General features: G+C 36.3%; 1 long non-coding RNA gene across 1 annotated transcript; it reads right to left on the bottom strand.

The window, feature by feature from the left end:
• Positions 1-28,942: 28,942 nt before the first annotated feature.
• On the bottom strand, positions 28,943-41,475 carry LOC115946489 (uncharacterized). Its single transcript, XR_004080558.2, has 3 exons — positions 41,355-41,475; positions 40,817-40,926; positions 28,943-30,278 (listed from the first exon to the last, which is right to left on the bottom strand). It is a non-coding gene; the product is annotated as an uncharacterized lncRNA (long non-coding RNA).
• Between the last annotated feature and the right edge of the window lie 30,614 nt (positions 41,476-72,089).

The following is a 72,089-nucleotide window of genomic DNA, read 5'->3' as shown; positions in this document are numbered from 1 at the left end:
ATCGAAAATATTGCTAGATACTGAAGAATGTTTTCAAAAGTTTCATGAAAAGCCAGATCTACTTCACGTACAAAATTATCAGGGAAACAATCATGCAAGAATAAAATACGTATAAATGAATACCTAAATTTACTAAGCATTTTCCATAATAAAATGTCCCAGTAGAGGAAAGGGTAGATAGATGATAGCAAAGAGAAAATAACTCAGAAGATGAAAAACTCTGAATATCTTAATTTTAGCTGGCAATTGCTGCTTTGCTTGAGTTTCTTATATTAATGACTATAAAGATTTACCATTATCTCAAAGGTTAGAAAAAATAATTATTTACACCAGATGTCTCTGAATATTTTGCTGTCATTACTGCATGGCTAGAGAATACATTTGTGAGAGTCGGTTGCCTTGTCACAGTTAGGATCTATAATGCAAAGAAATGCATTATCTCCATTTGTACTACACCCCATTCTATTACTACAAGTTTTCAATTATAGTTCAGAGAAACATACGAAATGATGAACAAGAGGTTCAGACGAATTGTTTTGATATATATATATAACAGGTGCTTCTATGATATTTCATTTTCTGTTCTAAACAAATTGGAACATGATTATGTTCCTAAGAAATGCATATTATCAAGCTAGAATATACTTCAGACTGTGTTAGTAACTCTTTCATATTAATATAATTTCAAGTCCTGGAAGTACTGCATCTGACTTCATGTTTTTTTTTTAAGAGCAGGAATTGAGAGCAAATTTTCAGACATAGTTAAAGGTGGACGGACTTGAAGCTATCTAAAAGTCAATTGCTACATTTACTATTTAGCCCTATCTATAAAATAAAATAAATTAAAAGATTTACTGCATAAGAAATTGAGTAACCTGAAGATGAAATGCAGCTCCCTGAATCTCTCTGTAGTTTACAGATTCTGCAACTATGTATTTAAAATACATTTAGTTTCCAGAGGAAAAAATAATGATAAATTGTAAATAGGAATAAGCTGTAACTTTTTTTCTCAGTACTGCTTGACTTCTATTGTGCTTGCTGGTACTCATATAAGGTATAATCTTACCAAAATATCTTTACATGGGAGAGCAATTCTTACCATCAGCTTACTACTGTTTAGTTTTATGACACATAATAATAAAATTCATTATCACTTTTGAATACATGCTGTCATAGATTAAGATCATGTATATCAATGAGCAGAAGTCAATGCTCAGTGAAGGCATTTAATAGTCTTCAGTAATAGTTATTAATATTTAAAAATCACCTATTTGCTATTAGGTGCATGCATAACTGAGCTGGAGTACAGGTATGTAAATCTATTCAGAGTAACCAAAACAGGCTGAGAGCCAGGTTATCATTGTCAAAGAGCCTGGTTACTAAGTGACCATCTAAAGCATCTTCATACCCATCTCATTATCTTTCACATAAGTAATCATAGAATCATAGAATGGTTGGGTTGGAAAGGACCTTAATATCATATAGTTCCAAAGAGGATCTGCACTGCTGAAAGGAGAGGTGGCACATCTATAGCAATTCCTTTTATGTAGGAACCATACCTTTCAAAAAAACTGAAGAAACAGGAAATTTAGTAATCATATGCCATTAAAGCTCAACAGGAGTACACTGTCTCTTCTGAAAAAGGACTTTGCTCAATTCAGAGATTATTTCACAGTGTCTATATAGAGTTTCAAAATTTGTGTGTGTGACCTTTCAAAATAACAGTGGAAAATTGAACTAACCTGTGAGGAAAGAAAACAAATTCTTCTGGGAGTTTTCTCTAGTGCATGGGAGCTACAATTAGAAAAAAAAAATAAGAAACAACTTTAAGAACAAAGTCAATGCAGCAACTTTTTCCTAATCAGTTTTTCATGCATATGCACAATCAGAAAACATCCAAATTCAAACAAACAAGCAAACAAAAAAATCAAATTCAAGAGAATTGCTTTATATAAGCCATTTCAGCTATTTATTTTGCAATTTAAGAGATGAGGGAGATTGTTTACCCCATTTCTGTTTAAAGTACATGGGGTATGCAGGAAAACCAACTGAATAGTTAAAGATGTCCACAGACAGGCAACTCCCCCGAACATTCTGCATGGTTTTCATCTGGGTGTCTTATGGTTAACTTTAGCTCGATCTTGTTGTACTTTCGGATGTCAGATTAAAATCAGCCAGTGTGTATGTTTTCATATACATTTTTAAAATATTTGCTGGACTTTTCAATCTCTGACACAAAAGTGACAGGAAAAAAGAGAGTAAAAAAATGTGTGTTGGTAAACCTTGTGCAACTCACAAAGCTAACCAGAGAAAATTAGCAAAATTTCCAACACTCTTGCAACACTGTAAGTGAAGGTACAGGGGAAGTATTAATGACAAACAGCAAGAGCTTCTCCAGACAAAATGACACATAAACACTATTGCTAATCCTGCTGCTAAGAAAGATGAGCCACAGTGTCATTTGTGTCATAAACAACTGTGGGCTTGTTTAACAGCAGTGTGTTTTTAGCGATGTGCAGAGTCTCTGCAGTGATGTTTTGTATGGCACCTCTACAATATTGACTGTTACTGTTGTCTTTAAGCATGCTGGGAATCAATATGGTTAGTAATAGCAATTACAATAAATGAGCATTATGAGTAATATTTTACTGCCAAAAGACTTAACAATCACAATTTGTGTCTCTGCTGATTATATTTCCACTGTGGCTGGTAGACAGCTAGGGCAGAAAAATAGTCTGCAGCCTATATTTAATGAACCAAACTGATTTATATCCTTCTATTCTACACAGAATACAAAGGAAAGATTATGGTGGGAGCATCTTTTGACACACATTTCCCTGATAAGTTTCAGGACAGACTGGAGAAATGATGATAATGTTTTGAATGAATCTGAGGATGTCTGGAAGTGTCCCAGGCAAGGAAGTTTGAAGGGAAGCAGCTCTGTCAAGAACTTCCTGAAAACACAATCTTGATAAGTCTGTCAAACCCAGCATACATACAGTCAGAAATAAATACACTCCCCTACAACTGCACTTCCCCTTCCTTATAACGTAGGTATCAATTGTCGCTTGGAGACAGTTAATCATCCAAAAGAGATACCCAAAAAGTATACCAGAGCAGAAACCAGGGATATGAAAAAAAAAAAAAGTGTTCAATATTTAATTCCCAATTCTTAGGTGCAGTTTTGTGCATCATGCATATCTATATGAAGTTGTGCATTTAGACTCATCTTCCCATTTGCAGATTATCGTGAAAATGATTGTGCATGTATTCAAATCTGATATATGCACCTGTTACTGGGGAGTTAAGATAATGCACACAGAAAGTTGGGGCTTAAGTGACATTCCTTGGAAAAATAATTAACTTTGCCCTCCTACTCCTCAGTCAGGATAAGTTCTTTTAACTTAAACATTATTTCAGTACAACAGCAAGCGCCACCGCTTTTGTCTTGCCTCTTGAATAATAGCTCTTCCTGGAGCAGAAGAAAGATTCTAGACCATGCCAGTGACCACTTTCTAGCCTTTCCATCCTTCATATCAATTAACTGTTGCAGAACCAGACTACAATGACTAGAAGTGCAGTTCATCAGTAAGAAACAAATATTACTATTCAGTAATGAATGAAGCTGCTGCTTGAGAAAACCATGTGTTTATGGTGATGATCTAGACAACTATTAGTATATAACTTTTCATTTCTGATTATATTTATGAAGGTTTCTTTACCTTCAGGAGTCTTAAAAAGTGATTATTCTAGCAGCTCCTCTTTATAAACAACTGAAAGCTTTTCCAACTGTTTTTGTATAAAGTACAAAACAAATTAAAAAATAATTTTACCCATTTTTCTAACAAGAAAATTATTTGTTTATTTTAGTGTTAGGTTTATTGAAACCCCAACTTCAGCTCCTGTTAAACCTCTCATAACAAAGTATGTTATAAAATAGGAAACAAAACCAAGAAAAAATAATCTAATTTTAAGGATTCCAGACAAAAAGAAAAACCCAAACAACAAAACACAAACCCATGAGCAATGAATAGAAAACAAAAAAACAGATGCAATACTTTGCATATCCCTTACAAGAATGCACATTCATAAATGAAAAATATGTATGTTAACTCACAAACGAGTAAGTCACTGAGAGAGTGGTAACAGCCAAGTTATTTTTCATTCAGCAAGCCCTGACAAGTATGTGGTCTGTTCCTTTGGTAAAAATGATAAAAATAAAGGAGTATAAACACTGAACTGAGCACCCAGAAGTACTTTTTTGGTTCCATTTTTCAACTTTAAGACCTTTTCTCAGAACACCCATATAATTTCACTGAGCTAGCACCTTTCAACAGAGGAGGAAAAGAACAAAAATAATTACTCTTCTAGGCTAGATGTTGTCATTGACAACTCAATCTAAACCTGATGCAATGATGAAAAATGTCATAAGCCATGCAATTAGCTTGCCCTGAATGTACAATTTGCCTCATTGTTTTTCAGTTTCTTGAGGTTAACAACACACTGAAATAATGCATTTACCCACTCTGAAAGTTGTATTAAAAAATGCACCAGTGGAAGAGCACTTGGGAAAAAACTGACAATTTCTGTGTGCCATTTCACACCTTTTTTCACCTTGAAACTCATTTGTTAAACCTCCCTTTAAAAAGATAAAAGGCAGTACTAGTCTTGAAAAGATGCTGAAAAACAATTCTACAATTTACAGTTCCATGGAATATATGCATACTATTCTCTTACATACTCCAGATCATTGGAAAATGGAGGTTAGAGACAGATAAAATCAACCTCCTACCATCTATACTTTGGGATACTCTATGAAAGAATGTAAAGCAAGGCTGACTCACTCATTACTGAGATTCAAGTAATTATAACAATAATATGCTTTTCTTTCTCTGATAAGTCTCTCTACTGTTACTCAGCTCACAATACCATTGTCAAGAGAAGTCATTTGTATAACTTTGTACTTACACTGCATGTTGTCTTTCAAAGAATTCAAATGTAAAAGCAGACAGTGATAAATTGCACTCTCCAAATAATTTTCTTTAAATGATTAGCTCCTGATTTCTGTAGCTTTTGAATACCTCTCCTTTGACAGCCTAAGTAGTCAAGCTAGCAAGCATGTGAAAAACATTGAGGGCCCATAGCCCAGAGAAGCTTTGGTAGCCCTTGAAAGTATACTGAGAGCTGGTAAATGAAATTGGTAAAAACTGTTATTTTGGTGAAGCAGCAACTATGGACCTGAGGAGAACATCTGCTTTAAAACAACATCAAAGAAGAAAGAAAAAGTGAATTAAAGGGTTCAGAGTTACCTGCTCTGATCATGGAAAACATTTCAAAACAACAGTGTCTCCTATAAAGCAGAATATCCAAAAGCATATAGCAGAATATCCAAAAAGTGGTCAAATTGCATTCAGCAGCTGAGTGAGAGCTGCTGATAAGACACAGAAGAGGCAGAAAGACACACACAAGCTATTTCCTTCTGCTGATCAAAGATGGAAGTAACTGGTTTGAGCAGAGGTTATCAAAACTTTTTGGGAAAGATTGAAGTGTGAGCTGAAGGAAATACAAGGAAAAGCACTTACTGCTTCAATAACAGATGCTCTGCTCTCTAATTCTTCACTTTTTTACTTCACCCTGAAAACTGAAACATTGCATTGATAAAATGTCATTGGTAGCAGGAAATATACACAGAAGTATTCCTCCTTTTTTTAATTGTATCTGTGAGAGACAGATACGCTTGGCTGAGGAGGTTAATTTGTTTCTGAAGACGCTTCTGAACCTTTTTAATCAGATACTGGCTGTTGGCAACCAAGAGAAAAGCAGAGAGGAATGTGGGTCGATACTGAATTTTTCTGACATTAAGAATTTCCTTTTATGTACAGGTTAAGGATGAAATCTATTTCCACATAAGAAAGAATAGAAATTTCCACATAAGAAAGAATAGAAACTAGCAATGCAAGGCAATAGCTAAATTACTGCAGCTTAGTTTCCTCAGATCAAGATGGAATAATTGTTATCCTGATCTACTTCTTTTCCCTAACTCTGTGAAAATCTCAGATTTCCCACAGCTGGACAAGGACAGGTCATTTGTGACAAGTGTTTAATAGAGCCCCAAGAAGCTAAAGCAGCCAGAGCCACAGCTGCCAGGGCTGTCCAGCAACAGAGGCCCTGGAGGTCCCAGGGTCTACAACATTAATGCCAAAAGCAAATGTCCAAGGCAGAATTCCAAAGTTTTTAAATCTTCTGTCTCTGCAAGAGAAAAAATGAAGGAAAGACGCCACAGATAGCTTGTCCTGAACCAGCAGAGCTGGCTGGTGAAAATTGCCATTGCAGTCTCATAGAGATACATCACTTATTTGCCACTCAGCAAACACCTCCTTTCCCCTTTCCACATCCTGCTCTAGCATGGATGCACAAGGAGGCAAGTTTGACTTTAGCTGAACTGTTGCCAGGAGGAACTGGGTCAACAACACTTAAGGATACTGTCATATTGCAAACATATGTCTAATTTCTGTCCCCAGTGTCCTCTTCAGACTCCAGCCACATCACAGAGGCAGAATGTAATTGCTTGTAATTCTGGCTATTTGGGAACTAAGATTGATCTTGCTCATTTTGGACTGCAAAGATACAGTGTGAGACTGCTTAACGCAGCATGAGGTGGCATCAAATCCAAAGGAATTTGGTGTTCTATAGCAGCTGCTGTGAGCTACAGAGCTGGCAACATCAGGAGCAATACTGTGAACATGCTGCTCAAGTAGATAAGTCTTCTTCTTCTGCTCTATACAATCAAGGTGTTCCTGATAGGTACTTCTGCTGTTACAATGAGTCTTTTGGATTTTTCTGTCTTGTTTGAACTTTTTCTGTTTTGATTATAATGGTTTTGGTGTTTGCATCTACTGGATCTGGTTAGTAAATGTTTTTTGTACTTGTGGGGACCATTAAATAAAACAAAGGAAGCAGAAAACTTACTCTGGCATTTTCAGATTGTAAGCTAGATGGGACAGAAGGATGGTAACTGTACTGCTGCATCAAGAAGACATCAGTCGAAATTTATTTTCTCCTATGACAAGAGGAAAAAAAAATCTTACTCTGATTGTTATGTATTTCCTTTAGGTGCCAGTGAAAATTCTAGACATAGCACAGCGTACATTATAGCTTCCTTTTATTAATATTGATCTTTACACCAGCTGATATAAACCATTCGTTTATGTTTTATATCAGTGACTTTTCAGAAAACTGTAATTTTTGAGGTCCTTGGACATTTGAGACAGCCACTAAACAAGACTACATCTTTTGTTTCTTGACAGTGATGGCAAATTTGACAGGTTCATAAAAGGTTCCCCACTAATGGTGAGACAGTTAAGAGAGAATAGGCTAATTCTTAGCTCACATCAAGGTAAACCAGGAGGAATATAATTAACTCAGTCAATGAGGCATCTTCATCAGGCCTCAAACTTTTCTTACATTTAGAAGGAAGTTGCATGTAGGCAAAGAGATTGGAAGTTTATTTCATAAACAGGCAAAGGTTCTAGAAAGAATTAATAAACTGCTTAACAAAAACTGGAAGTCTGTGAATTGGTATTCGGAATAAGTGAAGCAGTTTGAGAAAACTAAGGGGGAGATGTTATATCTTATGTCTAATGAAAAAATGCATCTGCATAAACTTTCACTCTTACCATGTAACTGTGAGCTCTGTTGTGAGTTCCTCTACAAAAGTTAGATTGTAAAGTATACTTCATCTGAATTACGATGACACAAAGCATACAACCATGAGATTACATCTCTATTGCTACTTTGCTTTTAAATACTACTGATCAGAACATATTTTTGATATGGTAAATCGAAATCTATTGCAATAAATGTAACAACTTTTCATTGCAGAAAAAAGAAATCTTGCATTTCATTGCTGCTAGATGGCTATTGTTAGGCCAAAGATACTATACAGAGCAAGAAAAAGGGCCTGTTTTGGCTAACCTGGTTTTCCCTCTCCTTACTTGAAATGAATAAGTTCATTAGTGTCTCATAAATAAATGTTGATTAATGGTGTCATATATCTTAAATTTACAGAAATTTTGGGACTCTTATTTTGGAAATTATCCAGATACAACTTCAGTGGCTACATTTGGGTGACATAAGGTATGAGATCAAATTAAATTGTAAGGAGATATGAAGACAGTAATTATCCAGCATGAAAATAAAAGAAGTATAAAATTCTAGTTTTAAAGCAATCATCAATGATCATGCACAAGTCATTCAGATCAAGTTTAAATTCCAAGATTGTTTGAAGAAATAACTCTGTATAGCTTTTTCATTTCCATTGAATGAGAAATCATTGTCATAATCTGATACAGATATCAACTAGGTCTTTCAGAAGATTCTGGTACCAAGAATCACAGGACATTTCTCACAAGGCATGAATGTTCTTGACCTCTGGAAAGAAAACTTCAGGATTTTCATTAATTTTAAAGGTGTCAGTTAAAGTAGGAGTATTCTTGTGTGTGAGATAAAGTCATATTAAAAACTACTAAGAACCTCCTGCAGGTATTGTAGGTTTTCAAACAAAGTTATTACATATGGTTATTTTACTAATAATTTGTATGTGAAGACATAAATTTCAAAATGTTTAAGCTAGAACTATGCTTACTCGTCTTCCACTGATATATCTTATCACCAGGATTTATGTGGAATTACAAGTTAGTCCTATGTGCAGCATTTGAATAAAACATCTTTTCCATACAGTTTAGGTACCATTTTGAAATAGTTTGGATTTATCTAGCATTATTATTATTGGAATTTTTATTAAATTACATCAACTTATTTTTATTTGCAGAAGGAGTATATAAATTTGGTCTCTGAGCAGTGTACAAAAGTCTGATCTTATTTCCAAAATAAGGAGTTTTGGATAGAGGACACCAATTCATAAATGCCACTTTTATACAAAGTAATCAGCACCTGAAAGAGAAGACAACCTCTGAAATAATTGTTTTAATTATGGAGCTGTAGGCTCCACTCTTGCAAAAAAACAAGAAAATATTATCAGACAGAAGTCATAGTGGGCAGAAGTTTCTCAAAACCCAGATGATGCTGCCCACCCCCCTTAGAGGAATTTGATCATGAAGATGTACAAGCTGTACAGAGAGGAAAAGGATGCAGTTGGAGCCTAAAATTTTTCTTTCATCATGGCAAGGTGTTTTACCTTGAAGAGGAGACAAGTATTAAGGTCAGATTCCCTTGTATTACATTTTAAGACTTCAAATTCATTAACTTCAGCTGCTTTGATTTATATCAGAAGAAAGAGCAGGGGAATTATTTACTATACCAACACACACCTGGTGCTTCTGTTTCCATCTGGTCTTTGAGGCTGACTAGGTAAGTGCATGGCCTTTCTTCCTACATGGTTGGTTTTGATTAAGCCAATGATGAAGCTCATACATACCCCCTCTACCTGAATGCAAAAATTGCTCCATTTTCTTTTAACTGACCTGAGTTCCACTGTTCTCCAACTGCAGAAATGCACTTTACTGATGTCAACCTTTTCTCATTAGCATGCTTAATGATTTCTATATATCATCCCTGCAACAAGCCTTTCTCATTAATTATTTGTTCCCAGGCAGTAGCTTAGAATAAGGAACTGTTGATACCCTATACATATTTGCTCCAACAAAATAAATCAAAATATTTATATAAGAATTAACAAGTATAATGTCACAGTGGATTAACAGGTACACTACAGAATATGCTGTGCAGTTAATTGTGTGTCAAAGACATTCTGATTTGTATATTATACAAATATTACATTAATATCTTATACAGACATTTTTAAAAAATAACAGTCAGGGGTTAATGTGGTAAAAAAAAAATTCTAAAGATTAGTCTATTTAGCAATTACATATCAAATGTCCTCCAAAAATGCAGAAGCAGTTTGTGAATGTGGAAATTTAATCCTGAAACCCAGCTGTTGTATTTGGAATAAAGGCAGTTTTTTATATTGCTTAGTGAATGGAAAACATCAAATTTAGATGAAACCATTAATAGTCTAAATATTGTCTGGAAAAAAAACCAGATTTGAACCAGAAACTAAGTTTTCTTTTTCTTACTATGTGCTCTGTAAATGCAAACTCTAATTATTAGCATTTAGGAATCAGTGATGTCTGATACACAGCATCCCATGTGTTATAACCTAATTAAAAATGAATGGTTCCTTAACACATTAACACTTAGCCTTTAAATGTTTTCAAGAGGTATTTTCTTCTCTTAGTGCTTTGAGAGGCAATCAAGAGCTTCTTTTTCTCTTTAATTACTATCTTCTAATCCTTTCCAGGAACATATAATTGGCAAAATGTTTACATCCTGTTGAAGCAACAAGACAAATTATTTTCCATGTGCTAAGGTGTTTTGACCTTAAATATGACGGCTATAAGGCCTCCAAGGAAACACTAAGCTCAAATCTATACTTTAATTAAAATTATATTTCAGTGCAGTTATTTGGGCCCCAAAATCTAATTTTCTGTACCACTGGTCATTATTCTTTCAAAACTGCAGATGTACTGTGCCCAGTGGCCTCAATCAAAATCCTGCTTGGTTAATTGCCTCTCCTCTTTGTAGCTCTATTTGGATAGTCTTCATTTCCTCTTTTGTTGTATTCGGCTTCTCTGCTGCAGTTTCTACTGGCAGAAGCACTTTACACCGAAAGTGCGTCTATTTCAGTCTACTGATGTTTGCAAAGTAAAGTGCTTTGGGAATCCCATTCCTTGAAAATCTTTATCTAATGCTACAGTCTTTCATTATTTTCTGAAATACAAAAAATAAAAGGCCTTTATTTAAATCTAATACAGAGTAATAAACACTAGTCACTTATCCTGAGCAAGACACTTGTTACTCTTTAATATTTGGTTTGTTCTGGGGTTTTTTTTCTGGCATAAAAAATGCAGAATAAAAACACCTAGAATTTCTCAGGATATCTAGTACATGACATGCAGACCCATCAGGTGTTAATGCTTACTCCTGGTAACAGAAGTAACTATATCTACACAGAAGATTTTTACATTCTTCTGGACCAATGGAACTGGTCATTCAAATACCATAATTAAACAATTGGTAAATGAGCCTCCTAGCTTGCCCATGAGTAATACAGTTTTTTTATCTCTCAACAATCAGATAAAGATGTGCAATATGAATGTGTTTTATGTGCCCCAGCCATCACTTATGGAGCCTTTTACTTCTTATATCTTCTAAGAAAGCTGTGCAGTTGAACATACTGTATCTACAGAACAAGTCATTAGCTGTTGCAATACCACTGCTGCCAAAAGTTTGTTGAAGAGCATCTGCGCAAGGAGCAATGATATATGGTTTAGTGTGAGGTATCCCTGCCCATGGCAGAGGGGTTGGAACTAGATGATCTTAAGGTCCTTTCCAACCCTAACTATTCTATGATTCTATGAGGTGATACAAAGGCGCTAGGGGACCTCTGGTCTGCTTGTGATGTTACTTTGTCCCTACAGTTCTTGGTGTATATGTGAGAGGAAAGGAGTTTAATTTTGAAGACTGTAAAAGTGAGCCATGTAAAAGGTAGGAACGTAAGGAAAGACATGGATCTGTTGGAGTGAGTCAAGAGAAGGCCCATAAAGATGATCAGACAACTAGGGCTCCTCTCCTGTGAAGACAGGCTGAAAGAGTTAGGGTTGTTCATCCTGCAGAAAAGGAAGCTCTGGAGAGATTTAATTTCAGCCTTTCAGTACTTAAAGGTGGCTCATAAAACAGAACAAACATTTTAATTCAGGTAACTGCCCCCAGTTTATATACTGGGCATGCCATGCTGTGGTATGGAATACCCCTTTGACTAGTCTGGGTCAGCTGTCCTGTTTCTGCTCCTCCTCTCCTTTTCCGCCCCTCCTCACTGGCAGAGCATGAGAGACTGAAAAGTCTTTGATCAGGGTAAGTGCTACTGAGCAACAAACAAATCATCTGTGTGTTATCAGCATTGTGCTCAGACTGAAGCCAAAACACAGGACTGCACCAGCTACTAGGAAGAACATTAACTGCATCTCAGCTGAAACCAGGACACAGAAACTTAAAAGTTTACACAGCATATTGCCAGAAGGCAAAATGTTGTTAATACAGGAAAACAGACCTAGTGGTATAGCTAGGATAGTTATTTGAACATTCTGGTCCCTAAAAACATTCTGATCATGTGGCAGCAAAATTATGAACTTAGTGAGCAGCACTCTTTCTTTTATGCCTATATTACACCAGTAATTACTGGTGAACATGCTGCCGCCTGGAGGAATGCTAAAGCTGAGATAATATATCAGAACCTTATTACCAATAAGAGAAAATATTCACTAAAAAAATCCAGTTTTACAGATGAACTTCCTGTGTTTAGCTGTAGAGAATTTATAAGTACTATTTTCCAGCTTGAAACAAAAAAAAAGCTGTTTTTCCTTCAGGGATTTCTCATACAAAGCATTCCTCTGAGGCTTTTCTAAAGGGAAGTGGTTTATGTATGATCTATTACCTGAAAAATTTAAAAGGAACACTGTCTTTTTAATGCTTGGGCATGGGTTGTTTTGTTTTTTGTTGTTGTTGTTTCTGGGTTTTGTTTTGTTTAAACTCAAAAGAATATCTCTGCATGGCCTTAAAACTGCTGACAAACGACACCATGACAACCACCAACAGCTACTACAACCTCCTTTTTACAATAGTAGAGATATCAGTATGCGATATATGCAGGTAGGCTGATAGACAGAAGTCAGTTTCTAATCCAGTCTCTAGAAATATCCTAGATAACCAAAGATTTTGCAGTACTTTTCCTAACTGTTCAGTGTGCTCCATTCTGTAACTGGCATACGTTCACCTTGAGGAGACTGCCTCTTGGTTGGGTATAAACTAGATTTCATTCAAAATTACTACAATAGATTGCAATATAATAAATCATAATCAACATCAGAAATATCTCAGGAAAAATATCTAATATATCATATTAAACATCTAAAAAATTCTAGCTAAAAATCACCTATTTTGGTAAGCAATAAAAATTGTATCTCCTGACTCTCACGTCACCAAACTGGGAAAAAAAACCTAAGCCACCACCACCCTATTAAAAAAAAAAATTAAAAAAAAATAGCACTGAAAGAGAACAGTTTCATTTTAAAAGGGGATATTTAGTCATCTCCTCTTCTTTTAGCCCACTAGAGTGATCCAAAGATAAACATGCATGTTTAATTTCATATTAATTACTTTATTTGCATACATAGCTACTTAAAGGATTTGTGTTCAAGCACGAGACTATCCATCACAACATTTTGATACTTTGAAATAAAGGATAACACTAAAATACCCTTATCCCTTCAAGAAAATATGTTTAAAGTTGCAGTAGGAAAAATATCATGTTCTTTGCACTATAATGAGCTAATAAATTTATAGATAATGGGCAGGATTTTTCAGACTGCAATTATGAAGCTCTCTAATTCTCCCAAAGGCTGATAAAAATTAGATTCCCCCTGCCAAAAAAATCCCAGTCATGCAGATCACGTATCTAACTTTGATGCTTTACGGTAGAGAGAATATATTTTTTTATGTAAAAGGTGACATGACCAAATAGAAATACTATTTTCAGGTACGTGTGATTTCTGTAGTGACAAGTTTTGCTGGAACTTGTCTGCATCAGTAGCAGGGATTTGCCACTACCAAAAATAAAAGGCTAAAACAGAAAAAAACAAATTTCACAAGAAAAGATCTTAAATACAACTCTCTTCAGAGTCACCTGCAGTCAGACCATGCTCTCATACATTACTACAAAGAAGAACAATATGAAAAACATAGATTTCAAACAAGACAGCCTGCCTTGCTGTCACCCTTCCATACCAGCAAGGCAGTCTCTGCCTGCTGCTCCCTGATACATGAAGTGGGTATTCAATTTTACAAGCAGCTGGAAGAATTATTTTAGAAACTGCTTATTAAAATGCAGAATCACCCCCTCCCCAGCAGACAGTTCTTTCTCTGTTCTTTGCCTTTTGCTCTAATACCAGCTTGAGCATGAGCTTCCCATTAACACAAATGTACCTTAGAAAGCCAAAACACAGATTGATGCTTGCCTTTTTATGGTGCCGTTGTACAGCACAATAACTTCTAGAGTGCAGCCATCATTTACTCACACTGACCTTAAGTTACACAATGAGCTACAAGCTTTGTACATTTTTAATAGGGGGGAAAAAAGCTTTTAAAGTGGCCATTTAGCAGCAAGTTACATTTTTTAGCATTTGAGAGTTTTATATTTTTTCTTTCTAAGAGGTTAAGTGATGAGAAGAAATATAAATCAAACCATCGTTTCAATACTGCTCATGCTGCAGAATAGCATCCTGTGATGAGAGAGGTTATTTTTTATTTATATTAAGATCCAGCAAATGCATTTGATTGTATAGGATAGGATTATGCAGACAAAAATACTGTGACCAGTTTACAGAATATATGCATATATATGTGTGAATGTGTATCACATCACAATATCTTCCATACAAGAGTATTACTTCAATTTCAAAGTAAATTTCAAATCTCCCTGAAAAAAATATAACACTAATTTTCTACCACTGTCACTTAATAAGATTTTAATAATTTAAACCCCAAAGCTTTTAAGCAGCAATCAGACACCATAGTACTCTAGTAAATCAAGAAACAAAGTAAGTAGAAGGTCAGGACAAAGTGTGGGAAAGCTAAAATTATGAAGGAATGTAATGAAAGACCTGTAAGAATAAAACATGGACGAGTTTTTTTTCTGTCATTTATTCACTCTATGACCTACCTAATGTGATCTACTGACCCTACTGAGTTGGATTCCAAGAAGCTGCTCTGGGTTAAGCACCATGGATTAGTTTTTACACATAAATTTGTAACCATAAAACTCAATCCACATAATCACTCATTATCATAGAATCATAGAATAGTTAGGGTTGGAACGGACCTTAAGATCATAAGAGAATATACATGGGCAATATAGTTATATGTATGCATAGAACAAATGATTGATAACTATTGTATTATTTATCACATAAAGGCACTGTTGAGATTTTTTTTTAAAAAAAAAAGGTTATTTATCCAGTAGTATATGAAATGGTCTTTTCAGTGAATCCAATGGGATATCAAACTATGACATTTTTTCAGCACACAAGGCATGCTTGCTTTTTGAAAGGGCTTAAAGATTTGGTATTGCTGAAACAATTACTGCATTTTTTTGCCAATGTCGATATGTTTCTAACACTTTTGGAAGGCTTTTATATTTGTGTGAGCTCCTTTTGATGACTCAGAGGTAAAAATCTGTCTTTTGTTTACCTTACAGGTTCAGAATAGCCAAGGTAGGGTGAAAGAAATAGCATATACTGACTTTTTTCATTTATCTTATATGTATGTTGGCTATTCATGATATCTCTGAATATAACTTTTCAGTAACTTTCCTGTGCAAACAAGCAAAAAATAATTTTACCAAAACTTCCTGGGATGGGATGTATCTGTGTCTATTTATATATTTTATAGCTCAGCTATACAGATATTTTGGGTTTAATCACAGCAAGGTGTTAACAAATTCATACTTGATTAGTTGAGATATGTAGCTATTCCTAAGCTCTCAGACATCTGAGAGTAGATCATGTGTCTAACAAAAAGCTGGAATATTGCTGAAGCTGGGAACACCCTTGGGTCCTACAGCAGAGATACAGATTTACAGCTGTCACAGAACAAGCCTAGGCTGCACATTTTGATACTTTGTCTTCCCATTCTTAGCACCACTTCTGTATTCTAATGCCTTTCTCCACCTCTGTTTTGCCGCAAACAACGTTCTGGAGCTGAATACCTCCATAGGAATAATGCCTGAAGTATCAGCCCCACCACACCAAGCAGCACAACATTACTGTCGTGGTTTAAAACCAAGTCCGCACAGCTCGTTCACTCACTCTCCCCCTTGCTCCCCCAACTCCCGGAGAGTTAGGAAGGAGAATCCAAAGAATGTAGCCCCCACGGATTGAGATAAGAACAGTTTAATAGCTAAGGCATAACACAAATCACCACTGCCCTTACTACTACAAATAATAATGATAAAACCAATAACAAGTGAAGAGAATACAACATCTCACAAGCCACTGACCCATAACTCACCCCACCCTGCCCAACCGAGCACCGACCGATACCTCCTCCATCCCCCCAGAGCTCCAGCCCTCCCGGGTCTCTCCCAGTTACATCCTGAGCATGATGTGCTATGGTATGGAATACCTCTTTGGCTAGCCTAGATCAGTGTCCTGTCTCTCCTTCCTCCCAGCCTCCCCTCCTCCCTGGCAGAGCATGAGCTCAGAAAAGGCCTTGGATAAACCAAACATACGTGCTATCAGCAACTGCTCTCAGCCCAGAAGTCAAAACACAGCACTGCACCAGCTACCAAGAAGGAGAAAAAATGATTGCTACTGCTGAACCCATGACAATTACTAGCATGCAGAGTATTCTTTCTGGTCAGTCTAAATGAGCAAGTATAAGGAAGAAATGTTGATGAGAAAGATTTTCAATTAGGTAAATATTTAACATAAGAAGTTATGTTAAATGATCAGACAGTACATTCTCTGATCATCATTGTTGCACAGAAAGTGAGACTTGAGTCATTTCTAAGGCACCAGTGTCAGTTTAAGTGCTGCCAACCCTATTTCCAATGCACTCACAACTTCCTGAGCCTCTCAGACTTGCCCCAGGCAGCTTCTTCTATCTGTGCTCCTTATCTATTTTCAGAGCTCCAGTCTGTGAGCCAAATGATTGTGCCAAGAAGCTCTACTGAGACAAAAGTCTGCATAACCACATGCTTAACCTAACAATGTTATATCTCATGGAAATCCACTAATCACTACTATCTTCCTTGATACAACTTCAGCACATACTTTTTTACCAATTTTGGCTTCTGAAAAACTGCCATTGCATTTCATAGCTTAAGAGAGAGGATGCTGAGAGCCTGGAAAGAAAATATACTTAGCAGCCCCAGACACTAAGGTGACTGTTTTTTTCCTGGGTCAGCTGCTCCACTGCTAAGACAGTGTTAAGTTCTTATTAACAGTGGAGGGTGAAATCAGCTTTCACACATATAGCAGTCCAAAAATTCTTTTTTGAAACAATATTACATTAGGAATTAATTATATTAATGAAAGGACTAAATGACCTGAGAAATTTTAACTTATTTTGGAGACCTATATGAGAACAAGCATGCTAGAATTTACTTGAGATGAGAATTATTTTTTTATAAGTAATTTGAAAGTTTCATGTATAACAGCCTGGATACTTACCAGCCACAGCAGCTTTCTTATCAATGTCAGAATGTCATAAGTTGTGACTTCTAATTATAAATATATGTATGCACATACATACATAATTTATATTTATGTAAATTTAAATTACTTGTTCACAACTTAACATGAAGTTTTTGAAATTACTAATTTGATTCTAGTCCAAAGTCTTTCATGTTAACGTATGAAGAATTGTCCATTTAGAATGTGCTGTTATTTAATTTTTAAGCGATAGGCATAGAAATGCATCAAGAAATAAAAAAATAATTTTTAAGTGCTAGATGTTTTAACAAATAGCAGTTACACATTATTATTAAAATAATTTCTTTTTAGAAATCTGAGTAAATTCTGAATCAAGCAAGAAGAAATTCTTTAGAGTTCAGCTTGCAAAAAAATGACCATTTTGTAATCGAATAAATATAACGTAGCGATGATTACACTATTTTAACCAAATAAAATCTTTCCAATGTCAGTGCAAGAGATACACTTATTCATGGCACAGACTTAAAATCAAAAAAGCTCCAATTTCTTCTCTTTCATTTAGAGCATGCAGATTCAGCGTATTCACAGCTCTACTTGTAGAAGAGACTATACAGATACTGCACATGGTTTAGCCTCAAAGCTTCTTCTTATTCAGTAAATATGAAAAAGAAATGAATGTACAGGACTGCCATTGTGACTCCTTTTTCTGTGCACCAATAGTTTTTCTCGATCAAGTAACTAGTAAATCAACAAAACCCAAAAAATTGTATTAAATCATCAAGCAAGTATTGATCAAGGTCATAATCTTTCTAGGAAACACAATTTTATTCCTTTGGTTGTAAAGTGTTTTGCTACATATGCTGTTGATATATTCAAAGCTTTATGGTAATCCAGGAACCATGATAATATAGTAATCAAATATTTGCTTTGTTAATTTGTGTCAGGATATTCATAATAGCCACACAAGATATATTAGCATATTATCATTATGAAGACCTATATTTTTGTACCATTAATCAACTTTGGTATCAATGCATAATTGACCAGATATTACTTGTCAAATATTAACAACTAATTATATATTCTAAGATTTCTCCTTTTTACACCATACTCTCATATGGATAATAAATTACAGTTCAAGAAAACACAGAACTGACAGAAACATACCTGATTTTCAGGAGACCTGGGCTGATAAAAGTATAATAAATCATGTATTATTAGTTTAACCAGATTTGTCCTTCATGTCACTTTTCCAATGAAATAAAATACTCCTGTTCACTAGTGATAAGTAATTGCAAATGTGAATGACTGTTTCTGCATTTAACATATTCACGTGGAGAAGAACTAGCCATCTACCATCTAAATAACATCTAACAATACCATCTACCATCTGAAGCAAATAAACCTTTTATAAAGAGGCAATGTGGATGCCAGATGGAATAAGTATGTACAATATGCTAGGAGGGTATTTATCAGTTCTATATACTGTGGAAGCCCAGAAAAATCAATGTATTATATACATCCATACTCTCCTGAAAATATCTATATTAGAAAAATAATTGGCTGGATCTACAAGACATTTAAATTTATATCAGGTAAATGTACTTTTCACTACTCACTGTGGTAAAAAAAAAATTTCTAGGGTTAATGCCTTCCCCCATTTGCTATGATCTTGATAAAAAATCATACTGTATGCTTGATCCCAGGTTGCTTATTTTTATCTCTTCAATGCATAAGAAAATCTGAAACCAACAAAATAATTTAATGGTAAGATCAACAGATAAATGATTGTTATCAAATGCTTATCACTTCTGATTTTCAATTTTGCAATAAATATTAAGATTTTTATGATTATAAAGGACATCATAGGTGAAGCAGGAAAACAATTTTCCATTTATTATCTGTTGTCAAGAATGCCTCAATTTCTAAACAAAGCTTAAAAGAAATTGCTGTTTATTTCAAGTGAGAGACAGCTTGTATTTTTATTCTGCCTCTCTACTGTTCATAAATGAAACACTGAACTTTAGTAAACCAGGATTCAAGCTTTTACTAATGAATTTTAAAGAAAATAAAGATAGGCTCCTGTTAACAAAAAGCTATACAAACAAAGTTTCAGATATGGAGTGTTGGCATGTACCTGTTGAGTTCTTTAGAGAATGACTTGACAGATTGTTTTCAGATGTTTCTTACCACCCTTGTAACACAGAAAAATTGAGCTGAGGAATCCCAAGAGCCATGTTCTTAGCTTGGGTGCCCAAGTGTGGTGGGATGCATAAATGCCACTTTATTCTAGCCATTGGATTTCTGCATGGCCCACCGCAGGTTGTAGTTTTACAGTACACATGGTACTAGAGTACCTCGCTGATTAATAAATTTTAAGATTTAGTCCTAGATTTTCATGTGTCTGACCCTTCAGGTTAATAATGTGAAATATCTATCTTAATGCTAAGGTTCTGTTTTTTTACTCTTATTTTCCTCACATAGCTACTACCAAATAAATGTTAATTGCATATCAGTAATAGCAATTAAAAAAAATCCCAAAAAACCTGCTGAAATGGCTGTAAATGGTTATTGCAGTGGAGCATTTAGTTTTTAATTGAATGACTCAAGAACAGTGTGGTGTAGCAATGCAGAGATCTTACCTAACTATTACTTTCCCTGTATTTTAAACGTGAAGCTACTGAATTTGAGCCAACACACTTCTGATTCTTTTAGGTAAAATTTATTTTTCTTTGAGTATTTCAAGCCTAATGGAGGACTAGGGATAAAATCCTGGAATAATAAGCAATAAAAAGATTAAAGACATTTTTGAGATATTAAATCTGTATGAACATTATTTTTGTACACGATTTCTGAATTCAAATAATAAGAAAAGATCGAGCAGGAGAAAATTTTTCTATGGTACAAAGCTTGGAGTACATGGGAATCTATAATGGGTGAGTCACTGACTTTAAGAAAACTACAAAGTTATATTATAAAAGTGCTAGCATATGTTGGAGACAAACGTAAATGGGGTTAAAAAAAAAAACAAAACCAAACACAAAATACTAAATGGATCTGCTTTAAGAACAGGATTAAACTGTGCAAACAAAGGCAAATGTAACCAGTGCAGTTGTAGTAAGAACTATAGTTAAAAGAAGCAATGCCAGGTTGCTAATAGAGCATAGCTCTGCAGCCTTGAGCCTGATACATCATATTTAGTGCATTCTGTTCCTTTGTCCTCAAGATGAGTGGTTGTTCTTATACTAGCAGCATGCATAAAAATGCAATTATGCACAACTGAGACAGCTGCCCCATCCGTGTTTTTCTTAATCTACAACTGTAATCATTACATTTATGAAGATGCTAAAATACTGCAGAAGAGCAATCTATCTACTTATAAATGGATCACTTATTCTGAAATAATACAAGCTATTCAGGCTATTGCTTGACCTGCAGCAGCATTACAAGCATAAATGAGATAAGGGACCCAGCTGGGTCTCACTGTTTCTAACATTTCATTCTTACTGTTCAAACCGTAGCAAGAACCATAGCTAAGATTGAATCTAACATTTTTAATAAAAGGGAGTGGACCTTGCATTCAAGTACAACCTTAAATAACATTGTAAGTAACTTTTCCATGTGAGTTTGGAATGGGACAGACCTTACGTCCTACCCCAGAACCTGACCTATTTTTCACCTGGATGTGCTGGGAAAAGCCAGAGATATCCCATGTTTGTCTCTGCCTAGCAAGGTGAATACTGAATGCCTGAAGAACAGAGATGGAAAGAGCAGCAAATTTGAAAACTACATAAGATAACAGGGAAAAACGAGAAAGTACCAGAACAGTTCAGAAATCTTATTTTTAAAACAAAGGTAGTGAAATTACATAATTCAGATGTCTGAAATAGTGTGAATGTTTTGAAACTACTAGTAAAAAATCTTGGGGAAAAAAAGAACGTTCATTCTCATGTATAATCTAGAAGTAGAGAAAAGTAATTGCTCTAGAAAAAGGTTAATAGAAAGGGTCAATAAATGCCAACTATTGTCAGGTTGAATTTTTTCCATACCTAAAAGGAAGCTAAAGTTTCATTATCCTTTTTTAAACTATTGTAAACTACAGCCAGCAGCCTTAGCATCCCCAGCTTTCTATAGTAAATATAGCTGGCTTTCATGCAGGCTGTAATTTGTTCTTTTGTCACCCAGTCAGGATAAATAATCAAGAGGTTCATAGAGCCAAAGAATATCTGTCTTTATCATAGAGTTCAGCAAGCTGACAGACAAGCTTGGAGATTATTTTTAAACACTAAGGCCATAAATATTTAAATTTGGTGGATTTATAATTTTAAAAGAAAAGACCATTAGAAACTATGCTGTTGGAGAGATTGGTTTTCTTCTTTGCTTTATAGAGCTTGATTTCATTACATAGTCTACTGATTTATTTTACATCTGAATGTATTTCAATAAAACATCTGGAAAATGTAAATATAGTTCATTAAAATCTGTATATGTAGTTCCCCAAGAGTCCTTTGAAAGACATCAAGGAATCTGTCCTGTTTTTCTCTCAAGCATGCATTCCAAGTTCTATATTAGTTTAACGGCTTCTGGTAGGACATGGTGATAAATAATCAAAGAACATTATTTCTAAGATTTTTTTTTCCTTCTCTATCATTAACTTCTGGGTTCTTTTAGTCAAGTTTAAGAACTTTTCAACTACTGATATGGATGTTTCTTCATCTAAATTTAATTAACTTTATTATTTAGTATGCATTTAGTATTCTTAATATTAGTCATCTGCTTTATTCTACTATCTTTGGCTCTGCTTCCACACAGAAGGTGCTGCTCAGGTACAGTGCAATGCAACACAAAGTTTTGAAACATGCCAGTAACAAGTCCTTCTGGTAGAGCCAGGGACTATGAGAAGTCTTTTGTTTATAGAGCCTGACTGTAGTGCACTGGTGTATTCTAGGCTCCTCAGAGATTGTAGAAGGTAGACTTCAGAGCCAAAACCAAAGGACACATTTGTCTTTGATCTCAGGATTTCAGGATAAATGAAGAAAAAGATCTCTTCAGAAATCCAGCTTGAGACTTGATTATCTCCCACAAAAAGGCACCCATAAAAAAGACACAAAGAACCTTAAAAAATTTTAAAAACAAAGAGCTATCAATAACTGTAGCATCTACTCTGAGTGCTTACTTTTGCAAAAGGAGCGCAACCATATGCTGTGTATCTGATCTAATCAACAGTATTTTATTTGATAAAACTCATCTAAAAATCTTTAAAACACTAAATATCTTCAACAACTATAGAGCAATATAATTTCAATTGTTATTGTTATCTAAAATGGTTGATGTGTTTTCCAGTACAGTTTTAGTTTATCTAAAGGAACCACTTCTAAACAGCTGCCCTTTTGGTACCTAAAGATTTATCCCATAAAGTATCTACAGTTAAATACCAGATGCCTGAGGCTTCATGCAGACAACTGTGACACAAGGCTGACACTAAATCTTGCTCATATATATTCAATAACCTGGCTTACATCCCTCCACTCAACACAAATATGACAGTAACTGATGAACTGATCCCTTCTATAATACATCAGAGGAGACTTTGCTCCAAAACAATAGACTTTATCATTTTTCTAGACCCTTTTAAGACTACAGATGCCATCACAAAATATTATTTTCAAGTATTTCATTCTCAGTAACCTCCTTATCGAGAAAAGTAACAGTTATTTTCTGCTATTAAAAGAAAAGCTTGTATTGCTATCTATGCATGCGTAACATACACGCCTGGATGTATCTCAGAATTTCTAGGTAGTCTAAATGTATAAATTTATCTGGCATATACAGTACATATGCTTCATTATATAATATCTGAGTATCTCACAAGGTTTACACGCAACGAGGTCATCACAGGAGCTGTCTAATATAGATAAAGAATTTGGAAACAAGAGGAAAAAAAAGCCGATTTGGCCAACTACCTTGTTTAGGCAGAGACAAAACATGTTTTACATGCTGGTATCCCAATTTGTTTACTAAGCAATCATCCCTTAAAAGGTGTTTAATTGACCTATTTGCACACCTTAATAGGTGCAGGTAGAATAAATAAATGAAAAAATCCACCTACAACTCTTCCTTATGTTTACCACCTTTTCTTTCACAAACTAAAACAATATTTCAATGCAACAGCTCAGACTTTTCTGATTCTAAGAACTACTGACTGAAGAACCACCTCCACTGTCAGTAGAAATTATCACTTAAAATATGACTAGAGATTACAACAAAGTGTAAACCTTTGTCTCTACACTGCCCTAATGAACTACTAAACCCATTGACATTTGACTGAATTAAGAAGGTGCAAGTCAAGCTTTCCTGAATCTGAAACTCCACGATGGCTCGAAGCAGCACAATATTTGCACCAGCAATGCACTTTCAGTACTTGGTGTATCCAAGAGAAACTGGCATGCTTTTGAATACTTACTTGTCCCTGAACAGCCTCTTTTTTTTTCTGAGGCCATGCCTACTCACCTGTGTGTATCTGCTATTGCCTGAGTTGTTCCAGCATTGAGATAGATTTTTTGCCCTTCTGCTCACAGTCCATGGTATCAGTGTGATGCAGTTCCCTCAAAATGTGTGCAGATTACTTATAAGTGGAGTTGGTGGAAGAGCTGTGAACTAAAATTTTAAACTGAACAAAAGAGAAAACACGATTCTGTGGCTTCAAAATTATGTCAGCTCTAAACACCTCATAGCAAAATCTGCTGGGCTGCAAAGCCTTGTTCCTGTTAAGGAGGGTCTTTCAGGAAGTCCTTGGTTTCTGTTTTTCTAAGGCAGTATGTGCATACAATCTGGTCACTGTTGGTGCAAATATCTCTTCCTCCGCAGCTTCTGTCACATGAAGCTGTACTTCTGTATCTCATCCAAGCCATGCATTTATGCGCATTGGAATTTCATCCTTCTTTTCTGCTTTCTTTGAAAGACTTTCTCAGTTATTTTTAAATGGTAAATAATACAATTGAAAGAGATCACAAAGATGCTAATTCTCTCAAATACTCTGGAACTATTTTTGGTTTTTGCTAATGAAGTTTACTACAGACTATCAAAATCAGCAGATAATTCTATCAATTTCAATGAGTTCTGAATTAAGCCTTCAACCATCTAAAAGCCACAGTGCACTTAAGATCCTTTAGAAGCAACCCTGGTTTAGCTTGTAGTAAACAGAAAACACTCATCACTTTTCAGCTATCATGACTTGGATAAAATCCCTGTAATGGCTATTTCAGCTTTAGTACCTTTGAGAGAACAGATTGTAAGCCCTGAAAAAGCATCACAGAAGATTTTCAAAGTTTTCATATAGTGAGTTAGTAGGAGATATGAAATCAATGATATTTCAATGGATTATCAAACCAGACCAAGAAAACTGTTGGTTAACAGTTTCAAGTAAAACATTTAAAGCTGACAAGTGTCAGAGAGCCACTAAAGATACATTAGCTTCCACATAAATCTTTTACACAATCACACTTCTTCCTAACTAGTGGAATGCAGGGTAAAAATAGCCAAGGTCAAAACACAAAGCTACTAATCTCCAAGAAAATCCAGCACCTCCTATCCAGGACTAACTTTGCTGAGATAATAAAGGAAACTTGCCCTGTTAGCATCCTGCAGATACAAAAAAGGCTTGCCTTATCAGAGCAATACAAACCTTTCAGAAGCAATAAATCTGATTTCCATATGTTATGGGTTAACCTCGGTAGGCAGCTAAACACCATGCAGCCATTTCTATAAACAGATCTGGTATCATGAAATTACCTTTTGAAATAAAACATATAAAAGATCGAGACAGAAGAATCGAAACTTGGTGGACATGAAAATAAAGAAACTGACAAATTTAAAATATCTTGTTTGAAGAAATGAATGCTTCCAGAGTTAAATTTTAATAATCATTTATCAGCAAGCAAGCAGAATCAAGGTAACATGATATCCATAATTCCAGATAAATGTTTAGTGTACTGTCTACCAGCTTTGACCTCTGCTTGCAAGGCTTTTTCAGGATAACAATATCCATACTACTTTAATGCAGTACACCATTACACAGAGATAAGACTTCTGTCACCAGCATACATTAGGGAAGTTCAGCTTCAAGTTCAGAAACTTACTTTTCAGTTACTAGAGAAAATAAACATGTTTTTTATACTATTTTTACAGTGGTTGTCTTTCCTGTTTGAATACTCCATATATTCCTATTTCATCTGATGGGATCAAGTCCCCTTCAGGCTTTTTCCCATGCAACAATGCATACTTAATTCTCCACAGAAACATACCATTTTATGTGCTTCGGAGGAGTTTTGTACTGTACTACAAGTATACTCATATACTCATCAACAATTACAAACTGTGTGGGTACTTTTAATGGAAAGTTCACAATTTATGCTCTCCAGAAGCACGTTATCTGAAATATTGTGTCATATAAAATGAGAATGTATTAGAGATGAAACCTGGAGCAACAGACCACACTTCAGCTTGCTTGTATCAGCCTCGTTGGGCAGTAACATCCAAAGAGGAGTCTAAATCAGAAGAGATCAAAATAACAAAGGTCAATTTACAAACTGCTGCAGCCTTCTGTTAGGTCTGGTTAACTAATACCCAAGACCTAAGTCCTTGTGAGGGACTTAAGGAGCAGTAACAAATACATATCTGTGCAATACCCTGGACAGTAGCATTCTCTCCCATTTGACCTTTTGAAGGTGAATATACATTTAACTTCAAGTGAATTTACAATGTAAACAGCATAGTTGAATTTGTTCCCAAATACTCCACATCTGTTAGTTCAACTTAATGATTTCTCAAGTTATTTTATTGAATAAAAAAACCCCAAAACATAAAAAATGTTCAATCAGCATTTTTTCTTCTTCATTTCAGAATGTCAATTGTGTACAAACTAGAAAGCGTCAGTGAAGGCTTACTCTGTCATAATCCTGACATAATCCAGAGTGAGAAAAGTAAATATGGTAAAAATCTCATGAGCCTAACATCTCCATCCCTCAGAAACAGGAGCCCTTTCACGCAGAATAGTTACCCAAAAATAAGGCAAAGACAATAGAATGAATTCCCTTATTACAGATGAGACAGTACAAACCATATTCCAAGTGCAAGACTCATTCCCTTGAATTGCCACCTCCTACATAATTCAGACCACAGATACATAAATCACAAAGTCTGTCAAAGGAAACCAGCAAATAAAAAAAGCTGTGTTAAAACGAGACACATTATTGTATTTTCTCTCTGATAAAGGAAAAAGAATAAATGTAAGACAAAGCCTGGGTGTCAGATGTTAGCTCTATTACTAAATGACTACTAAAACATATAATTTTAATGTAAAATATAAGGAATAAAACAGAAATAGGAATAGTAAGAAATGGAAGATGGAAGAACACTGTCCCTATGATTGTGACTCAGTTTCTAGACCAAAGGAAAATGATTAAAATTCATGGCTCTTTTCATTGATATTTTTGTGTTCCAGCTTTCCAGGAACAATAAAAGAAAAATTCAGAACTAGGTTTTGCACAGTAACAAACATGTAATAGGTAACTGGAGTGTTCTTTATCAGGAAGTTTTTCTCAAAATCAAGAGGAATTGCATTGGCTGTGATAAATCCCCTAGCTACTGTAACCCTTACAGTTTCAGCTGTAAGGCTGTATCCCAACATACATTCATGTAATCATGGTATACCTTAATTACAAAAGTTTTGTCTGTGTCTTTTTGTTGGCAGTTAAGGCACAGGCTAAAATAGCTGACTCAAAATCTGACAAGCAAACAGAATAGTTAAAGCAACAGCTTTAACTTTTCAAATAATTCAATACATTATCAAGTTTTGCCATAAAAAGAAGAACAGAAAGACCCATTTGGGCAAAACTGGCGTAAGAACATACTCCATTCAAGGGTAAAAAAAATTTGCAGAATGGGTAACACTTAAACTAAACCTTTCTGTTCAAGTTCAGGTTTGTAAGGGAAAGTAATGTTTGTAATCTGTCCATATTAAAGTAAACAAAACAACCATACTATAGTAAGGATTAATCTTGTATCCTTTAAAATGTTTATCGTGTTCAAAGGTTTATCGTTTGAAGGCTTTTTAACAGATTTAATATTGCTGTTATTTGAATTTTAAATAATTTCTGTAGGTGGGGTTTTGTAGATATTGTTCTTAAAGTATAACAAAAACTGAAAGCAACTTGTGTGCATAATAACTTTAATTATTTCTATAGCTAGAATAATCACAATCCTCTTCCTCTCATAGGAGCTAAGACTTCCAAAAAAAAAAAAAACCCAGTTAGTTAAAGGTTTCCCTCAAAGGTCAACAGAAGAAGCAGCTAGAAAAGCCCAACAATACAGTTTGCTTCCTGCTTATGCCCTAAGTCGTTTTTTTCATTTCTGTCACCCAATAACAGAGCCTTGCAACAGGTCTGAAATCACCAGTGGCAATTTAGTAGGGTGATTTTATTTGGACTGGTCCACAATGAGAGCTGATTGATAACCACAGCACATGTTCTCCAAAGCAGGTTGCAAAAGCTGAGAGTGCCTGCTTTTCTTCATGCTTCCCTTCAGCAGCAAGTCCATTGGCTAGGGCCTAAAGCTACCCCATAAATCCTTCTTCTGTCATTCCTCTGCCACTTCTGACTTCACACTGTATTCTAGCCTTAAAACCTCATTGTTATCACCCAAGGCTTCATCCAACCTGGTCTTGAACACTGCCAGGGATGGAGCATTCACTACCTCCCTGGGCAACCCATTCCAGTACCTCACCACCCTCACAGTAAAGAATTTCTTCATTATATCAAGTCTAAACCTCTGCTGTTGTTTAAGTTTCAACCCGTTACCCCTTGTCCTATCACTACAGTCCCTAATGAATAGTCCCTCCCCAGCATCCCTATAGGTCCCCTTCAGATACTGGAAGGCTGCTATGAGGTCTCCATGCAGCTTTCTCTTCTCCAGGCTGAATAGCCCCAACTTTCTCAGCCTGTCTTCATATGGGAGGTGCTCCAGTCCCCTGATCATCCTCGTGGCCCTCCTCTGGACTTGTTCCAACAGTTCCATGTTCTTTTTATGTTGAGGACACCAGAACTGCACACAATACCCCAAGTGAGGTCTCATGAGAGCAGAGTAGAGGGGCAGGATCACGTCCTTTGACCTGCTGGTCATGCTCCTTCTGATGCAGCCCAGGATACGGTTGGCTTTCTGGGCTGTGAGTGCACACTGCTGGCTCATGTTCATTTTCTCATTGACCAACACCCCCAAGTCCTTCTCCGCAGGACTACCATGAATTTCCTTTTTGCCCAACCTGTAGCTGTGCCTGGGATTGCTCCCACCCAGGTGTAGGACCTTGCACTTGGCATGGTTAAACTTCATGAGGTTGGCATCAGCCCACCTCACAAGTGTGTCAAGGTCCCTCTGAATGGCATTCCTTCCCTCACATACACATATGCATTTAGTTTCCATATATAATATATAAGTTAACATACAGAAATAGATAAATCATACATAGAAAAGTACATGTGGCTATGTATATAGAAATCATGCATGCAGAAATGTATCTAGTAAATTGATACAGAAATACATGAAAAAATATGTCTAGAAATATATATATAATATTTCTACATGTAAAAAACCCACAAAAATCAGAAATATACATGATGCAAGACAAAATAATGACAACTGAAATCTGAGAGGACAACATCATCAGTTCACGTGTGAGAAGAATAAAATGTAATTTAAAAAAGACCCCACTGCTTCAGCATCTTAAATCAGAAATAATCTGGAAAGCCAAAGAAGCTTCCAGATGAAAGAACAAGGTACCTTTGACTTGGTTTGATATTCTATTATCTTTTATCATTCCATCTCTTTTTATAATCTTCCTTTCCTTTTTCACTTCTGATATAGCAAATAATACTATTTTCTTTTCTATTTTTTCCTAACAGTTTTAGTATATAATCTCATTTTAAACATAGTCATCACACTTCAGTATTCTTTTTAGCATTTTTTACTTAGCTCTTTAGGGTAAAAAAAAGTTATCCTTTTTATGTTTTGTGAAATGTCTGAAGCTTGGCTGTTATGGTTTGCTTCTCATTAAGAAGCCAAGCATCAGTCAACCAATTTAATGGCTCTCAGAGCACTTCCAGATCATAAAATCCCCTATGAAATGTGTTGATATTTATCTCACTTCTCTGATACTCATATCTTGTACAGCATAACTATATTTGTAATAAATGTGGATGCTCAAATTCCTTTTTTCTGTTCTGCATTTTTTTTCTTCTTACTTATCTTACTTTTCTTCTTACTTTTTCTTCTTACTTACTTAGAATCTATAAATTCTCTGTGCAGAAAAGAACTGAGAATTTGTATAAATTTGATCTGCACAAGGTCTACATTGTTATTTTTCATTATTATTTCCTTACTTCAGTGGGTTTTACAGGCATTTGAGCAGCCTGACAGCAGCATTTGTAGTCAGATGTCTTTTTCTAAGAACATCATGCAATTTTGTGGTTTTTGCATAAATCTTTTTTCATTAAAATACATCAACAAGAAGCTACTGCTTGAAAAAGTTACCAGTTTAAATACTCCAGTGCTTTGCAGTCAAAGTACCTGGCATCATTTGTGCTTCAGAGCCAAAAACTTGAAACATTCATTGTAATCATGAGCAAAGGCTTCTGTTATTTTGTAGATACAGCTGGTTTACTCCAATTTTGAACTTTTGAACACATCCAAAGTTACTTAAAGCTGTGTCTTTTCTCAGTACATCACTTGCAAACAAATTCAGATGATTCTTTCAATAGTCCACTGCTTGTGAGAGTCAGATAAACTCTTTTAGTCCTTCCCCAGGTTGTTCTTTCCACAGTGTCTGCTGCAGAACTGCCATTGTTAACAGACTGTGAGCTTCTGAATAAAGCATAGGCAAAGCAGGACAGTGAGTGTCACTCTTGGTGAGGTGGAGGCAGGAGGGTATTGGGTGACAATCTGTGGGGAAACAGAAGAAAATTAAGCAGGGGTATACGCTGTGAGGCTGGAAAGCAGGGAGAATGAAAGCAGAAGGATGATGTCTTCATTTGAAAGGAGGAAGAAAACCTGAAACTGTGCTATGAATGTGGAAAGAGAAGAAAGGCACTTGTACCTTTGTGATGGTGTACAACCAACTCATTACCAACAATACTTCTTATTCATACCAATGGTACCTTGTTTCACTCACTGTTTTACTCAACATTTTCTCCTGGTCACAAAATATACTTGAAGCCTGTAAAATTACATAGCTTCAAACGTGTAAACTCAGGGCACAGCAATCCAGGTGCTGGATCATTCAAGGACAAAGGTATGCATTTGTTTTTCTTTCACATCAAAATGCATACTTATCATGTTCTAAGGAGATAGAATCTCATATTTTTGGCCAGTACTACTAAAAGCTAGCCTTAAATATATTTATACTGCCCAGCCTGCACTACTTCTGAAGGCCAAGGCATAGCTATGTGACTTCAACAGGATCACAGAAGACCTGAATTTACTTCTTATTTTAAAGCATAATTGAAGTATGACACTCAGTAATTACTTGTTTAGACTGGGAAGGCATAAGACAAAGTATTACTTTTCCTTTTATTCAGGCCATAAGAATAATTATTACACTCAGCCCAAGAATTGCTCAATTCTTTTAAATACCTAGAGCATTAATGACTAGGCATCTTTCTTCTAAAATGGCGTAACTTCAAAATTCAGTGTTGTTTTTTAAGGCAGAATTACTACAGCCATGACTGTAGTAAATTTGTCTTTGACAGATTGCTCTCAGTCTCATTTAATGGTAGCTATAGTTACTGCAATTATCAGTAGTGAGTGCATGTTCTATTTAAGTAAATAAAGACATCATTTGAGTTATGTCTTTAATTACCTCTGCATAATTAACAGCTAATCACAACAATTTTAAAAGGATCCTTGCAATATTGAATTTTTAATTCTGTAATAGTATTGATATTTAGGTATGTGTATAATTGCAGTCTGAAAATACATTGCTAGCAGATAATTTTGTTGCCTCTGTTTGCATAGGCACTGCAAAGTTTCACTTACTGGGATGAAGATGAACCTCTGAAAATAAGTTTTGTTTAGGAGTCAATTCAGCTGCAATACATAAACATTACATTCATAGAATCACAGAATGGTTTGGGTTGGAAGGGACCTTAAAGATCCCTAGTTCCATCCCCCTGCCAGAAGCAGGGATACTTTCCACTAAACCAGGTTGCTCAAAGCCCCAGTTTGACCTTGAACACTACCAGGGATGGGGCATCCACAATTTCTCTGGGAAACCTGTTCCAGTTCTCTCACAACCTTCATAGTGAAGAAAATTTCTTCCTGAAGTCTAACCTAAATCTACCCTCTTTCAATTTAAAACCATTTCCCTTGACCTGTCGCTACGCGTTATTGTAAATTCTCCCTTTCTAGCTTGGGGTTAGTATCCATTCCTGTTTAAAAGAGGAAATGTAGCCCCCGAGTGTAGTGGGAGCAAATTGATTTCTCCATTCCTGTTTTCCTATCAAACATATCTGAAATACACAGTGAAGTTTACTACTAGAAAAACAATGTCCATTGTCTGGAAAAATATGTTACATGCAAATACAGAAGCTTTATCTATTTAACCCATGCAAATAGCCTGCATTTAATTTTCCCAAAATGATAGAGTCAGAGAAAAAAGCTTAAAACAATTCTGTGAGTTGGTGACTTTTGATTCACCTTTTATTGCTCCATAACTTATTTTCTTAATAAGCCACCTGCATTAGTGTGGGAGAGTAGATCACGATTTTTCATGCTCTGCCCTAAGCAGTAGTGTCATCAGCATATTTTTAGGTTTGCCACAGATTTGTTGCAAAAGTTAAGGAAAAGTGATCACCTTTTCCCTAACTGATATCAAATTTAAGACTAAATGTGTTATGACAAAGTAAACAGCACCTTTCCATATTTGTTATGGATTTTTTAAATTGTAAACATAAAATTTAAGCTCTATCATGATAAGTCCAAACTATTTATTATCTAGAAATTTTGAATTGCAACTTTCATCTGGTTATTTTCACAGAAATTTCAAGCGTTTTTTGTCAAGTCCTTCTCTTCTTTGGCACTACATGGGTCACTTCATAAATATTCCAAGCTGTGGACCAAAGAGAACAGTTATGAGTGAACTACTTGGTGGTATTTTCACAAAGATGATACCTCTTGGAGAGTGATACACTTGTTAACAGTTATAAATGCTCAAAAAGCTGTTTAAATTATAACATTACTTAATTTACCATAACCATCCTGATCTACTCAATTACTGGAATAAGTCTATAGAAAAAATGTGGGGAAGAAATAATACAGATTACATTACTATGCAAAATAAAAACTTAAGTTTGAAACGCGGTCAGCTGTGAAATAGCAGTAATAGCTGCAGCTTCCTTTAACAAGCTACTGGTGATAACACTGTGATATTTCCCTCATACGACATTAAAAATATTTTAAGTTGTTGATAATGACTTAGCCTACTAGTTAGATTTTTATTGTAGTGAAATTATCAAGCATTGGTGTCATATATTACATTTTCACCTTTAAAATACAGCTATTGTGTCCAAACTCTCAAGCCTCTATCTGAAGTATTATTACAACTTCTATTTCTGACTGCATGACCTTGCTCATTTAATGTGCTGGAATCTATAAAAAGCACCATAAGATAAAAAATGTTGTCCTTTTATTTTTAACTTTCAAAGATATCTTCCTATGTGTGATACACAGAGGTTTCATTAATCTCTGTATGTTCTCCATTCATCACTTGTAAGTTTCATTAATCTCTGTATGTTCTCCATTCATCACTTGTAACCATATAAGCTTTTTTAATACTGAGCAGGATAAATGATGGCACTGAGAAATATTAGTGCAGTTTTGTCCCTAAGTGAACAAATAATACTGCAGGAAAATCTTTAGATTATCACATTATTTGTATAGATAGAAAAAAAAAATAATCCCACATTTTATTTGAATATTTCGAATTCTCCATTGTGTCATCCTTAGAGAAAAATAGAATTTCTATATTGTCTCTATGATAACTACCGTACTAGATACTGAGAATAAACCAAAGTTAATATCTGTAGTATGTTCCAAAGATACTGGTCTATGCTATGTACAACCCCAAGGTACTTTAACCACCCTAGCTTGGATACTAAAAGGAATATAGAAGTGTCACCAGAGCTTTCAAAATTACCTCCACAAACATGCTCAGCTTAAGTGCCTGTCATCTACACCAGTCGAAAAAAAAAATAGCTATAATTTTAAAGTTGATCAACTTTCAAACTAGAGCTATTTTACATATGCTAAATTCATATCTGCCTATTGCAGTAGAACATTACATATTGAGAGAAAGCTACATTAATAGAGAGGCACTATTAAATGATCCTAGAAACATTTTAGCTTCAAGTGAAAAACATCGATTTGTTTTCTTGCTCTGTGACACATTGTGAAGTTGGGATAACACATCCAACAGGATAAGCACAGTTATTAGCAGTGCTTCTTATTCATACACGCTGTTACAGAGATAATAAGCCTGTTGATTGATTTAGATACATTTGGTTCCTGAAGAACACTTTGCCCTGTTTGCTGCTAAATAGCAATGATGTTCAAAGCACCACTGGAGAACATTGTTGAGCGGACGACATGACTAATACCCCAGCGGCTGTTGACACAACTCTTCCTTTCAGAAAGATGTATGGTAGTTAAGAAAACAGTCCTGTGTTACAATAAATTCACCTTGCACTTTTATTGCTATTATTTTCTTTTGCTGCTTGCAATTCAACTAACAAACGACTGTGAGTGATAGTTAAGGAAACGCCAAGCCTTCTGCTTTGAGTCAGGTAAGTTTAGTCAAACACAGAAAGCATTAAAGCTTTATACAGGATGAACACATCTATCCAGAATGAAAATTTTAAGATGTCTTTGATAAACTAATCATCCAAATAATGCTTGTTAAGAGGACAAAATAGCACCTATTATTTCAACACATTCTATTTCTAGCCAACCAATACATTTCATTGTACATAATTGCTGCCATCCCAGTAACATTTTAGCTGGACTCTTTCAGTGTGAAGACTTCATCAGAACGATTTATCCAAAGAAATATTGTTCCAAAAGTAATTGGTTGGCCACTGTAGTCTTAATACCCTCCAAATCTACAGATTCATTATAGTGCTCCCATGAAAATTCGTTGTTACAAAATCTACTAGCTTTGATTACTATATTTATTCCCCATGAATAAAAGTGTAGAAGCATTTAAGAGTTCAGATTTTTGTTCATTGTTTACTACTAACTTTCATTTCCAGTTCCTTGAAATTCTACTTGATATTAAAATAAAGCAAACAGCACAGGTCAAAACCACTTTTTTTTAAAAAAAAAAGCCCAACACAAACAAAAACCCAACAGGATCAACCAGGTTCTTGCACACTTACTTAATCTCTCTTTGTCTTTTTGTCATATCTGTTTTGGAATACACTTCACTGATCTCAAGAGAACAAGGTCTGGCTTCAGTAAAACACTGCAGCAAGAACAGTGACAGAGAGATACGATAGTCTATGTAGACTGCTATCCTAGCAAATTTAACAAATGCTCAATTATATTCTCTTCTACTATTATTTACTTAAAATACAAGAACACTCACAACATTTAGGGTGAAAGTGTCTTCTGTGATCAGTGCTGTAAATCCCTGGAGATCCCAAACATGGAACAAGAATAGAATATGTAACAGAAAACTGCAATGCAGATAAGAGGCATGCAGTGCATGTCAGAGGAGTATGCCTTGGGGAAATAATGGTAACCAAATGCTAACGTCTATACCTAATTCTACAAGCCTCATTATTTATTCTAATAAAAGTAGTAATTATTTCTTCTACTAAATTATGTAAATTGAATGTAACAGATGTGTTTAAATATTTTAAAATTTGTATGTAAACATATTCTAACTTTATAATGCTGCTTTGTCCAGTATTGCATTATAATCTCAGAGCATTTTTCACAGAAATGCACCCCTGATCTTTACTATTAACATTGATTTATAGTGAACACTGATTTTTACTATGCTTTCACTACTTTCAAATTCCAATCTGTCCTGGGCTCAGCAGTAGCAGTCATTTTTCTCCTTAGTAGCTGGTGCAGTGCTGTGGCTTTGACTTTCAGCCTGGGAACAATGCTGATAACACCGATGTTTTTAGTTGCTGCTCAGTAATGTTTACTCTGACCAAGGACTTTCCGAGTCTCATGCTCTGCCAGGGAGGAGGGGAAGCAGAGACAGGACACCTGACCCAAACTAGCCAAAGAGGTGTTCCATACCAGAGTATATCATGCCCAGCATGCAAACTGGGGGCAGTTACCCAGAAGAGCTAGATCACTGCTCGGGTCAGGCTGAGTATTGGTTGGTGGGTGGTGAGCAGTTTTTTTGCCTTGTTGTTTCCCTTATTGTAATTATTATTGGTGGTAGCAGTAGTGATTTGCGTTATACCTTAGTTACTGGACTGTTCTTATCCCATGGGAGTTACATTCTTTCAATTCCCCTCCCCGGGAGTGGGGGGAGGAAAGGGGAGGGGAGTGAGCATGGATCTTGGCTGCCATCTGGGCTTAAACCACGACACAATCAAACAAAGTTTTCTTAATTTGAGATCTGGGTTTTTTTTCAGATTTTGTTTTTCATTCAGAAGTCCACAAGATTTTTGAATCATCAGCCTTTCACAGTATTAGCCTTCTCAGCTGTGAGTTTTTAATGATACAAACATCTTTTCCCCTTCCTCCTTTGGCTTGTCATGTTGACATATTGAAACTCATCTTAAAATAGCTGTAATACTGCCATAAACATTGCTAAATCAGCCCCTCTGCATGGATATTGAACTTCATTTTCTATGCAGTTGCCTGTATTAACCCACATAAAAAATAAACAAACACAACCCCCCCCCCCAAAAAAAAAAGAAAATAACAAACAAGCATAAAAAAAACACACTGCAAAATCAGTCCTAAAATACTTAGAACTCACAGGAACTAAATCTCACTGCACAGTTTTAGAGTTGGTGTGTTGGATTTGAAATAGCTAAAGGTATGACCCTTGACAAGATAACTTACTGCTTGTGGTGCACGAGGTTGAACACATATTAAGAAACTTTGCATAATCATTCTGCAATGACCAAGTGTCCCATAAATTGTACATCTCAAAAAGATTTTCACAGTGGAAATGAAATTTCCAAAAGCAAAATGTCACTAAAGCGCTAAGTTCCCAAGTCCTCCTCTTCAGTGAAGGTAGCGTTCCATTGTCAAACACAACACCGTGAGCCTTGTGAATGCTACCAGGATGACCTTGGAATGCATGCATCTAAGTTTCCACAACCTTGAGCTTAAATTTAAGTGGAAGTAAAGAAAAGATAGAAAAAAAAGCATGTGTGCGTCTCAGCTGGGCCAATATTCTGTTACCAAAAAACGTTTTTTCCCCACATTTTTTTTTTGTCGTGGTTCTGGTAAAGCCACAGGGTAAGGCATCCAAGTGGTAGGAGATTCTACAAAGTTTGCTGTCAGCTTGTAAGTCACATATATATGTTGCATTAATAACATAAAATTATAATTGCAGCTTTCCAATGCTGAAAGGAAAATTTTCCCAATCACTAGAAACCCATTTAGGAGCATTGATTTTTACTCTGACACTACCTGTCGTGGATAAATTCAGAACATTTGGCTGAAGCATTTTTCCAGTCCTCTGAGAAATCATTAATAATTTCCTTCTATTAATTAACCAACATTTAATTAAGCAATAATTAAACAGCACACATTTTCACAGATAATGTGCATCCTTAGAATTCTCCAAGGTTCGTCTAAATCTTACAAACTTATTTAACTCAATAGGATGAGATGTGGGGTAAATTAGCTTAGCATTTAAATAGATAATTAAGTTATAAAGTCATTTAAATATTTGTCATTCTGAAAGTTTTCCTGAACAGCATTGCTAAGTGAGAAATGAAGATTATTCTATCTTAATAAAATTACTAACAAAATTGTACAGATAAATATACAGATGATGGCAAGGACAAGCATCCTGAAATATTGTCTGACTAAAATACAAAACCAGTATATATATGGTACTGCATATGATCACACTTTAGTATTTCATCATGGTGGAGATTCTGGTAATTGTTCATGTTTCCATAGATCCACATATCTGTGTTTACAGTTGTACTAATATCTTACAAAAGGTGTTTCTTCCAAGTCATATACTCAAACACCAAGTTTAATATGAACCCCTGCTGAATACAAACCATTTAAAGAAGCCTGCAATGGTAAACAAAGAACAGCAGAGAAAAAAAAAATAAATGGACAAAATTTCCTATAATTGACTTAAAATCCTTTCTTTGAATGTACAGAAAATCATGGTGCCATCCTAACTGGAAGATATCTTGCTTCAAATACAACCCAACCTTATTCTGTAACTGTCCATCTTTTCTGAATTTTTTGAAAAGAATTTAAAAGAATTCAGAAGAATCGTGTCATAGACACTTCAAAACAATTGCCTGCGTCAGTTAAAACACAGGTATTCTCATGTAATCTCTTAACTAGAGAGTTCTTTTCCCTGCCATAAAATATATTTACATGTGTACATGTAAATGTATATGAATTACATGTACTAACTACATTAGTAAGCAAACTGGTGACTGCTGTGTGTTAAATGCCTTCTCAAAGCAAATTTCCCCACAGATCTGTCAGCAGTTACTTTTTTAATCCAGGAAATCATGTTCTAAATATAGGAAATACATGACACCTGAGTACACAAGGTATTTTGCAGTCCTGGGGCTCTTCAGGAGCCAAGTTTTCAGGGTAAATATTATCATACAGGTTTCTCAGTGGGTTGTATTGGCATCCAAAAAGACACAATCTTTTATTAGTAGCTGTTGTTAGACCAGCAAAAATAAATTACTCAAGTAAAAATTAACAGAAGAAAAAAATTAGTGAAACTACACTATCTCCTAAGCTCAGTACCAAATGCAATTTTTTGAGAGGTGATAACACAAAAAAAAGGTGGGGAAAGAAACACCATATGGGATATGCTATTGCACTTTCTATTATATCATACCTTAAACTTAGATTCTTCAAACTTACATGCTTTATCTCTATTTTATGACACCATTTTTACGACTGCTGCTGAAATTAGAACTGGGTCTTCAATGCACTGTCCCATCAACAGAAAGTATTGCTTGTGAATTAGGATACCATTACACTAGTCTGAAAATTGACGAAAATGAAAATAATTAAATAATAATAAACCCACTAAAGTTATCTATTACGCAGCAAAAACACTAGATAAAACGGGACAAAACCAACAATTTCAATGAAACATGAAGATATGAGTCACCCTGAATCATTTTTTATTTCATATATAATATATTAACTCAGGAAACAAAACCAATGAAACGTGGGAAGGTACAGGAAGCACAATATCAAGATCAAAATCTTAATGCTTTCCTTTTGCGTGATTTCTGTTGTATTTTTTTAACCTTCAGGGTGAAGAGCAGGGTTTGCCAATGTATAGCAAGTGAATGCTTGCATCCACTTTGGCTGCAACCCATTTTGTTGTGATGCATGCATATATTAGTGATAGTATTCAGAGTCAGCAGAATAAACAGACAAAATAGATTAATCTTTTTTCCACTATCTAAAATTAACTAGCATATCTGAAGAAACATCACCTGTTAATGAGCGCTATGTACAAGGAAGAATCCACAGAACTTTAGCCTTGTTTTTTACTATTGTTTTGCTTTTGTTCATCTGTATGCATACTACCTGCATTCCTCTGAATTTAGGATTCAGCTGAACTGCAGTCTGCTTGGCTTCACACAGTTTTAAACAAAATAATGATTCCCTGCTGGAAAACAGCATAACGTGAAAGTCCCATATTAATTCTGACACATGCTGCAGAAACTTAGGCAAATCTTCTAGAAGAAACTGGGATGCAATAGAGTAAATGAGAGGTTTACAAGCTCAATTGCACATGAAAAGTACAGTGAAAGAGTCATACTTTAGAGAGCATGGTGCTGAAAACATGTCTTTCATGATCTTACTTGCAAATTAACCGTCTGAAAATTTAACATGCCCATTTCTTCACACTACATAGTAGTAATTCTACTCAGCAATTGAAGACCCTGAGAAATTAGTGGAATAGGAAGCAAACTCTCAAAGATGTAACTCAGTCACATTAAGGCAAAAAGAAAACAGATTCCTAAAGGCAGACTTTTTCCATTAGGAAAAAACTTTTGAGGAGCATCACCATTTCATTCCAAAAACACTTTTTTACTCCTACTTAGAAATAATGTATGCAACTCCTTCTTGTGGAGTCAGATTTCCTCCTCAGCTTCTTACTTGATATATAATGTAAGAAATTCTCCTCTCCCTAATCCTTCAAGCTCCCAAAGTTACAAAGCCACCACCATTTTATTTCAGACATTTCCTTTAGGAGAATTGTTAGGCGCATGAAATGCATTTGCATCACATTTAATGCCTGCAATAATTCAAGAGGTAATTTTATATACTAAGTCTCAAGATGCGGTAGACAGTTTTAGACAATCCACATTCCCACTTTTTTGCTATTTCCAACCGTTTCATCACTCATTGCAAAGCATTAGAAGAAATAACAATTTCCAGACAATGGGGGCTGTGCCTGAGGTCTTTTATGTAGGCTTGACATTATTGGCTCTCTCAGCAAAGACAGAATAAACACAGTACAATAAATTGATTCTTTTCTAAGAATTATAACTGCCATAACTTCTTTGGTATTGCAAATAAACTAGACCCAATGTTATTTTATCATTAAATGTGTACTATAACTCAACACTACATAGAAACATATTAATAGAATTTAGGATGAGACATCCATTTCTCATGCACAAGCACAGTTAGGAGTCATGCTAAATGAATCAATATGTTCTAACTGCAAGCAGCTTCAAGAAGCCTTCTTAATGACAAGTAGCAATGGACAACTAGCAAAAGGTTCATTAAAAATTCAGTCACATCAGACAGTGAATTCTCAGTATAAATAGTGAATATGGATGTGTGAGAACAGGAGAATTAACAGACTCAAAACATTATTGAGAATTCAGAAGATCCTCCTAAATGCCCTTCTCGATACCCCATAGCAGCTGTGATAAGTATTGAGTTTGTTTCACTAATTGCCCCTTTTCTGCTCTTTGGCCACAAAATTCAAGGAAAGCTTCTGCGTATGCAGAGAAACTACCTGTTTGTTGAGGCAAAAGAAAGGTCTGATATCTTTCAAATTTCATCCTGTGCAATGTGATGTGATGAGCGATTTAACATTACATTTTTTGATGTGATCCATTTTCATGAATGGAAGTTCCATGGCCCCATAATTTCCATTACATTTGTACTAAGAACTCTCAAATTCATTGCTCATTCTGCTGAAACTGAGCAGCCCATCCAAATACAGTTCACATTTCATGATGCAAATAAAAAAATAAAGCTACCTTACAGATTCTTTTATTCCTGTATTCAGCTACAGCAAGTTGCTATGGGAAGGTGATCATCCAGAACAACCTTCTACTGATTGGTATTCCACTCTTTGCTGCAATCAAGTCTGAAATATACAGAAACAGAAGAATATGGCAAAAATCAAGAAAAGCACCAATAACAGTTAGCTCTTTGCATTACACACTATCTTTTACTGTTCAAAAGAACAGTAAGGTGGAATTAGTGAAATTTGTTATAAGTAATTTGTTTATTATAGGAAGTCTATTAAGTATAAAAAAAGCTGTTTCTTTCAACTTTTACAAATTTCAAAACTCTATGCGCAGTGAAACATAAGTAATAGTAAAAAACTTACCTCTTTGTAAGTTGTCTCCTCGCTAAACAGATAAACCCAAATTTTATAAAACTACATCAAAACTAAATTTTCTTACAGATGCCCTACTGACCTGTTGATTACAGGCTCTCAATCTGTTACAGTATTATTCTTCTCTTCCCAGAATATTCCAAAAACAATGAAGGTTCAAGAAAAAAACATACCTTAAACCTGTAGTAAATGAATTTCAGCATCACTTCTTTCCAGAAGCTCAATGCTACTTTAACTGCGATTTTTCATTCTATTTTGAGAAGATGCATCATTGCAATCCATTTTCTCCTCTTAAAAAAAAAACAGCTAAACTTTAAAAAAAATAAATCATATAAAGAAAGAAGTGAAAAAAACAGATCAAAGAAAATAATTTACCTCATTTACATGAATTCACCTGTACCATCTGTTATCATCCTCCTATAAAAATACTGAATGGTGGTGAATATTGTTCTGTAGCTGCAAAACCTATATTAAGTTACAAATTTCTAGCTGAAACAAGAAGTCAGGGCACAATTTTTTTTTCTCTTGTTTTTTGCTCAGAAGCATAATAAAATATAAAATATAGTCTTCTGAGTGCTACAGACTGAAGTATGCAATTAAAAAAGGTTACCTTCTAAAGTAAGGTTTTAGGAAGAAAGAATATAAAAGCAGCTCACTGATTTGAAGAATGTTGTGCATATGCTCTTGGGTTTCTATATTGATGCCTAGCACTCATATGATTTTAGTGAGAACTAAATATTTAAGTACCCAGGAGAAATGTGGCTTAAGTGCCTTCTTCCATCCCTATTTCTTATCAAAATCATTTTTGTTTACCCATCAATTGATTATCTTTTCCTACTTTTTAAATAAGAACAGTAGAGACCTGACCTCCTTCTTTTAGTCCCTTTTTTAGTCTAATATCTCCACTATGGAAAGCATCCTTTTATATTACAGTCAAATAAACAAATATTGCTGTGCCACATTCCAGTTTTGGCACTGCACCACTCAAATATTAACTATGGAATAAATTCACAAAACTGAGTCTCTAAAAACAGGTGACAACTGGAAAAAAATCAATAAGAGAAGTTAGCTCTCTAGGAATGCTAGAGTGTGTGACAGCTTCTGGGCTTTATGTTTGTACTATGAGGTTTCCAGCAAGGAGGCTTGGTTTATCCAAAGCACAACTGTTATTCATGTCATTCAGAAAAGAACTGTCTATATTTATTGACCATATACTACGTAAAGTTCTGGCAGTTCTTTCGAACTTCCTTTTGAAGTTATCAAAGCAGCATTACCTGTTGGACATAAACATACCCGAAAATTGAGAAAAATAATACACCTAGACAAAGAAATACCATCCCGTACTCTAGAAACAGAGAATTGTTACCAGTAAGATGATTGATATATTGAAAAAGTACTATACTTTCACTTCTTAATTTAAGTTTGAAGATCTGCTTAACTGAATTCTCATATGAGCATATCTTTTGATTGGAATTTAACTTTGCAGTTTTGGAACTCTGGCAGAAAATCTGCATTTTAGGGTCAAAGCAAAGTGAAACTGAGCAGATCTGAGTATTTTACAGCTCTGTAAGCATACTCATTTTTTAAACTTCCTGAAGCATAAGTACACATTGATGGTGCTGCTAAAACTGACCCCAGTGCAAGAAGACTGCTACAGACACTTGGCATGACAATTTTAACACTTTACTGATAGCAAGAAGACAAAATAAAAAAGTCAGTTAAGCACCAAGGCAATAAGGTGGGATTTTTTAAAATATACCAGAATACATAAAAAACTCATCTACAAATGTGCAATTGATACCCTACATAGATGCAATAAACTATATTCTGCAGATGAGGGGTAGAACAATAAAGGTTTATTTCATTTTGCCTTACAAAACTCACACAAAAGAATATCCTAAAAAGCAAGAATATACAAAAGTCTTAAAATCTTGTTCTGTGAAGAGAACTATGCCAACAGATGAAGTTTTATTTCACATCCTCAATGAGGTGGCTTAAAGGTTTTTATAAATATGGAATTTACTACATAGAAGAAAAAGCATGACATAAAGAAAATTATTTGAAAAGTATATCTGAAATAGAATCCATCAGACTCAAAGCACTGTATAATTTTAAGATTTTTCTTTTGCAAGGAAGAGTGTATATTTCTAATCTTGAGTGGTGATCAAAGTTAGAGTGAGAAAATTCCAGAGATTTATTTTGAGCAAAATCTCACAGAAAAAGATTATGCTGGGAGATTTGTATATATAAAATTCAACATTACTAAGTGGGTCTGTCATTACAATAAATGCAGAAATTAAAATCATCACTTCCCTATCTACAAGAAAGATAAATCTGTATTGTTCTACAAAAGACTTTTAGAATGTGGAGGAAGACAAATCTTTTCTGTGAGCTTTCCATTTCTATAATGACTGCAGCAGCGGGCAGATAGCTATTGCAGCCAGACATAATGAACTGGCTTTATTAGATACAGCTGCTGTTGTATTTCTATTTTTCATAAACTTTGCAACACTAAAGTTATACCAAACATGGGATACCAGTTTTAGAACACACCTGGGGATTACTATTATCCATAGCTTTCATTGTTTTGAAGGTTTACATTAACATTATTCACAAGGTTATACATAGTTGTTATTTCATCAGAGCTTGAAACAAAGATATATCACTATTCTCAAGTCTTTGGAGAAGTTTGGTTATCAATGTCTCTTAATCAGCAGTAATGAGCGATAATGCAACCTCAAATGCATATCCCCACAACGATCAGTTCACAGGGTAGCAATGAAAAACAGGAGTTGGGTTAAAAGTTGCTATCAAAAGTGCTAAGAGATTGATAAATTATTCATATAAATGTGTAAGGCATGAGTCCAGTGAGTAGAGCCTAGATATATAAATGGATTGGGATTCTTCATACCCAAGGTTTTGAGTTCAAATACTGAAAACAAATCAACTATTAGCAAGCTAAATAATTTAGCACTAAACTGAAAAGAAACAAAAATATGGAACTTTGCAATTGATATAAGACCCTGTAGCAATAATCCAACAAACTCACACAAAAAAAATTATAAGTCTTTACATTTTATGCAACCATGTAAAGTCCACCAAAGCAAAGATTTTCGAATGAGTTAAAAATCTAAATGAATCTCAAGTAAGCATCTCATAAAGAAGTATTTATATTATTAAACTTTATCAAAAGGGAAAATAATGGAGAATTTGGCCACAGACTGCACAGAGCTGTGTATAAAAAGAGTTGAAATAACAAGATTCAGTGTTATGAATGATGATATGCCAAATTTCCCTAATAACATATGCATAAATGATAGGATGAGCAAGGTGCAGCACGCACTGTTCTGATTAGGAATATATAGAAAAGCTAAGCAGATTTCCATTTATAATCAGCATCTGGAGTAGGATTACTAGGAAAGGGGATGGTAAAAAAAACACAGTAATTCTCTTAATTGACAGGAAAGCCTCTTAAATACATAGCTATTTCTCTCCAACAGATTTAATCTTTGAGTTCTTGAATTCAATACTATGTCTTTACTTTTAAGGGGCACTGGAGAGGTCAAATGTAGCTTTTAATTACTTTCTCTAGAGCTTATAAAAAGTTTGTTTGCTGGTGATTGCTTTTTTCAGCATAGCATGACAACAGAACTTAAATTAGCTTACTACATTCTCTGATTATCATGAAAAAGCACACGCTCCAGTCTTCAATATTTTAATCCCCAAGCCATTTCATCACACTATATGAACTTTAAATTTAAATTACTTTTACTTATATTGTTTTTTCCAATCCTTCTTGCCTCCCAGCCACACAGGGCTCCTATTTGGTGTGTTAGTATCAGTTCTGTAATTTTGAAGATTTTTTTTTTCTTTCACTAATCATTAATCAACTTGGAATATTTACATCTATTTAATGGATTTTTCTTCCTGTAGCATTTGCATGACATCTGTGACATCATTAATTTATATTAGATTTTTAAATATGATACAGTTTAAGTTACTACCTGCTGACATGAATTTTGTGTTTGAATGCTAAATTGAGGCTTAAGTGACAACTGTTTACATGCATCATTGTTTGTTAATATATTACAGCTTTTTTTTCTGCTGCAGATTGCACTGACAGTACCTCATCCAAGAATGAAGAGTCCAAATACATTTTATGCAGGATGAGCCAGAATATGCATTCCTGTAACATCTATCATTACCCCACTCAAATAATTGTGCTTATATGAGGCATGATCCTACACTTGGTCTTTGCACTCTCATGAGACAGAAGTAGTGCCTTAATTATAAGGAATAGCTCTTGTAAAATAGGATAAGAATAACAGTAACAGCAAGTATTAGAGCTCACTACTAGTCTTGTAAGAATCACTCAGAAAATCACTGGAGGAGGGGTAAGGTTTCACTGGTGCTGCATTCTGCTCAGGATTCAGTAGGCCATATGAGTAAACAGAAGGGTCCATGGTGATTAATAGAAAAATAGAAGTTTGTCAAACTGTAGCTAAATCAAAATTTTTTATTCTAGTTAAGGTTAATTTTAAAACTGCTCTCAGCCTAATTTCTTTCTTGTTGTATTCAGGATTTGATTCCTGGCTCAGATTTTGCTATCTCTGGAACTACAAGGAATTTATATACAGCTGTTCCTCTGATAATGAGTTTTCTACGTTTAATCATCTGCACTATACCAGAACTTATGTATGAAAACTGACAATTTATATCTGGTCAACTTGCCCAAATCTTCCTTCAGCTGTTGCCATCCTGGTAACAGTATTTCTGTAAATACATTGAAATATGGTAGATATTAAAACAAAATTACTCAGTGATCAAACTGATATTGTTTGTGAAAATGTGACATTTCAGTGATGTACTTAGGATATTTCTGTCTGTATCTAAACCGGTCATGGTAGATGTTTTAGTAAAATATATATCAGCACTGGGCAACAGAATTGTTTCTCTGGCTTCAAATTATTTGGGTTGAGATTTTATTTTACAGTATATTCAACAATAATAGTTTGTCATTCTGACCATCACAGGTGAGTCCAGACCCAGTCAATCTCCAGGATGCTGAAGCTCTTTACCAGTAGCTCAGCCCAAAATCCTTTTCCCCAGCATTTTTTGATGTGACAAGTTCCAGTCAATATCAATGAAATTCAGCAGCTTATTTTCACCTCCTGGGTTTTCTTATCACTTGCTACATATAGCCTGAGGGCTATATGCAAACTGCCTTGTGGACAGAAACCTAGGCTACAGACCTGCTTGTCTATGATGTTCCCACTGCTTAGAATCAGTAACATGGGGAGATGACTGATGTGAAAACAATGCATAACACTTTGCCTGGTCTCCTGAAGATTTTGTATAATGTCACTACAGCCCCAAGACAGAAGAGGAAGATTTCTATTCCTTTTTCTCAAAAGTATCTAAAATAATATCCAGAGGGCACTGCATTTACTATCACAGTTCTGAGGAAGCACTGTATGCTTGGGAGGATGCTGGAGGAAATTATCATGTTACATGGCAAATAGGAAGCTTTTCTGGTCCAAGGAAATGATTCTATACACTGTTTGGGACAGAACTTCCAGAAAACTATCCTATCAAGACAAGCTACTGCAGCTTCCTGTCAAAAAAGTATTTGGTTTACTCCAGAAGGAATGCGGAAGCATGAATGCAGTGCAGACCAGGCCACTGAAATGAAAGAGAACACTAGCTGTCTTGGAAGTAGAGATCAATCTCTTCTTAAAGAATCTCTGATCTCTTTAAGTTTGTCCTGACATTTACCCAGATGGCTTGAGAAGATTGCCACAGGGGAGACTGAGTCCTGGGCGAATCTCTCAGAACTGCAATGGCTGCCTCTTCATCAGCACTGCAGGTTGTCAGCTACTCTCCTCCTCAACTTCCTCCTCCCAAGATTTTGGACTGCAAACTTTTGCAGTTTAAAACATGGCTTTCTAGCAAGATTACACATTCAGACTACCAGGTCTGTGTTGCAGAGACACACTTCAGGAGAATTTTCACAAAACTATTATCACTTTTTCATACCAACACAAACTGAACTGAAGGGAAATGAGACAAGTAGTTCTCATATCTCCTTCTATTAGCACTTCCATTTTGTGAGAGCAGTTTTCATTAAACATCACCAGAACATCATTATAGACAATGGCTTATTAGAAAAATATAAAGAGACTTACCACCCTTGCAAACAATTCAGAAAAATTTAAGACATTCAGGTACCTTCTGACTTCAAGTGACGAAGTCATCATAAACAAAGCATGGCCAGAGCTACTCCTTTAGCAAATAGGTTGAAGAAGTTCTGGCACACTGATGTTTCTTCTTCCCATGGAGACAGCTTAATTTGTTGCTTCTTTCTTGAGATTACCACTCACCTGTACAGATTTAGATGCACTTTCTACTGTCTCTTTTAAGCCCTAAATATCTGGAGAAATTGGGTTTACCTGGCTTTGCTGAGCAGACATCTCAGGGAAAAAGCGCTGAAGTTTCCATAATTATTGCTTTTTTTCCAGACTTCCTCTTGGGGAGACAGACGTATTATAACAATTGCAAATCCCACTGGAAAATACGGGGTAGATAATTTTCTCTTTGCTGATTTTAATTCCACTGTGAAAATCTGGTACTTTTCACTTACAATGCTCTTTTAACCATGTAAAGAAAGCATTTGACCATTCTTATTTTAACCCCTTTATTTTTTCACAGGTGCTCAGCTTGGATTTCTAAGTGGCAAAACATTATTACATAAAAAAGAACACTTTTTCCCTGACATGTTAAGCCAGATGAAACCACGGTTTTGAATTCTCTAGTCTTGCAAGTTACCTGAAAGATTTCTGAACTTGTTAGACCATTCCACTTACTTTGCATCTATGTTGTCTAATTTATTATTTGTTTTCTGGAAATGTTTCTCTATAACCCAATTGTTATTATAAGCAAAATAAAACAATCTATATCATTATCATTCATTCATTTAAACCTTTAAGGTTAAATGTCCTAACCAACTGGTTTATCTTACCATGGTAGAAAACTTGCTTTAGGCACTAAACTATGCAAGTTGTGATATAGTTGCATATTCACAGTTGAATGCAATGATAAACATTATGAGATTCTTGGATGAAAACTGTAAATTAAACAGGCATTTATGGTACTGAAAAAGAATAGCACAAACAGTCTCCCAAGACTACCCCAATTCTACAAGGAAAATTCTAACAAAATAAGTCATGGAGCATTTTAAAAGTAGAAGAATAGAGGCTTAAGCAGACTGTATTGATCAGCAGACTCTATTGACCAGGTGGTGCCATTCTACAATATTCCAGTTTCCCCAGCTTGATGTTGCAACAGTAGCTTGAAAGGGAATAGGAAAAAAAAAAAAAAAGAAAAAAAAGAAATTACTAAGATGACAGCTGAATTGTAAGGCAAAACTAAGTCATATTATATAAAGACACCCGATGAAGGATCTCTTTTTATCACTTAGTTTTTTTCCTCTGTAATCTTAACATGTTTTTCCTTGATGCCAAGAAACAGTCAATAAAAAGAAGCTTTTGTTCTTGAACAGCACCTTTGTTCTCCCCAAGCCTTAGCAACTGTTCATCAGTTCATAGACGCAGTAAAATCAGAAGAAGAAGAAACACTTAGTACGAAAGAACTTTTTACTGCTTCCTGAGTTCAGCTTTAGTCTCGTATCTGACACTCAGAGAGACAAAACTGCTAAACACAACACCTAGTGACAAAACCACTAAGAGGAAAAAGCACCTCCTCTTTTCTACTCATGGGCTTAAACCACAACAGTTTTAGACCATGTCCCTTGAGCTGAGCACCGCCTGATGTTACCATCTTTTCTGCAACAGTAAAAATTTATGTAAATTTTCATTTGATTTATTGTGGCAAGCAAGCTCTGTTAAGTAGCTATAGAATATGAAACATCTTTGTCAGATTTTTCTGAGAACGAAGAGTACTATTCCATTTAAGAAATTCTGAGTCAGACCAGAGCACTGTACCATAGCAGCCACAGGCACAGTTCAGGAGGGAACCTGACCTCAGTTCCCAGGTGCAGGTTTCACTGTTGCCATGTCTGAACAGCATATCAGGACAAAATGTGTTAAAACAAATTCTCCCATGCACAGCAGGTTCCTCATGTGGGAAGCCTGGACAAGAAATCACAGGTTATGACAAGTCTTTAGGGCTGGGCAATCAGAAGATGGGTAAAGTGGGGGCACTAGCTGAAAGTAACATCTGCCACAGAGCCCACCCTTGTGCATCAGAGCACTTTTACATTTTCCTGACCACAGTCTGACATGAAAGCTTGGATACAGCTCTCACAAAAACCTACATAAGGATTATTTTTCCACTACAGTCAAAAAAAAAAAAACCAACAATAAAACCCAAATCAAAACCAACCAATCAAAAAAACCAACACACACCTACTTTTGACAAAATCTGCTAATCAAAAAAACCCACCAAAAACTATTTGGATTACAAGGAGGAAAAACATATTTAAATTAAGGTAATTTGACACTAAAACAAGTGTTGGCGGTAGCTAATTCTTCGTTACTTGACATTTTTGCATCAAACCGAGATACTTTTAATGGCTGCTCCACAGCTCATAGCCATGGTAAGTCTATGTGGAAATACTTAGAAAATTGCCCTGCTCTGTTTGATACCATCAATTATAACAGAAGAATAAGCATTTCAGGTGTTAAAGCACCTTGATTTAATAATGCAACCCAAAATCTTATTTAGCTCTCAATAAGACAGTTACTCCACAAAACCAAAACAAAACAAAAAAACACCCAAAAAAACCAACTTTGTCAATACAGATATTTCTGTTTGTTTAAGAAACTGACCCTAACCACAAGTTCCAAAGAGACATGACAACAGGATCTCCAGCTGCTGAGATTATTTCACTAGGAATTTAGCTTTAGCAAATTAAATAATTTTTTTGAAGTGTGAAATTATGATTCTTCCTGAAGGCACCCTCTATTCACAAGCAACTGATTTCTGTTCAGTCTAACATTCGGAAAAGTCTTATGAAGAACAAGTTGTCAGTTGAGCACCATGCAGGGTCTTGAAGAGAACAGAAGGAAAGAGATCTTGGGATGGACCCACTCTCTCAGCAGCCCATTATTTTACTACTGAAATATCTTCCAAGCACAAAGATGTGATAATCCTGCACCAATCTTGGTGAAACTGCCAGTGTAGCTGCCAATACACACTGCAGTGGATATTGAAAACCTAGACCATGACAGAAGATATTGTCCTCCTATGGCAAACACATGGGCTACAAAAAGAATGAACTTGCTTGGGCTGAGTTTCATAACAACTTCCGTAAGCATATAAGCAAGTCAATCAGACACATCATCACTAACTGAAAGAGTTGTATAAGCAAACCTCTCCCTTACGGTGACACTTATGCACCTTGCCTCCCCAGCCCATAGCCCTCCATCCCAGCACTCCCATTGTTGGATTCATTCCACCAAGCATCTCTAAAAGCAATGATGTAATAGCTCTGGGAACTGACCAATTCTTCCAGCTCATCCTGTTTCTTCCTCACACTGCATGCGTTGGTGTATAAGCATTTCAGATGTGCTTCTGAACCTTCCATGCTTATAGTAATGCCCTCATGCTGAGGGAGCTCAGGTCCACTGCTTTAAAAATAGAGTAAGTTTTGCTAGCATTTAAGCCTCTCACAGCAATCATCTTCAATCTTGCTTGTCTGTAGTTGCCTCAGAACACAAAATGGATCCTTAGGAAAGGCCATGAAATAATCCATGAAAACAAAATTACTCACATCTTTCCCTATGGAAAGAATTTCATCTTCTATATGATTTCTCCAATTGCTCTTAAATTATAAATAGCTTAACTGTCATGTATTTATTTAATAGTGTTTAACTGCCCTCTGCAGCTGAATCAGAGGTAAAACGTGTAGGAAAATTTTATATCATGATTCATGACCTATTTCTAACTGCTCACAAAATCATGTTCACTCTTGCTAGATCTCAAACTGTCCAAAATAACCCAGTGTGAGTTTTATGAGCTTAGAATATTGAAGCAAAGTATACAGAAAATTGAGATCTTTTTGCAAATCTTGCAAACATTTGGCTTCTACATTTCAGGAATAAACAGGAAACTTTGGGCTCCAAAAAAAAGGGCTTGTTTTTCACTATTTACTTTTTGGTCCTGGGTTAAGAAAAAAATCAGAGCAACCTTTACAAACAAGTTCACCTGCAAAAAAAAAAAAAAAAAAAAAGGAACAGTAAAACGGAATCTAGCAAACAACTTCCATGAGCAAATTCTTGTCCAAGAACTGAGTGCCCGAACCCATTGCAGTTTGACTTAGTTATGCTGTAGATAAAAGATCAAGTGTCTTAAGCAGCTTTTTTTCATCTGGCTCCACATAAGATAGTATATTCAAATTATTGCTCCTACTCACATGGATTTAGTGCCATTCACAATATCATGTAAATTGTGACCCACTGTTCTACATGCTGAATAAATACCAAATGAATGCCAGTTCCCATGAAGATGACAGTTTACAGGACAAGTAGTAAAAGTTGACATGCGACTGAGTAGAAGTGAGGCACAATGACTAAACTGTATTAAGACAATTTCAACTGTTTTGATCAGTACTAACGACCATTTAAGAAATCACATACATTCCTTCATAAAAAAGAGAAAATTTTGATAATGTAAAATGTAAAACAAATCACTGCCATATTTGCCAGAGATCAGTAAAGGGTAACAAACTGCATCTACAAAGCTGGAAAATTCCATTTTCTGTCCCCAAGAAAGTGCTTATAAAAACCTAAGTAAGCTTTTAAGAACAAACAAACAGAAAAAAAACACAATCATGTTGGTTTTGTGCTATATCTTTTAAACACTAGTCTCTGTGCTGAACCACCACCTGCACAGCAGCCACAGGAGGTGAACTACCGGCACTGGAGGCTCCAGTCAGCAAGGGCAGAGAAGTCAGGTACCTTGGTAACAGTGTTACAAGTAATGTTTATATTCCATCCACTTGGGAAGTGATGTTACTGCTCAAAGTGATAGTACAACACCTACAGCAACTGATCAATTTAGAAATGTAATAAAAAAGATTCAGAATGACTGAGAGTAGTAGAGAACTTTAAAAAGGATTTTTTGTTTGTTTGTTTTTAAGATTACTTAGATTTGCAGGTTAGCACTGAACATCTGCTACCTAGAAGACCCCAGGAGAGATTAATTTCTCCAGTGTTGTACTGCTGAAGTATAGTGTTAGTTCGGGGTAGACTTCAACTCCTTAGTTCCTTGAAACACTGGCATCTCAGTAGAATGACAAAAATAAAAACAAACACAAAAATCACACAATAGCTCTCACTCAAAGAAGCTGTGAGAAAATAGATTGATTTTAAAAGTTAATTTCCCAGCCCATTTACTTATACTATCCCCCAGAATTTAAAAGAAAGCAGAAGGCTGACTGATAACAATTACAAATTTGAGACAATTTACAAATAGGATGCTTTATGGCAAATTAGCTATAATACATCATCAGTTTTAAATACAGTGAACTGTAGCAATAGTTCTTGTCTTTTATAAGCTCTTGTTTCTCATAAGCTCTTCCAAGTGGTTAGGAAAACACAGAGAGTCTAGAGACCATACTTACCAAAAAATGTTAAAAATAATATTGTGCAATGAATTTTATTGCCGATTTTTGAATGACATTAATACTACCTTGCAACATGCAATTATATAGTTGCATTCACAGAGATGATAAGTTCAGAAATCCTTAAATTTAACTTTATGACTACCACTTGCACTTGCTTTCATTACACCAATTTTAACATCAATATCTTTTCAGTCTACAGAATCCTAGCAACACCATTTCACATACTTTTGCTAAGCTGTGAGAGAAGGGTGTCCGATGGAACTTTATCTGTTTAAAGCATATCTCCTTTGTGCCCCTTTCCAGACATGGTATCCCTGAGAGAGAATGGGAAAAAATCCTAGAGGGGCAGAGGAGAGAGAGGAACCACACCAACCCTTTTTTTGCACTGTCCTCCTTCAACCAGCACAAGCCCCTCTCCAGTTCATGAGCAGAAACCTCTGCTTTTTCCCTGCAGTTACACTTCCAAGGGTAAAAGCAATGGAAGGAAGAGCTCTTTCTTGGAAAGGGCTGAGATTCATGACAGAGCTGGAGCCTCTGGTGTCATCATCAGAAAGCCACCAGCATCACCCAGAATAATTTAATTCACATATACTTTGGAAGTTGGTAACTGGAACTCTTGCTGGTACCATTTAAAGAAAGTGTCCTTTGTGAATTTAGAGCTTACGAACAAGCAGTGTATGAGTAATGTCATTGCCACTCCTAACAAAGGTCAAATCCCAGTGAATCAACTATGTGGGATCCAAAATATCACTGTGACAGACACTCCAGAACTACGTCGTAATGCTTCTTTTGTAAATAAAATCGGTTAAACTTGTAGCCCTGTTGAAGTGAAAGCTCACTTAAAATCAAAGAAGGGAGTAACATGCCTCCAGGGAAATAAATTGTTCAAAGGCTCAGCACTATCTTCCCAGCAGTATCAGGCTGCTTCTGACATCTTTCCCTGAGTTCTTGCTCTGACTCTGACCTGCTGTGTGACTCTGAATAATACACCTACTTCTCAACTCTGGGCTGTGAACCTCTCTCTCAGATTGAATCTGTGCTTGCAACACGTAGCAAGTCACCTGCTGCTAGGTACCCAAATGCTGCAACTGCATTACATCTAACAGCAACTGCAAGTGTACTATATCCACCCTATCTTTAGAGAGTTTGAGGGGGTTGGAGTTGGTTTTGCAGTGTTATAAACACTATCTTCTTTCCACTTTGGAGTCCAGGTGATATAAAAGAGAAATTGCCTAATAAAATAGAAACCATGAAAAGACTCACAAATCTAGCCACCACAGATGAGCCTCTTTGCTATAAAACAGGATGACAGCACATTCCAAAATGCACATTCCAAAATGAAGTAGTTCATTCTGAAGTAGAGAAGAAAAGCAGCGAATGGAAAAAAAAAAAAACCCACACACAAAAACCCCCAAACAACAAAAACCTACACCCCCCCCAAAAAAAACAAAAAACAAACAAACAAACAAAAAACCCCACAACAAACAATGAAATCCAAACACTGAGGCTTGGCAGCAAAAGCTATCTGGAAACATCTCAGTCTCTGAACAGGTAACAAACTGAATAAACTGATCTCTATGAAACCAGGTAAAGGCCATCAAAAGTTGACAGTTTTAGCTTCCAGCACTGAGCAAACAATCTAGGCACTCTTAGAACAAGCTTAATTCATATGAGAAATCAAATAATAGCATCTTAACAAATACACAGTCTATTGGACAAGCACAGAAGGCAGCAGTTTCAGGAACATGATAAAAGTCATGGCAATAGCACCACATGGAAGCAAGCAGAAATACTTAAAAAGCATTTAGTTAACTAACCCTCTGTCACTACAACTACGTCTTGAGGCCATGCAAGGCTGCAGCATAGTTCAGTTCAAACAGGTACTAGATAGACTTGTATTCCTGCATTATCATCCTTGTGAATCCACAATTATCTCTGGAAGATAAAAGACACACTATTATTCCATAGATTTTCTTCACAGTCACCTATGAGAAATTAATCTTGTAGTGGATACTTCTTTTACTAGATCTTCTTCATGGCCTACATGGCAGTCATTAATAGACTGTTTCTCATGCCTAAGTCTTGTCTTCTCTATGGTAAAGACACTGAGAAAAGAAAACTGAACTACTTATTTTGGAAAACAAGCATAATATACTACAAGGCAGTTACAGTCCAAAGAAGGAGAAAAGCAGCTGTATATTTGGCATAAAACAAATGACTAGAGATTCTCTTGGCATAGGCTATAGAGAATAAGGTTCTGGAATAATTCACGTAAGTGAATGTCTGCACCCAGCTCTTCACAAGTACTTCATTTGACTTAATTTCCTCCCTCTTGCATTTTCACAGCAGTGAAGCAGTCATCCTGTGTCCTCCCCATACTTCAATGCTTACAATTTCTTATTAATGATAGAGTTATTGCATTCAGTTATCCAGTTTGCCAGTGTAAAAAAATAGTTTTCAGGGTTAAAAAGGCAGTATTTCACTAACTTTTAAGTGAAGTTAGTACCTAGTGATAGTATTACAGACTTCTACACTAATACCTAACACTAAACCAAGGAAATAAGGCTTCATCTATTCCTTACAATTATGCATCAGAATAAATGGAGAGACAGAGGAGATTTTTTTCAGCAACAGGGCACCATCAAATAACTGCTGATCTTTCTACAACAGTACACCCAAACACATCACACTGAAAATCTATTTAGGCCATTGAAGGTAGCACAGTAAAACTGATATGCACAAAGATTCAGTTAAATTTATAGACGAGCTTGCATTGCAAGGCATTATAAGCATGGAAACAAGATTAAAAAAAAAAAAAAGACACAGAAACCACGAATTAAGGAGCTGAGAGAACAAAAGCTAACATAATTGAATTGGGACTGCTAACGGGAGGGAGAAATTACTTCAGTAGGATTAAAAACTTTTCTTGGAAAAAGTATATTTTTTTCAAACTCTTTATGGTTTAAACTTCTTATTAGCATAGGATTTATTTTTATACCATTTAATCAGAAATCCACCTGCTCTGACAAAGTCCTGAGACTGAATACATTTTACAGGTATCCTAACCTGAATACATTTTACAGGTATCCTAAACCATAGAAATCTACAGTGTTTACAGTTAGTCTTTAAAATTATTTCTCTAATAACTTCTCAAGGCATCATTGTCCTCTGGAAAGTAACTGAGATTATTATACATAGGATTATGTTTAGTGGTTAGCTGTACGGCTCCATCATATGCTTGCATAGTGTTCAGCTCCTCTTCTGGTTATTAGGCAGGAGTGGCTTGTTTAATGTCTGCTAGCTTCTTTTTATTTTATTTTCTTGATTATTCTAGCATCACTTTGCACCTGTACAAGCTGCCAAATTCATTTTACTTCCTTTTACTGTACTTCTGTTAACTACAGCACACATTACAACAACCTCTGCTTTTCAGATATATCCCTGTCTTCTCACTTAAGGCCTTTATTTCTTTTCTTTCAGCTGTGTGTTGTCTCTTTGATCTTTTGCTCACTTTACATCTACAGATACCTTATGTGGACAGGAGCACTTTATTGTTGAGGATTTTTCCTCAACTTTGATTTAGCTTCACCTGACAAAGATTAATCTATGAGTCTTGCTGCTGTAAATGACACCATGCGCAAACTGACTTGGCAAGATATTTTTTCCTTTACTTTCACTTCATTTATAAAGTCAAATAAATCTAAAATATGCTGATTTTGTCTAAAAAACTTTGAGTAAGGTCTTAATACATTTTTCAAAGCCATCAGAGTACCAACCATTCTTAGCAAACCCCAAACTGGCATGTCTTGCAGCCATGCCAGAAAAGTGTTGACTGCGCTCATAGTTAACTACCATTTGCCTTCCCAAAGAGTAAGTACAAGTAGAAGAAATAAAGAAGGAACAGAAAAGCTTTTTAGGAAAGGATGCTGACATACAATGCATATTGCTTCTTAGAAGATTATCATAAGATAATAAGATCTCAAGTCTAAGTCTTCAATATTGCACGAAAACTCAAAATGTATATAAGATACCTAGAAAAATTAGCTTATTTTCATTGTTTTCCACTAGACATCAATATCCACATCTCTGATAGTTAGGGTCTCCCTCAAAGCTACTTGCTTTTGTATTTAACTGCTGAATACACTACAAACATTACATTTCAACACATATTTTGAAAAAAGCATTCTTCTTTAATCCATTTTGTCTCCTCTTCCTACCATTTGAAGTTATAGCTCCTATTCTTTTCTATATACAGCAGTAAATACTTTCTGTAGTACACCTAGTATATTTTCTTCTATATTACTCCCCATAGTTCAAGCAGAGAGCTAATATGCAAACCCAGCTCCTTTGCAGTAGAAAGCAAAATTACATATTGAGTCAGGCATATTACTTACTATAATCTTATTTCTTAACAAGATAATAATAAAAATAACAACATAATATTTCTTCCACACTGAGGAATAATAATAATAACAATGCATGAAATCTTATTTCCCAGAAGGCCATATCTACAATTAGATGTAGTTTCTGTATTTAGAAATCCCCAAAGCTGTCACTCCAGAGAGCCATATGTCAAAACAAAAAAATCTGGCCTGTTTAAACTGCTTCTTACCTCTACACCTGACTCTCATGGTTCTTTGTGTCTTCTCTGGCTCTAAGTTCACATGCATTAATGCTTTCTAGCTTTACCCCTCACTTTACACTAGGTCAGCACAAACATTCATACACTTATGCATGACTTGAACTGAGGCACTCCAGAAGTTGAGTAAGAGAGCTAGAAGCAGAAAAAAAGTTAGCTTGATTAAACTGGTATTTAAGAAGACCTAAGAAGCTATGGGCCCAGTTTCATCCTAGAAGATTGCTCAAGGTGTGTGGTTTTCCTGCTTAGGTTTTCGGACATTTTGTTTGGGGATTGTTGGGTTTTTTGGGGTTGTTTTTTGATTTAGGGTTCTTTTGGTACGGTTTTCTTTGGTGCCATTTGTTTGCTTTTAACTAGTTTTTAACTTGTTTCTATTTAGACCAAAATCTTGTCTGTGTTCATCTGCACATAGATTACTTCTACTTTCACAGAGCCTGCTTCAATTTGCTAACACTGTGTCTCTCCTTCTCTGGGTCACTTGTTCAGCAACTTCTACCAGATGCCAAGAGACTCCAAAAAGCAGGATACACAAAGTTCAGAGCACAGCAATTATTTACTTGTGAATACACGTAAGACATGCCCAAGTGTAATGACCACAATGGGATAATCCTCAACCTTACTAAATCATCAACCTGTAATTATCTGCTTTTTTTTCTTACAGATTAACACCTTTTCTTATCAGTGTTCTTCCTCTTTAAGTATTTCAGGATTAAAATAAACCATATGTTAATAATTTTCGGAATAGAACTAAGACAGCATCACATTGTTCTGCAGCACCAAACCAGACCTTCAACCACAAACTGGTGGAGCTCCAGCTAGGAGTCTGGGTATCTGTTGTTCAGGTAATCTCACATTTACACATTCGACATCTTCCATCTAGGAAGAAATGGGCATTTGTTACAAAGTTAACCCAAGTAACACTTCTGAGAATGGTCTTAAACCCAGCCAGTAACTCAGCACCACACAGTCACAGGTTCATTCCTCTATCCTGCCTTGTCCCAGGCAGGATAAGGAGGAAAATTGAAAGAATGGAAACCCGCAGGTTGACATAAGAACAGTTTAATAACTGACATACAATACAATACTACTACTAACAATGATAATTGAAATAAGGGTCGAGAATATGAAAACACAAGGGGAAAGGAAAAAATAAACCAATAAACACCAGTGATGCACAACACAATTGCTCACTACCTGCTGATCAATACCCAACCAAAGAAGGAATCTGGGCCTTCCAGCTAACTCCCCCCAGTTTATATACTGGGCATGATTTCCTGTGTATGGAATACCCCTTTGGCTACTTTGGGTCAGGCATCCTGTCTCTGCTTCTGGCTTCTTGTGTCCCTCCTCACTGACAGAGCATGAGAGACTGAAAAGTCCTTTATCAGGGCAGCCCCACACAGGGGAAACAGAGCACAAATCCAGCACACACAAAGTACATCAAACTAATAGGCAGAACATTTCAGAAAAATTCCAGTGATTCCCTTAACCTTCTTAAGGGAAGATTCCGGTCTTCTTCCCTTAAGAATTTTCCAAATAATCAGTATTAAAAACCTTTGCATAAACTTCCAGGGGAACTCCAATGAAACCACACACCTTTGTCATACAGCTGCCTTAGTGCCTGCTACCTCCTGCCCTGTCTTTGGTCACACAATGGATTTAGAGCAGCAAATACTGTTTCCAAAGCTTCCAAGCTCCCTTTCAGAATATCACCCCAGGAATTTTGACACTGATATTTGTTCAAGGGATGTTTCCATTTTGACAGACTAATATTTTCAGATGCACAACAGTAGTCACCAGCTTTAATTTCCACTTTAAGGTTTTATACATACAAAAAAAAAATCTAAATAAGATCAGCAGATGTTTCCTTTATCCAAAACCAAATTTTGGCATCCTTGCAAATCTTATTCCACACCTTGCTCTCTGTGTGTGTACACATATGCTTGTGAACGTGACTAAGTACTATCTAACATAAATCTCCTAGTCAGAAGTCTGGCCCTCAAACATTCTTGGGTGACAACCAGGCCACAGTTTTCAAATATAAAGGTAAAGTATATCTCAAATATATGAGAGGTGAATGGTGAAATGTTACCAGAAATAAATCAGTTGAAGCTGCAAGACTGTACACACTGAATTCTGCTAGCCAAGGTTACTGCATACACTGGGGACTTCATATCCCTCCTCGGAAGCCACAAATCACATCATTGTACAATCTCCTCTGATCTCAGAAGCCATGCATAAGCAGCCCATTTCCTTCCATTATCTTCTCTCCCCCACTTTACAATTTGTCTGAGATAGTGATACCCAAGACATCAAACCACTTCTATTTTTGAGGAGATATAGTTATGCAGATATTAAAGGATGCTTTCAAATTCTCATGTGATTACAGACTTACACCTGTGCATAAGTTTTTGAGGATCTGCACTAAAGGCTAAATCTCTACTGATGACTCACTGCACTGGAAAAACTATGCTCCTTCATTATAGCCTGTAAAGAGTAATTTCACTCTGCTGTTTTGAAGTACAGTGTTGAAAACAGCTGGATCTACCACACAAGTACTTCTTGGTATTCTGATATTCACAAACTGGCAATGTACTGCAAGTTTTCAGCAGTTTCTGTCTATGTATTTGTTCTTACATACTTGTTATGAGTAATCAATATCCTAGATTTTGGGAGCAGGAAAATGAAGGAACAAATTTGGCAAAAGGTAAAGAAGGACAGCAAGATATCTCTTGCCCCCTTAAAAACCTACCACCAGAGCTTCAATGTACTTCAACGACCACCCATGATTCAACTAACTGAGAAGACCCATTAATAACATCCTCTTTCACCTTGTTCATACTCCAAAAGGAGCACAACATACTTAAATCCTGGCATTTTAAATTACGTATCTCAGACAGTACTAGTATTATATCAGTGGTATGCTCTAATTTGAAGGCAGAAAATAGGATACTGGAAAGACAGGAATGAAAGGAGACTGGCAAATTCATTTGGACATAAGACAAAGACAATTAAGGATACAAATTTTCCTAACACTATGTGTCCAAATCTTTATTCAGGGATATAGGCATTGATATCAATATTGCTAAATATGAACAAGGGTAAGATTTCCTAGGAAGCTTAAGACATTTTGCCATCAAGAGATGATCTTGCCCATCCCTATGGTCCTGGTCTGTACTCTTGACCTGTTTATCCACATGAGTACTAAGTAGTAAAACTGATTACTGAGCTTATCAATCTAAAAACAAATACCTGCCTAGTACTGCCTATTTTCTGGAAAGCCATCTTAGATATTATTTCAACTTGATAGTATTTTCATTATAGGAAAACAGTGATCCACACTGAGCTGCTACAATTTTTAAACTGGACTGCAGTTACAAGTATTTTTTTCAACACACTGCATTAGTCTGGTGAGACTATGCAGGTTTTTCCCTTTCCAGTGGGTTATTCCTTCCAATTGTGAACTGAATGGCATGTCATCCTAATTATTCTGGCTACTTAAAAGCAAATGGAGTACATGAGGCAAACATAAATGAGATGGTTTTCTAGCAATACAAAGCTTGTAATATATGAAAAATGGATGGGCATCTTTTTTAATAAACCATGTGACTGATATTTTATGCACCATTTTTCAGCTCAAGTGTATTCTAAAGCATTTATTCATAATGATCATAAAATGATGCTTCCAACTTTCACCCGTGAGAGATGAACTGATCTGTAGCCACTATCTTTAAAGCCTATAAAAGATATTTGTCTGTCATTATGCTCTAACATACCACAGTGCTTTCTGTTTAGAGACATACCAAATTGCTCAGGATTAGTCTTAAAAGCTAGATCCCATTATATACTTGGACAATTTGTGAGTATAAACACAGACTTTAAAACCTCAGTGTTGACTGATGGTTACTGTGACTAACTAGCTCTCTTATGTACTCTGTTCAAAGCCCATTTCCGTTTTCTTGGCTTCTGTACTCAACATGAGACATCTGCACACAAAACATTTAAGTGTAGCACTATTTATTAGCCCATACAAATAAGCATTCAGGAGGCACTACCAAGTAAAGATTACTCAGAGGTAAGTTTTGTTGCTTGTTTTTCTTTATTACATTCAAAACAGTATGAGTATCTGATAACTCTGAGATATTCTGATTCCTTAAGCCTTGTTCAGAAAACCTGTATACAAAATTCTGTTAATTCTTTTGATAGGATGCCAACAGAGACGTCTCTTTTGTGTTTGTACCTCATATACTATTGGTTTAGAAAATTGTTTCCATGCCAGAGGAATCACAGTATCACAGAACAGCTTGGGTTGGAAGGGACTTCAAAGATTGTTCAGTTCCAACCCCTGCCATGGGCAAGGGAAGGACTTCTTTAAAAGAAAAAAATAATCATGTTTGATCCCCTTTCTGCTGCATACAAAGCGAATTCTATTAAATATTAAGGAATGCAAATTTTCATCCTAAGTAATGAACAACATCGAGAAAAATGTTTCTTTGTCTGTGAATAAAAATAGTTCTCTTTCCATGCTGAAATTTTTAATTACATCTACTTTCGTGTTATAAAATTTATGTTTTACTTGCTGTCTTTTGCTTCTGCCTGATGTTGTAAGTGAGAATAAGAAAATACTTGTCAAGTGGTGGTTTTAATCATCAGGATTACTTGATCATCAAGAGGTACTGTAATTACATCTGGAAGTTATTAAATTGCCTCTTGAGTATAAAAACCCTACCCTCTTTTATAATCACAATTTTAATGGAACTTGAAATGTAATAATACATGCCAACAGAATTAAATATAGGAAACAAGTTATGAAAAGGAAATTAAATTAATCACTTTAAAAGCAGAGGAGTAAAGTTAAAACTCCAGATTATTATTTTAATCATTGACTGTTTGACAGTGCTAATAATTTGAAAAAATATACTACTACAATGAAATTGTAGTTTCATCATTAAGACGAATGGATGTTGAAAACTTCTGAAACAATACAGAAGACCATCCTCTTTCATACAAACATAGAATGGTTTTGGTTAGAAGGGACCTTTAAGATCACCTGGGTCCAAACCACTGTCATAGGAAGGGACACCTTCCACTAGACCAGGTTGCTCAAAGCCCCATCCAACATGACACTGAACATTTCCAGAACTTCTCTGGGCAACACTGTTCCAGTATTTCACCACACTTCTTATTAAAAATAAATTGAAAAAAAAAAGTAAAAGATTTTTGTATTTAGTCTGAATCTACCTCCTTTTAGTTTAAAATTATTGACCCCTTGTCCTATTGCTACAGGCCCTACTAAAAAGCCTCTCCCCATCTTTTTTATAAGCCCTTTTAGGTACTGGAAGGCTGAGCAACCACAGCTCTCTAAGCCTGTTTTCATAAGAACAATGCTTCAGCCCTTGGGTCATCTTCATGGCCCTCCTCTGGACTCATTCCAACAGGTCCATGTCTTTCAAGACAGTACATTAAGCCATTAAGCTACATTATCATTCAGATCACATCAAGATGTTCTATCTTACTATTAGGTTTGCTCTTCAACTGAGTCAGAAAACTAATCCCACTGAAAAATGACCACTGTTATTCTCAGCAGAAAGAAACATAGTGGAGAGGATGTGTCCACCTTTTCAGTGCATTTTTACATTCACTGAACTGGTCATGAAACCATATCCTCAAAACTACAAATAATTTAGAGGCAGCCACATACAGCTGCTACATGACAGCAAAGCCCTGAACTGCTAATGTACCACATGGAATGGAATGGTGAACCACCACAGACAGTGACTTGAGAGGAGTGTGTATCCCTCCATTCAGCCATTTGCACAGGGAAAACAGAGTACAGCCATCCTAGCAACCATGGGTAAATGAGGAAAATGCCAACAGATTCTCCCCTAAAATAAGTGTTTTTTTTTGTCTCAAGGATAACTTCAATTTACATTTTACTTGATACAATGCAATGGAATAAGAGTATTAAATTGCCCAGTTGCTTTGAATGAGTCTTGCAGTAACTGGTTAAGTAGTAACTCAGTAATTTGCAATTTCTGTCTGCTGCTGAAGCTTAGCATGAGACAGGATATGTTATATTTAGTTCAGGATACTTAAAAACCACTTACACACATATACTCACATATATAATTACTAATGATAATTTAATTATATGATCATGTGATAATATATATATGCACACGTTTCTTTATATTGATACTAAAACTATTGGAAATAAAACATTTGATAATACTTAAGACTGACCCTACTGAAAAAAAAAACCAACAATAAAACCCCACAAAACCCAAACTTCCTTGAAAAAAAGACTAATTTCCCAAGATTACTTCTGAAAATTGGAGTCTAAACAAGACATCAAACATGTCTTCAATGATTTTCTATGTCTCCTTTTTTATTACATTAGAAGCTAGTTTAGAGGCAGTCATGATTATTCTTTGTTTACTCACATTCCCTATTCTGAGACTGCAACAGAGCATCACAACTTAAACGGATTAGGGATTGACTGCTTGTAGGAACTCTGCCACTTTTGCAGGTTTTGAGCTCTAAAGGAAAAAGGTTCAAGACTAAAAAAAAATGAGTTTGGATAGGCCAGAAATTTGACAGAGAAATACATAACTTTCTGGTATGGCTGCAAAGTTGGTAACAATTTGAAAAAGACATCTGCACATCTACAAGTAAACCTCTAATGCTGATGTTTCCAAAACTGTCTTTTCCCAAGGTTTAAAACTCCAATTATTCCAATCCAAAATCCTTAGATGCCTATTGAAAGAGTTTGCTTAGGCATTTGCCTCAAAAACACAGGTTGCAGTTATTGTTTTCAAATCCCTCTGTGCCTTATTAGATGCATTTGCACTATTTTTATCTTTAGATTTGCTTGGTTTTAATCAGAAATTATGAAAAAAATCACCTTTAAAGAATATCATCATCACTGGACAGTGAAACACTCAAAATTCAGGAATGTCAAGATTAAAAATATTTTTAGATATACACTTTTTCATCCACAGATAAAAAAAAGAAATAAGATGGGCTTTAAGCAGCTTTTGGATTAAAGACCCAGAGTGCTCCTCATAAGATCTTCAAAGGCAGTACTATTCAGCAGCAATATAGGATCTATGCAAAGACTGAGTTATCAACAAAACATCCAGTATCCGAATCTTGATAAAAAGGCAAATCAGTTTAGTCTGTAAGTTTCAAAAAGGAATTAAACCCCTGAAAAGTCAAACCAATATTCTGCATGTCAACAAGTCCTATATGTTGAAGTCCCATTTGCCACAGCCCTCAATGCAAATAAAATTATTTTACTCCTAAAAATAAGTAGGAAAACATTGGATTTTCTAGCATTTTGAATTATTTTTAGGTCAATCTTCTTTCTCAAAGCAGTTTTAGATTAACATTTCTACAGATGATGAAAGGGGAAAAAAAAGTCACTGAATTTGGACACATTTCCCATTAACCTTTCAAGAAGATATAAATCTAAATCCCTTACACTTTAAAAATGCTGAGCTAATTCGCTTTTCTCAGGCCTGAGATATAGCAGGTGTCAAGAAGGTATCAGCAGTATTTCAGTTTCTACTTCTAGCCCTTTGTCTTACCTGTATGAAGACAGGGTAAGAAAGTTCAGGCTGTTTACCCTGGAAAAGAAAAGGCTGCATGGAGACCTCATGGCAGCCTTCCAGTATCTGAAAGGGATCTACAAGAATGCTGGAGAGGGACTCTTCATCAGGGACTGTAGCAGTAAGAAAAGGGGTAATGGGTTTAAACTTAAACAGGGAAAGTTCAGGTTAGATGTAAGGAATAAATTCTTTACTGTGAGGGTGCTGAGGCAATGGAACAGGCTGCCCAGAAAAGTGGTAAATGCTCCATCCCTGGCATTTGCCAGGCTCCAACCTGGCATCAAAACCAGGCTGGACAGAGCCTTGGGCTACATGGCCTAGGGTGAGGCATCCCTGCCCACTGCAGGTGGGTTGGAACTCTGTGATCTTAAGGTCCTTTCCAACCCTAGCTACTCTACAGTTCTGTGATTCTTAATACCACAGAATAAATGACAAGGAGTGTCAAAATCAGAAATATGAATTAGCCTAGTCAGACTAAAGCAGAGTCTAAAAGACTTATTTGTAAAGACAGTTAACTGTAAAACTTAGAAGAAAGATTGCTTGTTTTTTTTCTGTTTATTCATAGAATCCATGAGAATATTGTTATTTTCAGTGTTCCAAGCATGCAACATTAAATTACTGCAAAAGGTCTTTGTCTTCCTATTTGTCTGTAGGTACTCTAAATGACAAAAAAAATATTTCCTTATTGACACTGTACAGTTCTCATTTATATGTATCCTGCTATAAATTAAAAGTAAGTATTTTTCCAAAATGCACTTTACTATTGTCGTGGTTTAAACCAAGTCCCCCAACTCCCAGAGAGTTAGGAAGGAAAATCCAAAGAATGTAGCCCCCACGGGTTGAGATAAGAACGGTTTAATTGCTAAGGCATAACACAGAATCACCACTGCCATTACCACTACAAATAATAATGATACAGCAAACAACAAGTGAAGAGAATACAACACCCCACCAGACACTGACCCATAACTCACTCCACCCTGCCCGGCTGAGCACCGCGTGCTCCTTCCTCCATTTTCCTCTAGAGCTCCCTCTTTCCCAGTCTGCATCCTGGGCATCATGTGCTATGGTATGGAATACCTCATTGCCTAGCCTGGGTCAGGTGTCCTGTCTCTCCTTCCTCCCGGACTCCCCTCCTCCACCTGGCTGGAAAAAAACCTTGAACAAAAACACTCTCAAAACATGCTCAAACCATGACAACTATCTAAATGACGTGAAGAAATAACAACAATGAAAAAGGGTAAGTAAGAGCACTTTACACTTGTTTCTACACTACCTTTATATTTCACAAATAAATAAAGATTGATCCTTCATTTTTTCTAACTCATTTAGGACAAGAGAAATCTAGTATTTGATCCCAAGTTCTCTCTCAAATACAAACTGCTTCCCTTCAGGACACAGTGTTTAATGTTTTCCAGTTGTCCACACTAGTGAGACTGATTCTGACAGAAATTGCCTTTTCAGTGGAATCTCTGAAATGGTTACAAGGTACAAGAGATACTGACCTAACTTGTGACAAACTCAAATAATCTCCTCTATAAAGGACACTTTCTCTACCCTTGGTTATAACAAAGTAATCTTCCAATGTGTTATTATATCCCACCAAAATGAGTTGGAACTTAATAGGAAATATTTTGCCTTGGAATCCAGACCTTGATAAATGCCATAGCTTTCTACTGTTTCCCCCCAGTTCTGCTTCTCCCATTGAAGAACCAGTTGATTTGCTTAAGTGATTGAGGGTGACAATATAATGATCTGAATGTCCTTTGTTGTCACACACAGACACCTCAATTTTGAGGGAAGATAATCCCTTTCCTGTTAAGGTCACCAAGTCTTTCTTTTTTTTTTCACTATACTGGAATAGTAAAACAAACAGCAAATAGGATTCTCTATTCACAAAGATGTAACCCATGTAACTTACCCAAGGCTGCATTTTCCTCTCCAGTACAGTAATTGTTTCCATCTCTAAATCCAGTATCACCACTTCCTCACCTGATGGTGGAGGGATGGAAATCTTTAATGCCTGAGCATTTATTTTCAGGGTCAGCACTTCAGTGAGAGTACATATTTATATACTGTCAGTAGGAAGAGAACACACAGCCAGATAGACTGCAAGGGAAAACACAGCCAATCACCAAAAGCAGAATATCACTGCAAGTAGTACTGCACCACTTTTTGATAGAGGAAGAGACAAGCACTATGTAGTGCCACCACGCAGGATAAAAATGCAACATATCCATGTGCTCTCTAACTTGCAGGATACGAGTCTTGACCAAGACTAAAGATCAAGTACATCACTATGTGGCAAATTAAAACTGTGGTGACTGAGGTCTGCAAGGTACAATAAATAGATGTACAGCTATCTGTGCAATAAATGCATCACGGTGAAGAGTGCAACCAAGATTCTAAATGCTGACCAGAACTTCGGACAAAAATGCTTACAAAAAATGCCTCATTTTTAAACCTTTAATAAAGTTTGCTTGGATATAAGTGGGCATACTGTTACACAGGACAACTTAGGAATTGTGCAATCAAGGGTGTGCAAATCCAATATAAAGGTTAAAGAGGTCTTCATAGTCTAGGTTTACTATTCACTTGTAAACTGAATACTGTAGAAAGTCTACTTTTTGTCAAACATGCAAATAAAGGATTCAACTGAAAATTCACAAAATACACTCTTTGCTTTTCTTCTTTGTGGAAGAAAATACATTTTTCAGACCTCGTATGCATGCAGACCTCACAAAGCAGGTTTAGGATCACCTAATATTAAAAATTGAGTAAAGGTTATTAAGTGAATATAGGTAATGACATTTTTATTGTCTTTTAAAAAAATCTTACCTGTATCACTTCTTCTACAAGACAGACCTCCATGACAAATTAGTCTAAGATTCATTCTTGATGACCGTTTCCTACTTTCCACAGTAAGAAACCTGAAGAGTGAATTTTTCCTGTTTAGAACATAATGCAAATAATAGCCTTTGAGACTCAATATGAACAAATTTAGATGTTTCACAACCATCCTCACTCCCCTATTAGTTTCAGCACTTGGTGAAGCAAGTTATTTTATACATGTATACACACATTACTCAGGTGTCAGAGAGAGAAAATCTCGTATTCTAAGTTCAAAGGTAGAGCATGTAACAGTTGCTCAGCTCTGCATATAGGTTACTGGCTTCATGGAAATAAATTGAAGACATTATACATAATTTCTATCTATTTTAGACCTCAGAACTCATACAGAAAATTATAATAAAGTGTTTTTGCAAGTTATTATCTAAAAAACTAAGAGCACCAAATTCACAGGAAAACCAACAATAATATTCTTCCATAGCTACCACAGATTTTATCTACAGCAATCGAAGACTACCCCACATTCAATAATGCTGAATAAATTTTCAAGTGATTGAGAAATAAAGAACATTCATCATACTTTCCAAAATTATGTATTTGCCCTGAAAGGTAAGCTGGTCTATAAAAGCCTTATAGGCTATGCCTATCATAATGCATTTTATTTCCCGTCTCATTCTTGACAACATTTTCCATATGAAAATGGAATGTTATCCATATTTTCAGTTAAAAGCAAGGGGCCTCCTCCTAAATCTGTTGTCCCCACCAAGAATTGCTTTACTGTCCTGCAGGGGGTTGATGAGGAAACACATTTGCACCATGAATAACCAGCTGATGCACTGGTAAAGATCACTACTGGTGCTGCCAGCAAAAAGCAGCGGGTCGCAGTAATAGCAGACTCTGAAAGGCACAGAGGCACCCATCTGTCAGCCTGACCCAGTCTCAAGGGAGTTGTGCTGCCTACCAGGGGCATGGATCAGGGATTCTTCAGAGAGGCTGCCTGCTCTAGTAAGTCCCACTGACTATTACCCACTTCTAGTGATCCATGTGGGTGCCAGTGATATAGATAGCAGTAGCCCAGAGAACATAAAGAAGGACAACAAAGCCCTGGGAGAGGTGCTTAGGGGCTCTGGAGCTCCGACTGTCATTTCGTCAATTCTCCAGGATAAAAGGGAGGGCCTTAAAAAGGCTAGGAGGATTGGCCAGGTTAATAAATGGTTAGAACAGTGGTGCCATAGTTAGGGGGTTGGGTATCTAGAACATGGGACTCAATTTAGGAGGCCAGGTCTACTGGAGGCTGGTGAATCTGTGGTTTTGGTTGGAGGCTTGCCAGACTGGTCAAAGATGCTTTAAACTAGATGTGTTGGGGGAGGGGGGCATCATCCCATCCCAATATACCCAGTCAGTTGCCAGCGCCTATAATAAACGCTTGGAGCTGCTCGAGCCAATGAGCCAGCTTTATCTGGAGATCAGATCAGATGCCTCCATACAAACCCCTGTAGTATGGGGAACAAACAAGAGGAATTCGAAATGTGTGCACATCTATGGTGGGATGATGTAATAGGCATCACAGAAACATGGTGGGATGGCTCCTGAGACTGGAGTGTTGGAATGGAAGGTTACAGGCTCTTTAGAAAAGACAGGCCCAGCAGAGGGGAGAAGTTGCTATTTATGTTAGGGATAGGCTGGAGAGTATGGAACTCTGTCTGGGGACAGGTGAGCAGTTAACAGAGAGTTTGTGGGTCAGGGTTAAAGGGAGAACAGTGACGAGGGACATTACTGTGGGGATCTGTTACAGACCACCTGATCAAGAGGAACCTGTGGATGAAGCACTCTACAGACAGATAGAAATAGCCTCATGCTCGCAGGCCCTTGTTCTCATGGGGGACTTCAACCATCCTGGTATCTGTTGGAGGGATGGTACAGCCTGGCACAAGCAATCCAGGAGGTTCCTTGATTGTATGGAAGACAACTTACTTCTGCAAGTAATACAGGCGGCGACAAGGAGAGGTGCCATGCTTGACCTTGTGCTCACCAATAGGATACAACTGGTTGGAAATGTGATGCTCCAGGGCAGCCTTAGTTGCAGTGATCATGAGATGGTTCAGTTATGGATCCTCAGGACAGTGATAAGAGTGTGCAGTAAGCTCACTGCCCTGGACTTCAAGAGAGCAGATTTAGCCTCTTCAGGAACCTGCTTAGTAAGGTTCTATGGGTATAGCCCCAGAGGGCAGGGGGGCCCAAGACTGTTGGTTGATAGTCAAGGATCACCTGCTAGAAGTTCAGGAGTGTTGCATCCCAACTAGAAGGAAGTGCAGCAGGAGAGTCAGGAGATCACCTTGGACAGATAAGGAGCTGCTGAGGAAACTCTGAAGGAAAAAAGAGGCTTATAAAAGGTGAAAGCAAGGACAGGTGGCCTGGGAAAAATACCGGATGATGTCCGGGAAGCTAAGGCCCAGTTAAAATTAAACTTGGCTAGGGATGTGAAAGGTAACAAGAAGGGATTCTATAATTACACTGCAAATAAAAGACAGACTAGGGACAAGGCGGGCCCTCTCCGGAAGCTATCAGGAGAACTGGCTACCCTGGATTTGGACAAGGCTGAGGTTCTTAATGACTTCTTTTCCTCAGAGTCTTCACTGGCAACTGCTCTGACCACACCACCCAAGTCATGGAAGGCAGACACAGGGACTGTGAAAATGAAGACCTTAGGTCCACTGTAGGAGAGGATCTGGTTCGAGACCATCTTAAGAACTTGAACATTTGCACAAATCCATGGGACCTGATGAAATCCATCCTCATGAAGGAGCTGGCAAATGAAATTCGTAAGCCACTGGCCACAATATGTAAAAAATCATGGCAGCCAGGTGAAGTTCCTAACAACTGGAAAAAGGGAAATATAACCCCCATTTTCAAGAGGGGGAAAATGGATGACCCAGGGAATTACAGACCAGTCTCACCTCTGTGCCTGGCAAAATCTTGGACCAGATTCTCCTGGAAGGCATGCTAAGGCACATGAAAAACAACAAGGTTCTTGGTGACAGCCAGCATGGCTTCAGTAAGGGGAAATCCTGCCTGACCAATTTGGTGGCTTTCTCTGATGGGGCTACAGAACTGATGGACAAGGGTACAGCAGTTGATGTCATCTACCTGGACTTGTGCAAGGCATTCAACACTGTCCCACATGACATCCTTGTCTCTAAATTGGTGAGATATCAATTTGATAGGTGGACCACTTGGTGGATAAAGAACTGGCTGGATGGCTGCACACAAAGAGTTGTGGTCAATGGCTCAGTGTCCGGCTAGAGAACAGTAACGAGTGGTGTCCCTCAGGGATCAGTGTTGTTCAACACCTTTGTTGATGACATGGACAGTGGGATTGAGTGCGTCCTCAGCAAGTCTGCCGATGACACCAAGCTGTGTGGTTCGGTTGATATGCTGGAGGGAAGGAATGCCATCCAGAGGGACCTTGACACACTTGCGAGGTGGGCTGATGCCAACCTCATGAAGTTTAACCATGATAAGTGCAAGGTCCTACACCTGGGTTGGAGCAATCCCAGGCACAGCTACAGGTTGGGCAGAGAAGAGATTCAGAGCAGCCCTGCAGAGAAGGACTTGGGGGTCTTGGTCAGTGAGAAAATGAACATGAGCCAGCTTCAGTGTGCACTTGCAGACCAGAAAAGCCAACCGTATCCTGGGCTGCATCAAAAGAAGCGTGACCAGCAGGTCAAAGGAGGTGATCCTGCCCTTCTACTTTGCTCTCGTGAGACCTCACCTGGAGTATTGTGTGCAGTGTCCTCAACATAAAAAGGACATGGAACTGTTGGAACAAGTCCAGAGGAGGGCCACGAGGATGATCAGGGGACTGGAGCACCTCCCATATGAAGACGGGCTGAGAAAGTTGGGGCTGTTCAGCCTGGAGAAGAGAAGGCTGCGTGGAGACCTCATAGCAGCCTTCCAGTATCTGAAGGGGGCCTACAGGGATGCTGCGGAGGGACTCTTCATTAGGGACTGTAGTGACAGGACAAGGGGTAATGGGTTTAAACTTAAACAGGAGAAGTTTAGATTGGATATAAGGAAGAAATTCTTTACTGTTAGGGTGGTGAGGTACTGGAATGGGTTGTCCAGGGAAGTTGTGAATGCTCCATCCCTGCCGGTGTTCAGGGCC

This window comes from Melopsittacus undulatus, chromosome 7, assembly GCF_012275295.1.
Source record: "Melopsittacus undulatus isolate bMelUnd1 chromosome 7, bMelUnd1.mat.Z, whole genome shotgun sequence".
NCBI lineage: Eukaryota > Metazoa > Chordata > Aves > Psittaciformes > Psittaculidae > Melopsittacus > Melopsittacus undulatus.
This window is presented reverse-complemented; position numbering and strand designations above follow the sequence as displayed.